The sequence below is a fragment of the Nycticebus coucang genome, chromosome 2, assembly GCF_027406575.1.
Source record: "Nycticebus coucang isolate mNycCou1 chromosome 2, mNycCou1.pri, whole genome shotgun sequence".
Lineage (NCBI taxonomy): Eukaryota > Metazoa > Chordata > Mammalia > Primates > Lorisidae > Nycticebus > Nycticebus coucang.
Genome location: NC_069781.1, coordinates 48,584,774 through 48,656,862, shown reverse-complemented (window position 1 = coordinate 48,656,862; position 72,089 = coordinate 48,584,774).

Below are 72,089 nucleotides of genomic sequence, written 5' to 3'. Positions count from 1 at the left end.
AGCTGTTAACCAGCACACTTAAAGCTTTGGAAGTTAAAAATTTCACTTCCCTTGGAATTATCCAGAACTTTCATCTGAGATTTAAATAAATATTTAATAATACCTATAATATCTAATAAGAAACTTAGCTTGGTCATATTAGAATATTTCATCAATTTATTAATTTCTCTTTGAAGTAGACAATACATGTAAACAGGTTTCCTTTAAAAACATTCCACATATACATCATGAAAGATTCTCATCAAAATCCCAGAAAAGCCTTGGAATTTGGGCATTATCTTTTTGATATAAAACATTTCCCTCAAGAGTAATATTAATTATAGATCTTAGTGAAAGTATGGAATTATAACCTAGCGAATCCTTGTGGTCAAATGATGAGTTGAGCTAAATGCTTACCTGAAATTTTAATGCCTTTATTGGCACACAATGACTTGCCTCAAATTTTGACTTGGCTCATTTGTATATGAGACTTCTTCACAACTTATAGAAGAAAAATATTTGTAATCTCAGATATAAAGAATAAGATGTAATGAAGATACTAGAAAAGTCAATCAGTCACAACACATACAGCTCACTTTAAGACACACATTCCAGCTCATTTCCACAAGTATCATACCAGCTGGCTATTGCAGAGGAAGCAGAGCTCTCTGCTCTGTAAATTACACAAACTAGATTTACTCTTACACATTTCCATCTGATTTCAAGTAATTTTCCTTCCATCGATTCACAATAATTCCCAAGTTTGTAGAAGAAAGGTAAACATCACTCCTTTAGATTTGTCATTTGTTTCAATCTCATTTTCAGTTGATTTTATTCTTAATAGACAGAAATCATATTTCTGAAATACTTAGAAACAGAGTTTACACGTAGTTACTAATTCAGCTATAAAGAACCTTTTTGAAAAGACAGCTGCTACTAAGCAACCCCTTTTCATTTAGTTCCAAGAGGTTGCCTTGTGTCTCACCATTTAGATGCCCATGAGATTTGGCCACTATGCCCAAACAAGCATTATTATTGTAAATTCCAGTGTAGGTCAGATGACTAAACCGCCCTGGGTGCAAATAGCATTATGATGATTTTATAAATAGAAGTGAATTACTATTATCCATGTTTTCAAAGAGACCTTTTGAAAAAATCCAAGTTTTCGATGACAGCTAAGTGACTACGCTTTTGAAATATTTACATATATTTTTAAAAGTCATTCTTTATGAAAATTAATCTGAATCTCTTACTGCCTCAAAAATACAAAGGAACCTCTCGAGATCAACCCTTAAGGACAGAAATCAGCCTATTATTTAGCCCATGTAGCCTTCATTTACTAATGTCCATCTTGCTTGATCTCTAGGGATAAAAACATTGCAATTTCTGTGTTCTGGAAGAGCGGTTCAGTTCATAAAATTGAGTAGTTTTACAATACACTTCTCCCATATTCCATGAAAATGAAAATCTCATTCAATCCTAACATTTTCCATTATGTGTCAGGCATTATAGTCTTGATTTTACAGATGAAGAAGTTGATGTTTTGAGAATTTAACATAATGTCTCATATCAAGGATTCTTCATAAATTGCCTTTTCTAATTTTCATAAGTATATCTATTATTCTCATGTACATTTAAATGTACATTTATAAACATATATACCTCTACTATACAGACTGTACCATGTGGTTTAAAGAAGAAAAGTAGGGGAGAAAAACTATGGATTGAAATAAATTTCTACTGTATCTGAGAACTGATTAAATATTTATGCCCAGATCAGTATGGTTAAACAACATAATAATTACATTAGCAGGAAGGCATAAGTTGTAGATCAACTGTAGTTGAACTGCTTTTAGGATTTGAAATTGATAGTAGTTTAAAAGTCAGTATGTATCACTTTATGGCAGGTATGCATTTTAGAACATTGTACAAAATGATATGAAGCTCTTAAACCCTAAGAAATGAATTTAAATCTCAAAATACTTCAGTAACTTCTCATAATACACTCATAATAGCAGTCCTTTTCAGTTTTAAAATACGGTGTGTCAATGCAAATTACATAGGGAAAGCATGCTCAGTGGCACATGATTTTGCTATTTACCATTCTATGTTCCAAAATACACTTCTTGATTTAAGATAGTTTAATCATCACTTTAAGTTTTCTTTAATTTTATTTTTCCAGCCACACTTAAATGGTAGTAAAACACATTATCTGAAGTATAAAAGTGATTGATCAAATTTTAGAACTTTAGGTCACATAAAGAACTAGAAGACAGTTGAATTTTCTCTTTTTTAAAAATATGTTTCTTTCTAAAATTCATTTACTGTCATGTTAATATTTTTGTCTAATGTCCCTACAAATGACATGATATTGAATTGATGTTTTGAAGGTACTTTTATTTCTTTTGTTTGATGCCCACGGGCTTCCTATAAACACTGCTGAGTCTAAATCTCATTGATTATCTTTGAAAATGTGATACCGTGGATTTGATGGCATCTTTTTATGTCCCCAGGATTACATGACAGAATCTAAAGAAAATATATTAAATAAATTACAAAACAATGTGGATTTTTTTGCTATAAATATGAAGAGCAGTAGTGACATTTGAGGCTGCATTAGAAAATATATTAAATAAATTACAAAACAATGTGCATTTTTTTGGTTTAAATATGAAGACCAGTAGTGACATTGAGGCTTCATTTTCATTTTCAAGATACCGCTGGAGAGTCAACAATGATTTAATCATAAATATAAATTCTAAAACTAGCCTCATACTTGGAATCTGCTAATAAGGTGAATTTTCCAGTTGGCCTTCCTTCTTTTTTATATTACTTTTTCTGTTTTTGAAAATTTCCCATGAGCTAGTCCATTAATGTAATCAAAATTTTATTACGTATAATAATCTCAGGAAGAACAATTATGGAAATGAAAATGAAAAGAAGTAGGAAAAATGCAGCTTTCTAGAGCGAAGCTGTGTAGAGAATAATTTGGGTGATCTCTTTAATGAATCAAAGTGTTTTTCCTCTTACTGAAAGCACTTTTTTTTTGGACTCCCATAAATGCTTTTAAGACTCTCTTTGGAAAACCCGTCATTTTCAAAGTACCCTTAAGAGCACATAATCCCTACATAATTTGAAAAAATTGCACTTTTCTGAAATAATGGCAATTTTCTAGATAACTAGTTTATACAATAAGGAAATGCCTCAGACTTGCTTTGAAAAGGGGAGTGCATTACAGATAGACACCTTTTGCCATACTTTGGATGGAGTGTATTACCTAAAAATATAGAAATACACAGATTAATGTGCATTAGATGGTAATTCATACTTTTTTTTCAGGGACAAATGTGTAGCTCAGAAAACATCTAAGCATTTATGGGAGGAAAGGGTAGTCTTATAAACCAATAGTACTTGAAGTCTTGTAAGAACAAAACACAGAGCTATTTGGAAATCATGTAGATACACTGGTATTTTTACAGGTTACTTTGTACTGCATATGTGGTAACCTAAAATAAAAGGAGAGAATGCAAGTTGAACTTGGCCTACCTTGAAAAATTATGCCTATCACATTTGAAATATGATCTTGAGGTTGTTCACGTGCTGCACAAAGTAGGGAAGGAAAGCAAACATGCAAGAGAGAAAAAGAGAAAGTACAAGTGAGAAAATGAATGAACACTTTTACATCCAAGATTATGATCTTCTTCCACCAAAGATAAAGTTTGTAATCTTTTCCACCCTTCCAAAAGTCAATATTCTGACCTCACACATATTGCTGTCGGATGGCCTGACTTAAATTGTTTGCAATTACTCATCATCAAGTCATGGCAAGTCTGAATGGCTTTCTTTCATCATCTTTATGACATGTAGTGTAAAAAACAAAACAAAACAGACTTTTATACAATAGCAATCTTACAAGGGTGTCAAATCTTTGCATTTGTTATTATCAACTTTTTAATTATAGAGGTAATTAACCATTTTTTAAACGAATTCCCTAGGAATCTGAAAGTCTCTTATAAGAGAATAGTCAAATAACCAGTCTTTTACAAAATGACCGTCAGTGGTGCTTGTCAAACTTTGAAAATATATTATCATCATTCATAGTTACACTCAGTTACATCTGATAAAAGAACTAAAGATAAACCTTTTTTACCTTGGATTAAAGGTACATTACAAAATACTTTAGAATGGGAAAAATATTCATTATACTTAAAAAAAAAAAGAAACAAACTTGAAATGTCATTACAATTATAGGATCTTCGTAAAAGAATAAGGTCCAGCCTTGTGTGTGAAAACTCAAGGAAGAAAATTCAGTTTTTAATTGAAGTTGATGAAATAATATATACTAAGTTCTCACAAGCATTCAAATGGAGACAATAAAGTCAGAATGACATAGTATTGTCTCCATACCAGGATAATTTTAAATTATAAGAATTTTCTATACATTGTAGCCATATATAGTATAGTCCAAAGAGATTTGTGTTGCATGGTAATCTACACAACACATATAAAAGAATCAAAAAACATTTCCTCTAGGTAAGTAACATTTTCATAAGATAACTGTCTCAAAAGTAAGTCTATCTTAGATGAATGAAATTTAGCTTTTCTAACGAAGGCATACTACTGGCCAATGAACACATGAAAAAACGGTCATCATCTCCAATTATCAGGGAAGTGAAAAATCAAAACTATATTGAAATATCACCTAACCCCACTGAGAGTGGCTCACATCATAAAGTCCCAGAGCAACGGATGCTGGCATTGTTGCCAATAGAAAGGAACTCTTACACATGTTGGTGAAACTAGAAATTAGTGCAACCTCTATGGCAAGTTGTGTAGAGATACCTCAAAGAACATAAAAAGTAGATCTACCATTTGATCCAGTAGTCCCACTGCTGAGTATATATCCAAAAGAAAAAAGATTATTTATAAAAAGTCCACCTGCACTTGAATGTTTGTAGCAGAATAATTCACAATTGTAAAGATGTGGAAACAACCTAAGTGGCCACCAATACATGACTGGATTAACTAAATGTGGTATATGCAAACTGTGAGTAATACTCATAAAAAATGGCACTCTAGTATCTTTTGTGACAACCTGGATGGAACTGGAAATGATTCTTGTAATGAAACATTATACAAATGGAGAAACAAACACATGTGCTGAATACCAAATTGGAACAAAGAGATCAAAACTTAAATGCACATATGTAAGTGTATCTCAATGAAAATCTAGCCTGGGAGTGAAGGGGGTAAAAGGGGATGGGCAGATTGACACCTATTGGGTATAGTGCACACTATTTGGGTGAAGGGCAAACTTACAAACTTTGGTTCAATTTGTCAAAAGACAAGTACATAACAAAACATATGTACCCCCTAATATTTTGAAATTAAAAAATCATATTTTTTAAAAGGTGAAATGTAATGTGATCACAATAATATGTTATATGTGTATATATAGCTAGAGCTGAAAGTGACAGAAAACATGAAGCATTGCTGGTTATACAACTATAATAAATTTTCAAACTATTCAAATTTCATGATGAATGAAACATGAAGACTCTTCTTCATTTCTTTTATTTTCACTTCAATAGATTGAGGAGGAGGTCTAAGTGTTGCTACAAGGAAGGATTAGGAAATGGTGAAGTCAAGGCTTTTAGTGTCTCCATCCCTAGAATAGTGTACATTGTACCAGATGAGTAATTTTTGTTCTCTCACTCATCTCCAACCCTCCCCTTTTCTTAGTTGCCAAAGTCTATTATATAACCTTATGATCATGTATACCCATTGTTTACCTCCTGCTTATAAGTGAGAATATGCAGTATTTTTCTCCCCTTCTTTTTTTTTTTTTTGAGACAGAGTCTCACTATATCACTCTTGGTAGAGTTTCATGGCATCATAGCTCACAGCAACCCCAAACACTTGCCTCAGCCTCCCAAGTAGCTGGGACTACAGACGCCCGTCACAACACCTGGCTATTTTTAGAGATAAATTCTTGCTCTGCCTCAGGCTGGTCTCAAATCTCTGAGCTCTAGCAATCTACCCACCTCGGCTTCCCAAGTGCTGGGATTACAGGCATGAGCCACCATGTCTGGCCTTTTTTCTCCCTTTTTTTTAGACAAAGTTTCTGGTCAGTTGCCCAGCAGGCATCCTCAAACTTTTTAAACAGGGGGCCAATTCACTGTCCCTCAAATCATTGGAGGGCTGGACTATAGTTTAGAAAGAAAAACTATGAAGAAATTCCTATGCACACTGCATATCTTATTTTGAAGCAAAAAAACAAAATGAGAACAAACACAATCACACTGCCTCCACCCGCGGAGTGGAGTGGAGTGAAGTGGCTTGAGCATATATCACTCAGCCTTGAACTCCTGCACTCAAGTGATCCTCCTGCCACAGCCTCCAGAGTAGCTGGGACTACAGGCACACACCAGCCAGGATGCTTTTTAAAATTTTTTGTAGAAATGGGGTCTCACTAGTTTGTCCAGGCTGATATGAAACTCCTGGCCTCAAGCAGTCCTCCCAACCTGGCCTCAAAAATGCTGAGATTAAAGGCATGAGTCAGCATGTCAGAGCTACCCTCATTTTCTTACAGATAACAACCGGACATTCTTTATTTTTATTTTTATTTTATTTTTCAACCAGTAGCAGCTTGTATTATTTTTTCTCAGTAGAGGCTAGAGATTAAGTACTTATTAAACCAGCATGCTAAATATAGTAAAGCATTTTCTCTTTGAATTCTGATTATTATTCTTTTTATTATTATTATTAAATCATAGCTGTGTACATTAATGCAATCATGGGGTACAATGTGCTGGTTTTATATACAATTTGAAATATTTTCATCAAACTGGTTAACATAGCCTTCATGGCATTTTCTTAGTTATTGTGTTAAGACATTTATATTCTACATTTAGTAAATTTACATGTACCCTTGTAAGATGCACCGTAGGTGTGGTCCCACCAATTACCCTCCCTCCTCCCATCATCCCCTCCCCTCCCTCTCCCCTTCTTATTGGGCTATAATTGGATACTTTTTCTTCCATTCTCGAGATACTTTGCTAAGAAGAATATGTTCCAGCTCCATCCATGTAAACATGAAAGAGGTAAAGTCTCTGTCTTTCTTTAAGGCTGCATAATATTCCATGGTGTACATATACCACAATTTATTAATCCAGTCATAGATCTGATTATTATTCTGATGTTTTGATATACTGGGCATAGTGAAAATATTTCTTGCATAAGAATTTTTTGACAATTAAGGTAAAAGTTTTATAAAGTCAAAATTTCTCAGCCAAGTAGCTTAGAGGAAAGTGCCATGCAGAGAGTGATGCAAATTTTCTGTTTCTTCACAAATCTTTACTGTTGGGTTTTGCTCTGATATTACTCAGATTATCATTTTTTGAATTCCAGATAAATCAGTTGACTTGCTTTGTATAAATAATAAATATCTTTAAACACCAATGTCACAAGCTTTAGAGATGTTGACATCTAATGATTATTTGTCAGAGATCTCTCATTGAGTACAATGGGAGGCAGTTACCACTGTTTAATATTTTTCCCATCAGTCTACTATTTGTGAGAGATCGTAGACTTAGCTTTATGTAAGTTAAAAATAGTTGGGTCAACATTACTGTATTATACTGTAGACTTCTTATACAGGAAGAAAGTCTGGATTAGATACATTATATAACTTACTTAGCTAATGTTTACTTAGCTCAAAAGAGGAAAAGCTAGATTTAAGCCATTTCTGTCAGACTCCTAAACTTTTGTTATTATCCCTAGGCTTAAACTATCTGAAGCCACAGGAAATTAAGTTAACAGAACATGGCAATTTAACAGCATAACTGGACCAACTTCTGTATTATGAGATCCCTGTCCAGTGTATCCTCATTTAGTAAACTCAGAAGCTGAATCAATTAAATTGAGTGTCAGCTACAGGATTTTTTAAAAATAGAATTTTATTATAGAACAATTATAAAAATATGGCAAATTATAAATATTTCATGAGGAGTTTCCTCCTATGTCAGACCCAGTTTCTCCATTGATTAACATCTGACGTTAGAATAGTGACTTGGCTTTACAATTAAGGAGGCCATATTGATTCATTATTACAAACTAAAGTGTACGAACTCCATATTTTCTTTTTTTTGTACTAAATGTGCTAATTCTGTGCCAGGATCCCATCTAGAATACCATACCTTTAATTGTCTTGTCCCCTTGGGATCCTCTTAGTTGTGACAGCTTTTCAGACTACCTAGGTTTGTGTTGACCTTGACAGTGTTTAGGAGTAGAACTCAGATATTCATAGAATTACTCTCAACTGTGTTCTTTTGGAGGTTATTCTGATAATTAGGCAGATTTGTATGTTTGAGGAAGGAGGTCCACAGAGGTCAACTTTCCACCATGTCATGAGGGTACACTTCAGCAACCTGACTTATCACGTGTTGATGTTAAACTTGGTAACATACCTGAGGTAGTATTTGTCAGCTTTCTCCACAGTAAAGTTACTTAGCCCTAGACCTAAGCTGTAAATGACTTGGAATTCTTCTGCTTGGAATATTTGTCCATTTACCTCACTTATTCATTTATTTAATCATTTATTTATATCATTTTAAATAAAAAGATATGAATTTTATATTTTGGATTGCAATTTAATACTACTTTATCTTTTGGTCAAATTTTTGTAGCTGGCTCCTGTATCCCGGTGAGGTACCTCTCTCATGGTGCATGTGCACGTGTGTTTTGTTTTGTTTTGTTTTTGAGCACATCCTTATTTTGTTGCATTATGAGATACTCTAGGCTTATCTTGTATATTTTTGTCTTTGTATTATAATTATCTGTTTGTCTAAGTATCCCTAATTCCTTTTATTGGAAAATGGTATTAGAAAGTAAAATATGTCTGCTAGGTGAACTCGTTCTGATGAGGTGTCCTGGTTTTGAAGCTGTCTCAAATAGCAGAGCACAGAAATATGTGTGTGGCTACTAATCTCTATATGGACACACATCTTGGAATATTTCCATACGTAGTCATTTTTATATATATTAAGCTAAACATGAGCTCATATTCATGTCTCTAACTATAAACTATTGCCATATGCATCATTTCAAGTTCTTCCTCTTATTTATCTGTACCTTCTCATTCCACAGTACAAGCCTTGTCCCCCATCGCCCACTTACTTAGCTGTTCTCTATCAGTATATACACAGAAGGCTATCAGAATCATCTACCCATACATCCCTGTGTGAAATAACTTTTATCAAAAAAGCCTAGTATTTTTGCAGTTTATTTGGTTTTTAGGTTTGCAACCAGAGAATTTTCAAACCGAAATCTTTTGTCCAGCATAAGTCAAAGGTTACAAATAGTAGTTCTGGATGAAGTCCTCAGATCAAAGGAGTCAGTTTTTGTTTTGTTACTTATGTTTATATTTTTCATACCAATTCATTTCTTTATGAAAAGTTTTCCTCCACCAATTAAACAATATCTTAATACATTTTGGCTTCTAATCCAGAGAAATAACCTACTGTGCTTCGGGTAAGTAACATAGTGTTTTTGATAAATACTTGAGTAAACTCTTCTCTAACTAGCCCTAATTAATTATGTCATTTTATATTGAGTACATATTCTAAAGAAGTCTAAATGATTTTATTTAACACTTTCGTCCCTTAGACTAGCAGAAATGTCCAATCTTTTGTCTTTTCTGTTGCACGTTGAAGGAATAAAAGTTGTCTTGGGCCATACATTAAATATAAAAACACTAACCAAGTTGATTAGTAAAAAAAAGTCAGTGCATACTATTCAGATCAGAAAAAAAGTCTTTACAAAATAAGAATGTGACCCACTTGCCTCAGACTGGACACCCTTGGAATAGAAAGCACACGAATATGTTGCTCACAGTATTAAAAGCAGTTTTCCTTAGATTGAGGCCACATCTCCTTTTCGAACACTGTTTCTTTTGTTCTTAATACAAAGGCTTATATTTAGTATTCTATAATTATTGGTGGGATGAATGAACAGATGAATTAAAACCTTCTCTGTGATACACAGAAGATGTTCCTTAGTTCTGCCAATTATATATTAACGTTGTGTATTTGCTACACAGTACTCATATACCTTAGTTCTCCTGAACTCCCAACTCCATCATTTACTAATTATCTGTTAAACATGTTGAAAGCTGTGTGATAACTACAGAATAAATACATGTGATTGGTTAGAGCAGGGGCTGGCAAACTGTGGTCCATAAACCCTACTGTCTATTTTTGTAAATAAATTTTTATTGTCTATATCTTTAATATTAATGTTGAGCATTTGTTACACAGGCCTTTCAGAAAAAAATGATGATCATTAAATAAGAAGAATAAAATATTTTTTAATAGCAATTTTTAGTAATCTCTGCATTTTTTACAATAGAAAATTTCCTAGAAGAAATATCATGGTATCATATACAAGTTGTTATAGAAAACATAAATTTAAAATTATGAGGCAAATTTTATAAAAAGCACTCTAGAATTTTTAAGTGTAACTGAGTTCAGTTGTCCACAGTAGATTCGCTTACAGTCTCAAGGGTGAAACGCATTTGCCCTTTAATGACATATTTAAATTTGGATACAACCAAAATTTTTTCAGAGCTAATATGACTGAATGCTATTTTTGATTGCTGGCAACAGAATTTTGGTATAAAAGTATGGTGAAATGATACTTATTTCCTTAAGTGGCTTATGATTTGACTCAAAATACCAAAAATCTACTTAAAAATATTTTGAGTAAAAGAAGCATCAGGGAAATGTCTGTATTGTTTACTAAGGTTAATAATCTCAAAATTGCAATACCCAGAAATTTAGAGTCACATCTGGTGGGAACAGAGCCTATAAACATCAAGTTCATGGTGTCATCTGCGCTATCATATCATATTATTTTTGCTTGATTCTATTTTTTTCCTGGATCAAACCAGGGGGAAGTACACATTCAATGATCAAATAAATTTTCTGAAATAAATCTATTAATATGCAGTTTTATCCACAATGAATCACAGATCATAACATTCCTAATGTTCAGTAAAACTGACAATTGATTCTTATTTTGTTCAGGCACAGTGACATTACACATTTTAACTACATTGGTTGTGAAAACATGTGTCTGCTTGAACATTATTTTTCTGGAATGTGAGGGTATTAAATATTGCCTCGCAGATGCTCACAAAATATGTACCCATTTTTGCCATATGGGAAAGACAAATGAAAGTCTTCAAGGATCAACAAGAGAGAAACAAACCACCCCATATGCAGATTAAATTAAGTGCCAACTTGGGATAATATCCTCTTTTGAAGTGTCAGAAATAATAACAGGGCTTTAAAAAGTGATCTATGAATACACTGTGGCAAGAACAACTGAAAACAGATCCTCTTATTTTGAAATAAATGGACAATCTATTTTGTGTTTTAAAAGAATATTAAGTCATGATGCAAGGGATACTATGGAGATTGCCTATGTCCCAGTTTTAAATGGAATGTAGCTATAAAAACCCAAGTTAATATGCCAGTATGTTATTTTTCAGTATAGCAAAGTATTAAATGCTGCAAAACCCATTAAATACCAAGTGTTCTGCAAATGTCTGTACAACGTATGATAATAGCTGATAGTGTGGTTAACATTATCGTATCCAATTGGAAATCAGTATCTCTGTTCTTCCTGTCTTCTAAGTCATGTTCTTTCCTTATGTTCCTTTCTTCAATAATTGGCATCAACAGGAACTGAGTTAAACCTCATGAGTCACTTATATTTTGTTTTCATTTTCACTGCCAACAAAAATCGGCCACTAAATTCTAAAATTGTACCCGATAACTATTTTTCTTGTCTTTCTCATCTTCACTCCAGCTGCTTTTGTTTAAGTCAATATTATCAACACAATTCATGTAGTTTACTTACCTTAACTACAAGTCCATGCATGACTTTTCCTCTTTCACTGGACCTCAGGTATATAGAAGTAAATTAATAATAATCCTCACAAGAATTTGTGGGGAGAGGTTATGTTCCTAAAATTGATTGCCTATGATGTATGAGAGTGTTAACATTTTGTAAAAAGAATTTACACATGTAAATGATTGCCATCTTCTGTGGCACATCTATACATAAACGTTCAATGATGAAAACCTATTTGCCCTTTAATCATGAATTTAAATTTTGGAAGCATCCAAAATTTTTTCAGAGCTAGTGTGATTGAAAATTGTCACAAAGCAATGACATTGAAAAGAAATGATCGCACTAATTTACATCCCTAACAGCAACATCTATGTGAGATACCTTTGATCTACATCTGCTGCAAAACTTGACAGTGTCAAAATTTTTAACTTTGCCAACTAAATGGGTTAAGTATTTTGACTTTATTTTATATCATGTCTACATTTCTTTTTTTTTTTTTTTTTTTTTTTTTTTTTACTGTTGGGGATTCATTGAGGGTGCCAGAAACCAGGTTACACTGATTGCCTTTGTTAGGTAAAGTCCCTCTTACAATTGTGTCTTGCCCCCCAAAGGTGTGGCACACACCAAGGCCCCACCCCCTCCCTCCTTCCCTCAGCATGTCTACATTTCTGTAATCACTATTGAGATATGTGTACAACATCCCCTGTTATTATCTCTAGCTTTGCCCCATATGCCCCAACCCCACCTTTGATGTCATTACAAAATGCAAACTTTATGCACACACACACATACACTCTCCCCCACACTTTTTTTCACTTAACATTGCTCTTACTGATTTTGGATCTTATCCTAAAGATTACTATTTCCTGGAATGCTTTTTCTCTCATTCCCTCTGTATCTGGTTTAATACATACATATTTACTTCCCCACAGTAAGAAGATATTTTCTATATCTTCATCATAGCACTAATCTATTGCATTTGTCAAATTGATATTTACCTGTTTGAATTCCCCATAAGGAACTTACGAAATAAGAGACCATTTATCTCACAGACTAGTGCATCTCTAATGCATAAAAAACACCGATACATTCATCCTCCCTTCATCCAGGTCCCTGGATTATTTATCTAATCCTTGCACAAATACTTTGCAGCTCTTGAATGGTTCAGATACCTCTCTAGAGTGAAGATTCAGATGTGATCAATACAGTGAGGGTCCCTGTCCCAAAGAATTTCTATACAGGTACAAAAACCACAAAATTGTATGGGCAAATACTAAAATAAATAAATAAATGATACAAATTAAAATTTCAAAGAGAGGTAGAAGTTATGAGGAAAATTTTAAAAGTATAAAAGTAATTAAAAAGATACTCTACTAGTATAGCTGAGCAATAGTTGCTAACGCTGCTCTGATGAGGGAACATTTGAGCTTAGATCTTAATGAGAAGAACTAGGGCTGATGCTTATTTTTTAAAATCAATTTCTTTATTGCCAGTTTTGATAGTGCTCCTGATGAAATTGCTGATGTCAGGCCTGGGGGGCTATGTCTGGATACCTAAAAATGCTATTGCATTATACAGTTTGCCACAGTGGCCCTAGATCCTTTACATAGGAGAGGAAAAGGCTCTCACTCTTCTCTGTCCCCCAGAATGTATGCCCTCAAACTCACCAAGGTTTTCACAAAACATCCTTCATGCTTCAGTTATTTTGTCTGTTCATTATCTCTTGAAGCCAATTTTCAAAACTCTAACAAAACAAAACAAAACCAGAAGAATCCTGTCTGTGTATTTCAGATTCTCTGTTTACACACCTGAGAAACCAACACCTATCATACCCTAAAAATTACCTGTGAAATAAAGCTCTGCCATAGTCCATAATGCAACCCTATTTTCAAATATGGTCACATTCTTATTTACTGAGAGTCAGGGCTTTGTATTAGTCAAGGTTCTCCAAAGAAAGAGAGCCAATAAGATATACAGAGATATGTAAGAAAAATATTATTATAGGAACTGGCCAGTCATATTATTTGTCAGGAGCCAAAAAGTCCCACAGTATGCCGTCTACCACCAGGAGAGCTAGTGGTGCAATTCAGTCCTAGGGTGGATGCTCAAGACCACAAGGACCACTGGTGTAAGTCCCAAAGCCTGAAGAAGGCCTGAGTACCAGGAATTCCCATGTTTGAAGGCAGGAGAAGATGGATGTCTCAGTGCAAGAAGAAAAATAACGAATGTGCCCTTCCTCTCTCTTTTTGCTCACCCACATTGGTGAGGGTGAATCTTATTACTCACTCTACAGATTCATATTCCAATTTTTTGGAAATATCCTTACAGACACAATAAGAAAAAATGTTTAACACATATCTGGGCAACCCTTAGTTTGGTCAAATTGACATGGGTAATTAACCCCTACAGATTTCAACATATATTTTTGGGGATCTCAATTCTGCATATAAGAAAGAATAACTGCATATTCAACCCAAAGCCTCCACCTTGATGATATGCATTGGAATCTTCCAGAGAGAAGAGTAACAATTCATAGTCCTGGCCACAACTTCCATTCCATTAATGAGGATTAACTGGCCTATAGAAACAACACTGGGTCTTTCAGAAACTTTTACAAACATTTTTAAAAGCGGGACTTTAAACACATATACTAATGATATGCTAATATTCTCCGTGTTGGTTCACGCTATTGATAACATAGTAGAACACCTTTTTGACACAGAACATTAGGGTAAAACAAAATACTGATTTTTAAGTTAATCAAGCTGTTTTAAGTATTGTTTATGTAAGATTAGTATGTGACAAAAGGAAATAGAAAATTGACTTCATCTGAAAATTAAGTATTTCATAATGGATTTTTAGGACTCCACCACATTTTTTTCACACACCCTTTTTTCCTGTTTTGTATTAATCTTTATTCTCTCTTTCCTTTATGCTTGCATTTCTTTTCCACTTCTTTGATACCATCATGAATTCTTTCACAACTACATTTCTGGGTTAATACATTCATACTGAGTACTAACTATACATTCGTTTTTGGGCTAAAAGCTGAAGATACAATGTCCTTTAAGAATCAATTCCATTTCAGAAGAAATTCTTATTTTGACAAGAGAGGAGAGAGTGCTGAAAAACAAACAAAACAAAAAAAAAAAAAAGAAAAGAAAAATGCCTACTGTGAATGTGAAAGGAAGTACTTTCAAATCTAATGTACATATGAATCAGCTTGGGATATTGTTAAAAATCTATTCTGAGTCAGTAAATTTGGGGAAGGAGCCTGTGATTCTTCATTTGTAACAAGCTCCCAGGTGATGCTTCTGGTTAGTGATTTACACTTTGTGTAGGAAGTTGATATGAAATAAAATGGAGATACATGCAAAATGCTAAGGGAACACAGCTGGGGACAAAATTATTACTTTCTCAGTTATAAGGTTTTAAGGCTTACCAGTTTATGGAAAATTATAAAGAAGACAGATCTGGGGCTTCAAATATCACTGAGTTAATTGCCCAAAAGGAAAAAGTATTCTTACTTAGCAGTGGCAATGGAATAAGTAGGGGTTCGGAAATGAAGAGTAATAACCAATAAGTGTGACTGGACCAGTGCTTTTTGAAATGCATTTTTTAAAAGAGCAGATTCTTGGATTACACCCCAGGCACATACTGATTTAGAATTTCTGGGACTGGGGTAGAGGAGCTACCTCTATCTCAACCCCTTCTTCTGTCTCTTTCCCCTCAAGTTTGATAGTCCTGGGCGCTAGAGTTTTGTAGACCTGTAGAAGGGAAGAAAATTGGCTTCTGAGGATATCCTTTGGACACAACTTCGGGTTCAGTGGTGAGAAGCCTTCTATGCCTTGTCCAGATATTTAGGTTTTATTTGTCAAAAGTGGTGTACAAACATTTTGTGATCGTTTGTTTCTATCAGAACAAAGAAAAATTGGACATACTTCATCTCAGTATCATTATTTATTTATAATATATGTAAATATAGCCATATTGTACACTATTATATCTTAAATCACATTAAAAGGAAAAAGCATAAAATAATATTTAAAAAATATTTTGTAGTGGCTTCATATCATTAGTTATTCCTTAGGACACAATATATAATTAAGATGAGGTTTGTTGTTAATCATAGTGAGTATCAATATTATAGTTATTTGAAATATACTTTTGATAATATTTATTTTGATCCTTATTTCCTAAGAAATATTATAGAAATGTTTCTCCTTTAAATAGAATTGATTGTCTCCACACTAAAGCTTCCATTATTGATAGTATCCAAAGTCTTCAGATTCTTGGCAGTTTTAATTTTTTAATTATTTTTATTAAGTAAAAGTTTGATGAGCTAAGCCTATAAAATGTCTACTTTACGTTCATGTAGCTGGATAGGCATAAATTGTGATATTTAACAATGTGCTCAAAGACGCAAAATTATATATGTGTTCCCCTGGAAAGCATCGCTACCACGGGGATCTATGTACGGGAGGAGAAGCCTGTATCAGCAATTCACATATTAATCAATACATGATTTTATTAATTAACACAATAATAGCATTAATAAACATTTATATATGTGCATAAAGCTAAGTAATACATAATATAATAGCTCTATTATAATTTTCCATGTTTCAACAGTCACTATAGATGACTTACTTTCCATTCACTGCCAAGTGTCCGACCACTTCTTTGGAAACTATGCCCTAGGCTCCAGAATTTTCAAAGAAACTTCAGAAAAATATAAATCACTTTGCCCTATCCAATACCTACCAGATAAGAATCTCTGAGCAAGCAAGGAGCCTTGGAATATATGTTTCTTCACTGCAACCAAGTTGCTTTGAAGTCACCCAAGCTTTACACATAACTATAGATGAAAGCCCCTTAGAAGTTTGTAAGTTAAGGTACAGAGGTAAAACCATCAAAATTGCCTAAACTCTAAAGGCAGTGTAAAATCTAGAATATTTTAGATTTTACAGTCCTGAAGATAGGCCAATAGGGAATGGTTATCAACTGCAAACTGATAAAGGCTCTGGGCATTAACTGATGAGTGGCCCAAAAGTGACTCGTTTTGGTATCTGATTCTAAATTATGCTGATATGTTGCTTAATTTCAAATATCTTGATTTTTTTGTTAATATTAGTATTATTTTCACCATAAATTGCCGAGGAGTTTAACATAAGGTAAGTGAAAGTTTCTAAGAGCTGCTTTTGAAACAACTGCCTTCTTTTCCTTTAATAACAGCTGAAATAAGAAAAGGACAAAGAGTAAAACTGAGTTTCTAGAGCCAATAGGACTCTGCCAAGAATCCCACTCACTTTTTATATTAGGGTAAGAAATATATATATACCACTGACTTACTCAGTGCAGCTATTTACAGTTGACATTGTCTGCCAGCTTTATGATAATTTTAATGAAATATTCTCCAGTCTCTCCAAATATAAAGGATGCTTAAAGTATAAGATAATGCTGAACAGTTGCAGGGTTATAATCAACAGGGGAGAAATGATGCAGTAATAAGCAAGCTGAATTGTTGTAATGCGACTGTTCTAACAGCCTTACTCACTCCTTTTTATGCTCTAGCTAAACTATCTTACATAGTACTGAATAAGTAATAATGGATCATATCCCAGCTGTAAGCAGTTTTGTGGTAAAATGTAAAATAGAGAGCAACCAGGGTTTTTCAATCTCAAATAACATTGTGTATGACAAGTGAAACTTTAGTAATTTGCAGTGAAGAATTTGATGCAAGAAACACAAAATTATAGCTATGTGGCTCAACTTTTTGCACATAATTGGATTTGTGTTTAAAACTTAAGTCTTGGGAATTTAAAAAATTAGGGAATTCATCCCAACTATCCTACTTAAATATTAGACAGTGTTTAACTTCCCCAAACCTTGGTTATTCCCATCTGTAAAACAGGGTCTTGAATGATGTTTTTCATGTAAATCACAGAGAACATAATGGTGAGTAAAATTTGGTTACAGCTTTCTCCTCATGCAGGCCCCTTTTCTACTTTCCATTTTCTCAGCTTTGAAAAGCTCTGGAGCTCAGATGCAGGGCTTTCTTTTCTTTCTATACAATCTCCCTGGAAAGCTTTTCTTGGCCTTGGTTTGAAAGACTGCAGATGGTTCCCAGGTTTGTATCTGCCACCCAAACCTTTCTCTTCCTTGAACTCTGCGTTGCTTATTGAACAATGGCAAAATCTGTACATGTCTCATGGACATCTCCAACCTCACTCAGTTTAAAACCAAGCTCTGATTTATTCACCTCCTCCCTAAACCATGAATCTGTTGCTGTGCCAGTTTACCCAACCTCAGCAAAGAAGATAAACCCTCTTCTCTTACAACTCACGTTCAGTTCATTAGCAAACCTTGTCATCTCAACTTTCAAAATGCACCTGAACCTCACAAATTTGCAACATCCTTACTGTTTTCATCATGGTCCAAACCATTGTTATCTTCCACTGGGATTATCTCAATAGCCTTCCCATTGGACATTTTTCTTTTATCCTTGTCCCTCTGCAATTTATTTTCTGGTTAGAGTCAGAGTAATTCTTTTAAAACATGTCACTTTCTTCCCCTTACTCCCTTCTCTTATCCTGCAAAGCATGATCCAAGTACCAGCGATATCATCCAGGCCACTGCTATCCCTCTGACCTCTTCCCTTCTACTTATCCTTTGCTTACTCAATTTTGTTCAAATATTTCACATTGAACAAACTACTACCTCAAGAATTTAAAAATTTCTTGGATTTCTAATGAATTTGGAATGTAAATTCTAAGGTTGGCATGGCTAGAATGTTTAAGACAGCAAGGTGCCTCTTATGTTTATTCTCTTATCCTCAAAAAGAGATTGGAATAGGATAGCAAATTTTTCCACCAGCAAGAGAGAGAAAGCCTCATTGACTCAAGTAATCTCATGCCCAAACCCAAGAACAATAATGTGAGGGAGACTACACAAGATAACGAATGGTGGAGATATAATTAATCAGTGGCATTACTGTAACTATTTTATTTATTTCCTATTGCTGTTGATTTACAAACTTAACAAAGATTTCTTTGATTTGGAATCATTTAGATTCAGATGTTTTTATGACAAATGTGAAATAAACTGGACTGATTCATGGGGTCAGGGAGACTTAGTGCCTCTATAAAAAAAATTATATTCTTTGCTATCTGTATCAACAAAAATGTTTCACTATAGGCAAAATTAGGCTAAGAAAGAACGTTGAGGACGTATCTGAGGAGAACTGAGGAGGTAAGACATCTGCAAAATTTGGCAAACAATGGGCTCAAGGAGTAGGGCGCCAGTCCCATATGCTGGAGATGGCGGGTTCAAACCCAGCCCCGGCCAAAAACCACAAAAAAAATAAATAAATAAAAAAAACAATGGGGAGACTAACTAGAAAAATAATCTGATTAAATTACCTTTTCAGCGTTTGAGTTGGTAATAGTATAGAGGATGGCCTGGAGTACTGGTAGTATGTAGTGGAGAAAAGGAAGCATTATGCCTGATTTCATATATATCACATTATATGAATTAATGGGAATAAGTGAAGAAAAAAATTGATGAAATAAAGTTGAAGAATTTAGATTCTGCATTAATTTCAGCTTCATGAAATTTGCAAATATGGTTAAGGGAAAGTTTTAAATGCTCATTTTTTAAAAAAGTTAACATCTTTTTAAAGTTGGATGAAGTTATTTTAAAATATTTTCACTCATTTAAAAATGTTTATCAAGCACCAACTGCATAACATACACAGTTCCTGTTATTGAAGTTTCGTCATGTAAAAAGACAAAGGCTCTGAAGTGAAATGAAAGTGAAAGTGGTGGCTCAGACTGTTATCCCAGCACTTGGAGAAGTCAAGGTGAGAGATTGCTTGAGATCAGAATTCAAGCCCAGCGTGAGCTAGAGTGAGATCCCTGGCTCTACAAAAAATAGAAAAGTTAGCTGAATTGGTGGCACATGCTTGTAGTCCCAGCTATCCTGGGGCTGAGGCAGGAGGATCACTGGAGCCCAGGAGTTTGAAGTTGCAGTGAACCTTGATGATGCCACTGGACTCCAGCCTAGGAAACAAAGCAAGACCCTGTCTCAAAAGATGATACATATGTAGTACAGTAGAACCTTTGTAAGTTGACCAACCAAGGAACTGTAACAAATTGGTCAACGTTCAGAAGAGGTCAACATAAAGAAATTCCACTGAATGCATATTGTGCCTCTCTGGTCTATGAAAATTAGGTCAAATTAAGGAGGTGGTCAGTGTAAGAATAAGAACATGGTCACCTATGGAGGTTCTAGTGTGTGTGTGTGTGTGTGTGTGTGTGTGTGTGTGTATAAAATCACGAGTTTGTCTTAAATAGAAATAAGGGAGTGAAGAAAAAGAGCTATTTTGTCATGAGAAAGAATGAGTTATTAGCTGAGCATTGTGGCGGGTGCCTATAGTCCCAGCTACTCAGGAGGCTGAGGCAAGAGAATCGCTTAAGCCCAGGAGTTGGAGGTTGCTGTGAGCTGTGTAAGGCCATGGCACTCTACCGAGGGCCAGAAAGTGAGACTCTGTCTCTACAAAAAAAAAAAAAAGAATGAGTTATTAAATGTACAGAATTACAAGACATGTTGATAATAAAAAGAAAACTAGAAGTATGGATCCATAAGGAAACATGACAGAGCTAAAATAAAAATTGGGATACTATACAGTCAGGATAGGTTAACTGCTAACAATAAACAGCCCTCAAATCTTATTGGTTTCAAATAATAATCATCTTATTTTTCATCGCTGAGTTCAGTGTTAAATATCAGGAGGATGGAAGGTAGCTAAGTTTGAGGTAGAATCTGTCCTGCACAATCTTTCAGGGATCTAAGCTGTTTTCATCTGGAAGTCTCCTTGTCTTCTAGGGCTATGAAATCCTCCACTGGATACATTGCATACATCCAGCAGCTGGGGAAAAAAGAGCTAGAGAAAGGTATATGCACTGAGTCTCTTGATGGGCAGGACTGGAAGTGGTGTTCATCACTTGCAACATAGTGCCATGAAATAGACTCAGCTTCCTTCAGGGGAAAATGCACTTGAGCTATGTGCCTCCAAGAATTTGCAATTGCTTGCTTCATGAAGCAATTTGATGAAGACATACTACGATGTCTTAGCCACAGGTTCCATTCACAGAGATTGAGACTTGAAGATAATAGAAAGGAGAACCACCACCATCATTAGACTGACTATACGGAGATACACCATGTTACATCCATGAAGAACCCCACAATTCAGAGGAATGTTTCAGAAAACAACAGTAAAGAAAACAAAAGAACCAAAGATATGGGAGATATGAATGCTATTTCTTACTTTTAAATCAAGGCAAAAAAGAATTTTAATACTAGACAAAAGCATAGTTAAAATGTTGAGTGGTATATAGAGAGAACTTAAATAGATGAAAAATGTACACATAAAAAAAAGAAAAATGTACACATAATAAATTTTTCAACAAGGAACATTTTAACAAATTCCCAAAGACATTTTGTAGTAGATTAACACATACAAAATAATTTTATTTTGTTTTGTTTCTGTCCTATTCGATTAATTCTTTTTTTTTTTTTTGACATAGGGTCTCATTTTGTTGCCAAAACATGAAATCAGTACTGTGATCATAGCTCACTGCAACTTCAAAATTATCGAAGTGATCCTCCTGCCTGAGCCTCCCAAGTAGCTAGGACTACAGGTGCACACCACCATGCCTGCATAACTCTTCTACTTTTTGTAGACAGTATCTTCCTATGTTGCTCAGGCTAGTCTTGAACTCTTGGCCTCAAGCAATCTTCCCTCCTCAGCTTTTTTATTTTTATTTTATATATTTTTTATTGTTAAATCATAGCTGTGTACATTAGTGCAATCACCTGTACCCATTCTAAGATGCACCATAGATGTGGCCCCACCCATTACCCTCCCTCCACCAAAACCTCCCCCCTCCCTTCCCCTTCCTTGGCCCTTTCCCCATAGTCTTGTGCTATAGTTGGGTTATAGTCTTCATGTGAAATCTATAATTTAGCTTCATAGTAGGGCTGAGGACATTGGATACTTTTTCTTCCATTCCTGACATACTTTGCTAAGAAGAATATGTTGCAGCTCCATCCATGTAAACATGAAAGAGGTAAAGTCTCCATCTTTTTTAAGGCTGCATAATATTCCATGGTATACATGTACCACAATTTGCTAGTCCATTCATGGGTCGATGGGCACTTGGGCTTCTTCCATGACTTAGTAATTATGAATTGGGCTGCAATAAACATTCTTGAACAGATGTCTTTGTTATATTGTGACTTTTGGTCTTCTGGGTATAAACCTAGTAAAGGAATTATAGGATCGAATGACAGGTCTATTTTTAGGTCTCTAAGTGTTCTCCAAACATCCTTCCAGAAGGAACGTATTAGTGGGCATTCCCACCAGCAGTGCAGAAGTGTGCCCTTTCCTCCACATCCATGCCAAAATTTCTGGTTTTGGGATTTTGTTATGTGGGCTACTCTTACTGGGGTTAGGTGATATCTCAGAGTAGTTTTGATTTGCATTTCTCTGATGATTAAGGATGATGAGCTTTTTTTCATGTGTTTGTAGATTTTGCGTTGGTCTTCTTTAGAGAAGTTTCTCTTTAAGTCCCTTGCCCACCCTGAAATGGGGTCACATGTTCTTTTCTTGCTAATAAATTTGAGTTCTCTGGGATTCCAGTTATTAGACCTTTATCGGAGGTATAACCTGAAAATATTTTCTCCCATTCTGAGGGCTGTCTGCTTGCTTTACTTACTATGTTCTTGGCTGTGCAGAAGCTTTTTAGTTTGATCAGGTCCCAGTAATGTATTTTTCATACTGCTTCAATTGCCTGGGGAGTCCTCCTCATAAAATATTCACCCAGGCCGATTCCTTCAAGAGTTTTCCCTGCACTTTCTTCAAGTATTTTTATAGTTTCATGTCTTAAGTTTAAATCTTTTATCCAGTGAGAGTCTATCTTAGTTAATGGTGAAAGGTGTGGGTCCATTTTCAGTCTTCTACAGGTTGCCAGCCAGTTCACCCAGCACCATTTGTTAAATAGGGAATCTTTTCCCCACTGAATGTTTTTAACTGGCTTGTCAAAGATCAAATAACGGTAAGTCGCTGGATCCATCTCTTGGTTCTCTATTCTGTTCCAGACATCTACTTCTGTGCTTTTGTGCCAGTACCATGCTGTTTTGATCACTATAGATTTATAGTACAGTCTCAGGTCTGGTAGCGTGATTCCTCCTGCTTTGTTTTTATTGCTCAGGAATGTTTTGGCTATTCGAGGTTTTTTCTGATTCCATATGAAACGAAGTATTATTTTTTCAAGATCTTTAAAGTATGACAATGGAGCTTTAATAGGAATTGCATTAAAATTATATATTGCTTTGGGCAGTATGGACATTTTACCAATGTTGATTCTTCCCAGCCATGAGCATGGTATGTTTTTCCATCTGTTAACATCTTCAGCTATTTCTTTTCTTAGAGTTTCATAATTCTCTTTGTAGAGATCTTTCACGTCCTTTGTTAGGTATACTCCCAAATATTTCATCTTCTTTGGCACTACTGTGAAAGGAATAGAGTCCTTGACTGTTTGTTTGGCTTGGTTATTGTTGGTATATATAAAGGCTACAGATTAATGGGTGTTGATTTTGTAGCCTGAGACATTGCTATATTCCTTGATCACTTCTGAACGTTTTGTAGTAGAATCCCTAGTGTTTTCCAGATATACGATCATATCATCTGTGAAGAGTGAAAGTTTGATATCTTTTGACCCTATGTGGATACCCTTGATCGCCTTTTGTTCCCTAATTGCAATGGCTAAAACTTCCATTACAATGTTAAAGAGCAATGGAGACAATGGGCAAACTTGCCTGGTTCCTGATCTAAGTGGAAATGATTTCAATTTAACTCCATTCAATATGATATTGGCTGTGGTTTGCTGTAAATGGCCTCTATTAGTTTAAGAAATGTCCCTTCTATACCAATTTTCTTAAGTGCTCTGATCATGAAGGGATGCTGGATATTATCAAGAGCTTTTTCTGCATCAATTGAGAGAATCATATGGTCTTTATTTTTAAATTTGTTTATGTGTTGAATTACATTTATAGATTTACGTATATTGAACCAGCCTTGAGACCCTGGGATAAATCCAACTTGGTCATGGTGTATAATTTTTTTGATGTGTTGCTGGATTCTGTTTGTTAGGATCTTATTGAATATTTTAGCATCTATATTCATTAGTGATATTGGTCTATAATTTTCTTTTCTTGTGGTTTGGGGATCAAGGTGAAGTTTGCTTCATAGAATGTGCTGAGTAATATTCCTTCTTTTTCTATATTTTGGAAGAGGTTTAGTATAGGTACTAGTTCTTCTTTAAATGTTTGGTAGAATTCTTACGTAAATCCATCTGGTCCTGGGCTTTTCTTTTTAGGGAGATTTTGTACAGTTGACGCTATTTCAAAACTTGATATAGGCTAAGTCTTGGTAGGTGGCATGCTTCCAGGTATTGGTCGATTTCTTTCAGATTTTCATATTTGTGAGAGTAGAGTTTCCTGTAGTATTCGTTAAGGATTTTTTGAATTTCTGAGGGGTCTGTTGTTATTTCATCATTACCATTTCTGATTGATGAAATTAGAGATTTTACTCTTTTTTTCCTGGTTAGGTTGGCCAAAGGTTTATCTATTTTATTGATCTTTTCAAAAAACCAGCTTTTGGATTTATTGATCTGTTGTATAATTCTTTTGTTTTCAATTTCATTTAATTCTGCTCTGATTTTGGTTATTTCTTTTCTTCTGCTGTGTTTGGGGTTGAAGTGTTCTTCTTTCTCCAGTTGCTTGAGATGTTACATTAAGTTATTGACTTCCTCTCTTTCCGTTTTCTTGAGGAAGGCTTGCAGTGCTATAAATTTCCCTCTTAGGACTGCCTTTGCAGTATCCCGGAGGTTCTGGTAATTCGTGTCTTGATTGTTGTTTTGTTCCGAAAATATGGTGATTTCCTTCTTAATCTCGTTTATAACCCATGTATCCTTCAGCATAAGGTTGTTTAGCTTCCATGTTTTTGTATGGGTATGCAGGTTCCTGTTGTTATTGAGTTCAACTTTGTTCCATGATGGTCTGAGAAGATGCAAGGAATAATTTCTATTTTTTTTAAATTTGCTGAGGTTAGATTTGTGGCCTAGGATGTGGTTGATTTTGGAGTATGTTCCGTGGGCTGATGAGAAGAATGTGTATTCAGTTTTTTGGGGATGAAATGTTCTGTAGATGTCTGTTAAGTCCAGATGTTGAAAGGTTGAGTTTAAATCTAAAATTTCTTTGCTTAGCTTCTTTTTGGAGGATTTATCCAGGACTGCTAAAGGGGTGTTAAAATCTCCAACTACTATGGAAGTGGAGGAAATCGAGTTGCTCATGTCTGTTAGAGTTTCTCTTATAAATTGAGGTTCGTTGTGATTGGGTGCATAAATATTAATAATTGAGATCTCATCATATTGAGTATTACCTTTAACAAATATGAAGTATCCATCCTTATCCTTAATTATTTTGGTTGGTTTAAAGCTTATTGCATCTGCAAATAGGATTGCAATGCCTGCTTTTTTCTGCTTTCCATTTGCCTGGAATATAGATGACCATCCCTTCACCTTGAGTCTATGTCTGTCTTTTAATGTAAGATGTGACTCTTGGATGCAGCAGATATCTGGCTTGAGTTTTTGTATCCAGTCCGCCAACCTATGCCTCTTTAGAAGACAATTTAAACCATTCACATTAATCGAGAGTATTGATAAGCCTTTCGAGAGACCGGTGGACATTTTTAATCCTTTTGCGACTGTGGAAGTTGGAATTTGATCAAAACTTTTTTGGGTGGGTTTACTTTTGTAGTGGAGAATTACGCTGGTCTTTATGGAGGATAGGTCTAAGAATGTCCTGGAGAGCTGGTTTAGTTGTGGCAAATTTCTTCAACATGTGAATGTCGTTGAAGTATTTAATTTCTCCGTCATAAATGAAGCTCAGTTTAGCTGGGTACAGGATCCTGGGTTGAAAGTTATTTTGTTTTAGGAGATTAAAAGTCAATGACCATCCTCTTCTAGCTTGAAAGGTTCCAGCAGAGAGATCTGCAGTTATTCTAATATTCTTCCCCTTGTAGGTAATGGTTTTCTTTTGTCTGGCAGCTTTCAGAATTTTCTCCTTCATATTAACTTTAGTGAAATTGATTATGATGTGTCTGGGGGATGTCTTATTTGGGTTGAGTCATGCTGGAGTTCTGAAACTGTCTGCTATCTGAATTTCAGAATCTCTTGGCATGTCTGGAAAGTTCTCCTTCATAATCTCATGGAGAAGAGACACTGTGCCTTGTGAAGCCACTTCGTCACTTTCGGAGATCCCTATAAGACGAATATTGGTTTTCTTCAAATTATCCAAGAGCTCTCTGAGAGAGTGGTCTGTTTTTGCTCTCCATTTCTCTTCTTCTTTGAGGGTTTGGGAGCATTTGAAAGCTTTATCTTCAATATCAGAAATCCTTTCTTTTGCTTGCTCCATTCTGTTACTGAGGGATTCTACTGTGTTTCTCCGATCTTTGAGGGATGCAACTTCTTTTCTCAATGTGTCGAAATCTTTGGTCATTTGGTCTTTGAATCCGTTGAATTCTTGAGATAACTTTTGGAATTCTAATTCAATCTTATTTGCTATCCAGATCCTGAATTCAATTTCTGACATCTCGGCTATTTGTTTGTGCATGGGGTCTTGTGCTCTTTCTGCCCCATTGATCCTTGGGGGAGTTGATCTACTCTGATTATTCATATTGCCAGAGTTTTTCTGTTGATTTCGCCTCATGATTGTTTTTCACCATTGCCTCTGCCTGTCCTCAGAGTTGGGGAGGTGTCTCTCCAAGATTAGACCCCAGCGGGATCACTCTATTGTTGCTGGATCTTTGTAGGGAGTGACCTTGTGTAGTTCCTCTGGGGCTGCTCTAGCTAGGGAGTTCTGGTTGTGGAAGCAGCTCTGGTTTGTGACAGACCCGGATCCAGCAACTAGCCTGGGGGTGCTGCACAAGGTTCTGGGAGTGTCAGGCACCCAGTGACTTTGGCACAGAGAGCCCAAGGCTCCAGCTGTCTCTGGCCAGAAGAGGAGCTCTGCACAGAGGCAGGGAGGGCTCCAAAGGGCACGCAGCTACCAGAGTCCCTGTCCAGATGAACGGGCTAGTGTGGAAGCTGGGAGGACACAGGAGGGAGGATGCAGGGTTGTGTGGCTCCCTCAGTTCCTGGTCAGGGAATGTGGAGGCCCGGTGGGTGCGGGTCACCGGTCGAGGGTCGTTGCACAGCTCTTATGGAGGTCTGGGTGTCACCATGCCCAGGAGTTTGAGGTTGCTATGAGCTGTGATGTCACGGCACTCTACCCAGGGCAACAGCCCAAGGCTCCAGTGTGCCAAAACCATCTCACTCTGCCCCTAAGGATTAAGGCTGTAAGGCAGCTCAGCCCCCACCTTTAGGCTGCTCAGTCAGTAGGTTACTTTGACCCACCCAGTCCTTGATCTGAGACCCTGAGAGCGGAGCTTGCCAGGGCAGTTCTTTTGCAATGGCTTCCTGTGCCCAGCTCAGTGGCTCAGTCTGGGGCCCCAGACAATGCCCAAAGTTCTCCACACTCCTGCTCAAGCTCTTCCCAAGGCAGTTCACCTGAGTGCCAAGTCCAAGAACACCAAAACAGTTCACAGGTAAGGCCTTTCCGGTTTGCAGTCTCACTGCTGCTTGTACTTATGGTTGCTGGCGTTATTAGGTCGATCGATCACACGCAACCACTTGCCAGTTTTCCACTGTTTTTGTCCTCCTCTTGGGGTCCAGAGCCCCTTGCTGGCTCCCTGTATCCTCAAAGGGATGATTATAGGCAGATCCCACCAGCCAGAGATGCCTGGAGCCTTGTCTCCCCAAACTCGCTGTTCCCAGTTGCAGGGAAGCTGTTACTCGGCCGCCATCTTTAATCCCTCTTCAGCTTTTCAAAGTGCTTGGATTACAGGTGTGAGCCACCATTCCTGACAGATTATTGATTCTTTATTTGGGTCCTACACATCTCTGTAGTTAGTAGAGATTTCTTAATCAAAGTAAGATAATTGTTGATATGATCATTTCTTTTGTACTTCAATCTGTTTATTGCTGTTTACATTTTCTGGAATTAGAATAAAATTATATTTTCTCCTTTAAAAAAAGTTTAATAATATTAACCAGGTTTTCCATATAGGAATCAGAAACAAAAGCTTTTACTTCATTTGTTGCAAAAATCTGTGATTATCATTTAAAATGTTTCTATTTCCTTTCCACCCTCATCTTTTTTCAGTATCAAACAACCAAAACAAGACAGAAAAAAATTATGGAGATGAACATGATGGTGCAAGTATCTAAGATGTAGGTATCCCTGAGCTCATCTACATTTATTATATTCTTCATTTTTGCTTGGTCTGTTTCAAGTTGGGTTCCTACCCCTTGAATTGAATGGTAACATAGTTCTTGATTTTTATAGCAGAAATTTGGAGAATAAGTTTTGTTCTATAAAATTTCTTTGAAGATAACAGATCAGAAAGAAGGAAAACCAGTAGATATTAAATGTAAAAGAAAACATAAACTTAACAGGAACATGTACACCTAAAGAGAAATTTACATATGTATGAAGGGTAAGACCTAGAAAAAGACATGAAGAAAAAGAACAAGTGTGAGGATTGCCGGTCTCTGATGGATGCTGTAGTCCTGTATATTTCAAATGAATTGTAGTTTTGTTGTATGGTATTGTATTTGGGTCTTTCCTTCCTTTTTCGCCGAAGTGGTTATTTTTTAAATAAGATTGTGGTAACTGCCATATATTACCTATGTCATTGCACATCACATATTTAAATATCTGCAAAAAAAAAAATAGTTTTGCACAAGCATTTCTCGTAATTCTTAGAATTCACTTGGTGATTTCCAAGTACCATCTTACATATAAATATGAGCAATAATTACTTTATATATTAATTTTGAAATTATAGCGTTTCACGATGGTGATACATTTTTTCATAAAAATAGTCAATTTCCAACACATTCTTCTTAACTGGCACTCTAAAACACAAAGATATATACAATAATTTGCTTTTCAAATTAACCAACTTTTGTTGGTTTAATGAAAATATCCTGTACATTTGAAGAAAGTTATGCATACTGGAAATGTAATCATTTATTTAGAAAATTGACTCAGATTTCTAGAAAGTAATTTGGCAATATTTCCTAGAAATCTGCAAATTCTTAAGGGCTTTTCACACAACAAGTTTTTTTTTTTTTTTTTTTCTGGAATCTGTATAAGAACATAACTCAAAATATTGGAGCCAGGCATAAAAAAGATTTATGCATAAAAATGTGAATTGCAAAATTGTCATGTTAAAACTTTGGAAGTAATAGAAAATGTGATTATTATCTTAAATATGTTATAGCTATAAAACAAATATCAAATACCTATCAAAATAATCTTTAAAAATTTTTATAGCATAAAAAAATGTATGTGCAAAACTGCAAGTTAAAAAAAAATCTTCAAAATGACACATAATAATATTATGTTAAAATATACATTAATGAGAGAATTGTAGAAAAAAGACCAAAATGTACTTTCTGGTTTTCCTTTTAAAAGATAAACAGTTCTAATGCATATTAGAGTCAACATATAATTTAAACACTGACCTTATACATGTTAGAATGTTGCAATGGTTCAGAGAGTAATATTGAATAAAACTGGAGAACCCTTTGGGAAACAACAAATGTGAGGCAAAAAAAATCTATTCATTAATAAGTTATTTCCCCAGTTGATAATACAAAAATACAGTGAACTTTCTAACTTCCTCATGGTTGAATAAATTGAACATCGTAGAACCTCAAGCCTGGAAAGGGCACTGAGAGGTCATCCATGTCATCTCCTGCTTCCTATTAATTGCCCCCAGAAAAATTAGAACGTATCCCACTTTTTTATTATAATTCCCTAAAGAAAAGTTCTATTACTTTTCACTTCTCTAATTTTCCAATTTAGTTAGAATTATTGTATTTCCTTCAACTTTTACCAACGTACGTTATTTTTCATTCCATTAAATGACCTCTGATCTCTCTGCTGAACAATCTTCCATTTCTCTTCATGCCCATTTATTTGTGCAGCAAGGAACTGGTCAGAGTCTTCTTTCCTTACTTCTCAAAATCTAATAATCCCATGAACTGTTTAAAGTACTGTTTACACTAAAATTTTAATTATAACCCCAGCCAATATTTTCTCATTTAAAACCTTATTGTTAGGGAGAAGAGTAATAGCATTCAATAAGGACTATGCTGTATCTGTCACCAAATTCTTCTTTATTCTTATATTTTGGAGGAAAGCATAATTTCATTTTTTAAAAAGATCAGAACTTTATCTTTTACTTAGATTGCTATAATAGCCTACCAACCTCCTAAAGAAACATCTACTTATATTGTATATTCCTTCAGTAATCAATTTTGCAAAGGCAAAGTTGTTTAAAAGGAAGGTGTAATGTTATCATGCCCACCTCAAAATTTTACAGTGATGACTGTAAAATTATTAGATTATTAGATTACTTAGATTAATTATGAGATTAATTTTTAACTTGTTTTGAACAGTAGACTTTCTTAAGCACACAAGATGCAAAGTCTTTGGTTTGACATAGCAAGTCTAATTTTTAGAACAAAAGCTTATAAAAAGTAAAAATACATTATTTTATGTTACTAGATGTTAGTATCAAATAAATTTTAAACAGCAGTGAATTTAGAGAGGAAGAATCAAATTTTAGTGTCAGCCTTGTAACAAGACGTAAGGTGAATATTTGAGAAAGTATTAGTAAGAGCAGTGTTGGACAAATGAAGAGAAATGACAGGTTTGGGTTACATATGGCAAATGCTACTTGGAGCATTTTAAACTATCCATTCTGTTTTTTTCTCAGCATTAGGAAGTCAAGGTGCAATACAACAAACTGTGTATATTTTAAGTGTACAATTAGATGGCATGTGACTACATCCATTACAACTTCAGTGCAATCAAGACAATTCCCACCCAAAGTTCCCTCACACTTCTTTGCAAGTTCTCACTTTTACCCTTTCCTATTGTCAGTCACCCAGGAAATAACTAAACTACTTACTGGTATTAGACATTAGGATACATTTTATGGAATTTAATAGAAATGGAATCATATACTATGTGCATTTTTTGTTTAGCTTCTTGCAGTTATCATTACTTTGAGATCTATTTACATTGTTAAATCTATCAGTAGTTTGATTCTTTTTATTGCCGAGGATTGTTGAGTTTTGTGTAGACACCTAACTTTGTTTTATCCATTTACTTGACAGTGGAAATTTGAATTCTTTTTAGCTTTTGGCCACTATTACCAAATAAGCTTCTATGTACATATATATAAAAATCTTTGTATGAACGTACTACTTTTTTTTTCTATTTCATCAATCTGTCCTATTTTGTGAATGTGTGTGAAGTCTGCAGTGATTATGATGTTACTTATTTGCTTAGCTTCAGCAGAATTTTCATTATATATCTGGGAGCCCCCATGTTAGGTGCAAGTGTATTTATGATCGTTATGCTTTTTGCCGAATTATCCTTTTTATCATCATACAATGGCTATCTTGTCCGTTTTTGACCATTGTTGATTGAAAGTCAATTTTATCTGATATAAAACAGGCTACATTAGCTTGCATTTGGTGTTCATCTGCGTGGGAATGCACAGGTGGGAATCTACTTGCAACTTTTGATCCTCTCATTGAGGGTAGCATGCATAGACTGCTGCTCATCAGCTATGGTCCCTCCCCCGAAGACCTAAACATTCATAAGGGACAATATTTTCATTGCTTTTCTGTTACCTTTCCACACCAAATTAACCTTAATGTTTACATTTTACAAAGCTGTTTAAATTATTCAGATTTATTTATTTATTCAGTTTGGTCACACAGTCACAGGCTTAGGTATCTGACTCCAGGTTATTTGTGTGTCTGTTCCATAAGAGAGTAACTGACTTGCTCTGGGCCACTCTAGTCAATTGAATTTGAATTTCCAATCTGCCTTTGTGCACATTTTAGTAGGGCCACGACTGCCCTTGTTCAAAGCAAATTAAATATTATCTTTTGAGAACAAAAGTGAATACACAAACATATTTATCATTCAAATGAGTCAGTCCATATTGAGTATGAGTATAAAATTATTTTTATCTTTTATTTGTCATGCATTTTTATTTATATAAACTGATTTTATCTTACCAAAATGTAATCATGCTTATAATATTATCATTTTATAAGAAATATGAGATATCACACTAACTGCTATCAGGAAGAAAGATTTCTTACATAGAAATTGTTGAGCTTTCTAACAGGAATATGATATCTAACTTGAAAATTTAGTTTGCCTTTAGAGGGCCATAAACTGTTCTTATTTTAGCTCAACTCAGTTAAAACTAATATTGCACGATCATTATGAATTACTGCCTCTGAGATGGAACTGATGACCAGGTGTCCATCCTCCCTTTCCATTTCCACTGCCACACTTTGTAAAGAATTTATTGCTTCATAGTATGTGACTAAATTTTTCTAAATGCCCTCCTGTCATTCCTTCAATCAGTTCTGAATGTTACTTCAAGATTAACATTTTGTAACAACTTTTTCATCATCACTTCCACATTCAAACTCTTTGCCCACTGAACAAAGGCTTTCATTGTTCTATTGTGTGGTATTGTTTGTTTTTTTGGGTTTTTTTGTTTGTTTGTTTGTTTGTTTTGAGACAGAGTCTCACTATGTTGCCCTGGGTAGGGTACCATGGCTTCACAGCTCACAGCAACCTCTAACTCTTGGGCTTAAGCAATTCTCTTGCCTCAGCCACTCTAGTAGCTGGGACTACAGGCTTGTCATAACACACGGCTATTTTTTTTATTGCAGTTGTCATTGTCGTTTAGCTGGTCCGGGCTAGGTTCGAGCCTGCCAGCCTCGGTGTATGTGGCCGGCGCCACAACTACTGTGCTATGGGCACCAAGCCTATGTTTTGTGATGTTTTTATGTGCTCTTTTTCCTCCTTTTGTAGGCCAATCTTTAGCAAAAACAATCACATTCTTGTGCTTTTGGCCTATACTCATTTGTACTTCAATACATTTGCCTTTGTCAATCCATTATTTTCCCTTTATGTCTCCTGAAGTTTGTGCATTTTTTGAACGATAGCTAACATCTATAGATGGGTGCACTCTTTATGAAATGTCTTATGATCATGTGACCATGCTAGGAGGAAAAGCCCTTTTTTATTTAAATTATTTAATCTCTGAACTCCTATAAACTTTCCACTATATCACAGATGTTGTGGGTTGTTCTTATAGTTACTTAGAGGTCCACTATTCTCCTTGTGCCATAAATTTCTTCACCATAGAGATTATATTTTAAATCGAGTAAGAAATTCTCATAATAGAAAACTATAAATAGGGATAGTGCATCTACAATGGTATTTTAAACAGAATAACGATGTAATTATTTATTCACTTAATATTTCTTTCTTTTTTTTTTTTTTTTTTTGCGGTTTTTGGCCAGGGCTGTGTTTGAACCCGCCACCTCCAGCATATGGGACCAGCGCCCTACTCCTTGAGCCACAGGTGCCGCCCATCAATTAATATTTCTAAAATCATGATAACTAAATACTGTTGCTTAATTAGAATTCAACTCACATTGTTGAAAGTTTATTTTGACCCAATTATGTAAAATATAGAAATATTTCAATAGGTTAAATACTCTTAAAGAGTTCAGTCTCATAGAGGAGTTTTAAGATTAAATTAACAATACCAAAAGAATAAGGTGCTGATTTGTATTGGAGAATTATGCATGAATAAAGGCAAGAGGAGTTCTTGACTAAGTCTCCAGATCATGGGTGGTAATGCTTGATTTAAGTCAAAAGTTGAAGATAATCAGGGAAATACAGTGTACAAGACATTACAAGAAGAAAGCAAACAAAGAAACATGAGATCATAAGATTATGGGCTTACAACTGAAGTGCAGAGTTCACGTGCAAAAAGTGTTGGAAATGAGACACACAGAAATTAATCAGTGGCCTCCAAATGAAAGAATTTACACTCGAATCCTTGGGGTTGAAAGGCAAAGGCTAACCAGCTCCCTCTTCAGAACCCTAGCTGCACATAGGCAGGATTTCAGGCAGACATTAGAGGTTATGTGTCTTTTTTTAACTCTTGCTCTTTGTCTTTTCTACTTATCCATCATATTTCTCATTGATCCAGAAAAATACTATCAAATTATGTTGTTAATATCAAAGCCTCAAATTGATAACTTTGTCAAGGAGTCAAGCCTAGACATAGCCTTAATGTATACATTTAACATTTATAGTTCAAAAATCAACTAGAAAAATGTAACAGTCTTAGAATGTGGTGATCTCCAGAAGAGTTAAGAATATTAATCACATAATAGAACATGGCATGACTAAGAACACAGCTCTTTAGAGTAAAGCAAGGGCGGTAGGTAAAGGATCATGTTTCACACAGTAGGCCTCTCCTCACTTTTATAATTTTATAAAGATTTCCATAAAAAATTCTATGTTTAAGAGACAAGTCAATAGAATAAGCATTAGATATTTCACAAAATCAACCATGGGAAGTGATATGGTGAGGACTGAAGTCACTACTCACTGGGATCAAGTAGACATAATTTTAAATTTCACTTCTGCTGCTTACCAATCGCAGAACCCAAGAAAATTACTTAATGTTTTTAAGCCTTATTTTCATCTTCTGAAGTCATAGAAAATAGTACCCCTTACGTGTTGGGTTGTTTGAAGACAAAATGAGATAGTGTAAAGGACAGAGAAAATTCCGGGACATATTAATTATTCAAGAAATGTTTATTATGATGATTACAGATATTATTGTTTAAAAGGATTCTTTATTTCTAAATATATGTTCTATGGATAATATTTGAGAATATAATTTTAAAATACTAATAAAAATATTATTTTCCCTTAAGGTTTTCTGAAATAGTCTCATTATTTTATATAATATCATGTATATTATTTTTATAATTTCTCTACTAGTTTTTCATTAATAAGACAATCAAATTTCTCATCAAGCTGACTTATTTTCAGAGCCATCATAAATATTTGCTTTTAAACTTATAACAAAAACTAAAGTCATGTATATAATGCATATGAGAAAAAAGAAAAGCTGTTAACTTTACATATTAAATTCACTTCTTTCGTTAATGGATTTGAAATGACAGTGTAATCTGTCAAATGCTTACTCTCCTTAAGACTTGAAAAAATATAATTTATAATTTATTAAATGTTTTTATTATATTTTAGTTTTTAAAAATACAAAGATTAATAAAAAATCCACAAAAAATTGTGTCTTTTTATTGTTGATGAGTAAAAAATCTACTTTTCCTTATAATCAATGAAATCACTTTCTTTTTATTTCATTACTGATTTCCAGTTTGTGAAATGCTAAGAAGAACAACAAAGAATAATTATCATGGTCATTTTATACAAGGGAATAAATAAATGTGAATGACTTTTATACCTCTTGGCGTATGGTCTCAAATCTCAAGCTATTATATTAAGTGTTTTCCATATTTCATATTTTTGACTGGTGAAATACTTGCTCATCCTTTTCATTTTGGACGTGTCAGTATTATAGTAATTGTATTTGTATATACCTTGCTGTTATTGGCTTTCTGGAGCATTGCATATAACAATGCTTTAACTGGAATTTGTTTTTTGTTTTGACAGAATTTTTTGTTTTTGTTTGTATCAGATGAGAAAATAAAGGGGCATTTGAAATAACTGGAGAATTAAGGGTGAATAGCATATTGAACTTGTGCAAATACATCACTTTTGATAAATAGGGGCTATCTGTCTATAGAACTGCAGGATTTCAGCATTGTTTAGTAAAAATCTTTGTTTCTCTGTAGCAGTGAATATTCATTCAGAAAATGAATGAATTCTCCTGCTGTGAAAAACACTGTTTTGTGGCCAATCAACCTATTACAGCAGAAACCCAGATGAAGAAAAACATTACAAAGCCAGTGGCACCAAAACTGATGAATAATAATGACAAATAAAAAAGCTATGAGAATTGAGTAGTGCACCCCCTCCAACCACAATGATCACATTCATTTTGTTAAGAAATTAACCAAATGCATTTGTTATTTTATAATACAAACTTGTACTTGGCTAATTGAAACTCTCACTGTATCTCTTTCCCATGGAGCCCAGGAAGTAAATGACAATAGAATGATGGATAATAAATATAATAACATCATGAAAAAAGAAGGAAATGGTGATTGAGTGTCTGTTGAAGATTCTGAAATCTAAGTAAGTTTATTTGAAATTATAATATACTACAGTATTTAGAATAAAGATGAAAGAAAGGAAAAGAAAAAATGTGAAAAACCTTAATAGTCAAATAAAATAAATATACATGTAATATTAAATTTTAAATATCAATAAAAACTCATAATAAATATTATCTCAGTATCTCACTAAAATGTCCCAGTAAATAGTGTTACCTATTACTACAGTCTTTTATTCATCTGCTATGCCCTGATGCTAACCTTATTTGACATTGAGAGAGGATAGGGTTACAAGAGCTGCCTGCATCTCGAAGCAGTGTAACTAGAGACAGAACAAGAAAAATGAGTTTTTCCTAGACAGTAAGAATACTTTTAGGAACGCAAAGGAGGCAACTAAAGGAGCTTCCTTGAACAAGGTGTAATTATCTCAGGATTCAATAAGATCAAAAAATTCTTTAAAAAGCTATGAGTTCATAATGTAATTCAAAAACATATTACAGAATGGTTATATACAAATTAATTTCAGGTGTTAACACAAATTTTTGAATATGGGTATATCCAAACTTTATGTTTATGTCATTTTTACCAGTATTTGAATCTTATCATATTTCTTTAGCAGTAAAGTGTGTCTAGCTGGAAAAACAAAAATTTAAACAGGTAAATTCAGGTAACAAAAATGTTGATGAGTTGATGATAAAGATTTATAATGACTGCTTTAAACCCACGAAAATATGTTTCTTTCTTTTTTTTTTATTAAATCATAGCTGTGTAAATTAATGCAGTCATGGGGTACAATGTGCTGGTTTTATATGAAATTTGAAATATTTTCTCAAATTGGTTAACATAGCCTTCATAGCATTTTTTTAGTTATTGTTAAGACATTTATATTCTACATTTACTAAGTTTCACATGTACCCTTGTAAGATGCACCACAGGTATAATCCCACCAATGCCCCTCCCTCTCCCTCTCCCCTCTCCCTCCCCTCCCTTTCCCCCTTCCCTCTATTCTTAGGTTGTAACTGGATTATAGCTTTCATGTGAAAGCCATAAATTAGATTCATAGTAGGGCTGAGTACACTGGACACTTTTTCTTCCATTCTTGAGATACTTTACTTAGAAGAATATGTTCCAGCTCCATCCACGTAAACATGAAAGAAGTAAAGTCTCCATCTTTCTTTAAGGCTGCATAATATTCCATGGTGTACATACACCACAATTTATTGATCCATTCGTGGGACAATGGGCACTTGGGTTTCTTCCATGACTTAGCAATTATGAATTGGAGTGCAATAAACATTCCGATACAAATATCTTTGTTAAAGTGTGATTTTTGGTCTTCTGGATATATACCTAGTAAAGGAATTGTAGGATTGAATGGCAGGTCTATTTTTAGTTCTCTATGTGTTCTCCAAACATCTTTCCAAAAGGAACGTATTAGTTTGCATTCAGTGTAGAAGTGTTCCCTTTTCTCCACATCCACGTCAACATCTCTGGTCTTGGGATTTTGTGATATGAGCTAATCTTACTGGAGTTAGATGATATCTCAAAGTAGTTTTGATTTGCATTTCTCTGTTGATTAAGGATGCTGAGCATTTTTTCATATGTCTGTAGCTCATGTGCCTGTCTTCTTCAGGGAAGTTTCTCTTCAAGTCCCTTGCCCAGCCTGAGATGGGATCACTTGTTCTTTTCTTGCTAATATGTTTGAGTTCTCCGTGGATTCTGGGTATTAAATCTTTGTCAGAGACATAACTTACAAATATCTTCTCCCATTCTGAGGGCTGTCTGCTTGCTTTACTTACTGTGTTCTTGGCTGTGCAGAAGCTTTTTTGTTTGATCAGGTCCCAGTAGTGTATTTTGGATGCTGCTTCAATTGCTGGGGGTTGTGGGGGTCCTCCTCATAAAATATTCACCCAGGCTGAGTTCTTCAAGAGTTTTCCATGAACTTTCTTCTAGTATTTTTATAGTTTCATGTCTTAAGTCTTTAATCCAGTGAGAGTCTATCTTAGTTAATGGTGAAAGGTGTGGGTTGAATTTCAGTCTTCTACAGGTCGCCCGCCAGTTCACCCAGCACCATTTGTTAAATAGGGAATCTTTTCCCCACTGAATGTTTTTAATTGGCTTGTCAAAGATCAAATAACTGTAAGTAGCTGGGTTCATCTCTTGGTTCTCTATTCTGTTCCATACATCTACCTCTCTGTTTTTGTGCCAGTACCACGCTGTGATTTATAGTGTAGTCTGAGGTCTGGCAGCATGATTCCTCCTGCTTTGTTTTTATTTCTGAGTAATGTCTTAGCTATTTGAGGTTTTTTCTGATTCCCTATAAAATGAAGTATTATTTTTTTCAAGATCTTTAAAGTACGACAGTGGAGCTTTAATAGGGATTGCATTAATATATTGCTTTGTGTAGTATGGACATTTTAACAATGTTGATTCTTCCCATCCATGAGCATGGTATGTTTTTCCATTTGTTAACATCTACAGCTATTTCTTTTCTTAGAGTTTTATAGTTCTCTTTATAGAGATCTTTCACATCCTTTGTTAGGTAAACTCCCAAATATGTTTCTTAAACTGTTGGTTCCATGTTTGAAAAATGGCATCTTCAAGTTCAAAATTTTACCTGACTGAATTCTAATGTTACTATTATTTTACTTGTGTAATTCAGAAATTGACTGTAAAAAATTGAGTAAATGGACTTTGTTCAGCACACTTTGTTTTTAAAACACACACAGTCTCTGCCACTGTCTTTCTTTTTCTCTCTCTCATGTACCTAAGCACCCTCACACAATTAAACAAAAAATTATAAAGCCAAAATGTATTCTATGTGCAAGGGATGTGGAATTACTTAGGCTGAAAGAAAGGATCACTGGAAAGTTCCTTTCTCTGACAACTCCAAGTCTGGGTAGACTATTTCTGGATGCTGTACTTGGATCCAAGAGAAAAATCCTGAGCCGTGAATTCTATTACAGAATCAAAGCTGCATGTCAAGCAAGAGACTGTCATTATGTTTCACTTGTTAAGAGAATGAATTTGTAACCCGTGGATGAAAAAAAAAAAAAAAAAGGAATATATTATTGAAAGTTTTGTGTAGCTTATGTTAGTAATAAAGTTATGCAATTGAAGTCATTGCATTATACATTCACATACAATTGCACTTTGTTTAAAGTTGATTTAAATTGTTGAATTAACCTAAATTATTTTTTATAAATATGGTTTACTAGACCAGCAAGCATTTTCAAAGGATGCAGGAATATTTTGCTCATAAAACTATGTATTTGTCCTGTTAAATCTATAGAGAGATGAGTATAATCATATAAATTAAATTTTTGATTGTAGATTGACATCTAAATGAACTTGTTTAATTAAACATGCAAGTACAGGTATATGTTGAAACAGATTTTAATATTTCAAATATATACCTTATTGAACATAAATTGAAATAATCTTATTTTATAGTTATTAGATTAAAATAAGTTTAAGATCTCAAGAAAAAATAAATTTTAAAATTATTAAGTATAAAATTAAAATATAATTTTAAAAAGCACCCGAACATATTTTAATGTGTAAAAATTATCCCCACGGATGTTAAGAAAAAGACCAATAAGCCTATATTAAATATGTTATCACATGCTATAATATATATTCTTGCACTACAATCATATAAATTTCACTTACTTGGTTTTAATATGAGTAGAAACAATGATGTTTAACGATTTTTTAAAACCATCAAAATTTTAATTGTAAATTTTTCTTAACCAGTATCCTTACGTTTATATTCTATGACTGACCAGATACTCACTAAATAAAGAATATAAACCTGCCTTTGAAACAAGCAAAGTGGGAAATTACCCCAGGAAAGAAAAAAAATGTTAAAAAATACAAAACTATAAATTATTTTAGGATCTGTTGTTCAACAAGTTGAAGTAAAACAAAACATTCCATAGCTATTTCAGAAAGGAAAAAAAAAATCAATTGCAAAGCATATTATTTCATTTTTATATACTTTGGCCATCTTATACATTATGACTGATATGTCCAGTGGTTTCAAAATTTAACATAAACATTACTACATTATTACAAGAGAAGTATAGAAAACTTTTGGAAAACAAAATAAAATAATGAATATTATTTTATACACTATTAAACCCATTTTAAGTGAAGAAACATAAAATAAAAATTGTTGAGATTGCTAAAGAGATAAATGTGAACCATATGGAATATTAATTCTTTAAAGAGATTGAAAAACGGGCAAGCAGATTGCTTGAAAACTTTTGCTGTGCTGACCTTTTTTATATGTATAGTGTTATAAGTTTGAAAAAATGCCTTTTTATAATAAGCACATGGACTCTAGTCACTCATAGTTCCACCTAGTCCCCATTGCCTTAAATACATTTCATTTGTTTTATTACATGCCTTGCATCTAGTAGCCCTTGAGTGTATGGCGTCTGCTTAAAGATCTCTATAAATTTAATGAAAATGGTTCTGGGACACTTGAAATAAGTGAGCCTTTATCATTTGATAGATATTTCAGAAACAGAATAGTAAGTGTATAGTCTTTTAAAAATTAAAACTATAAAATCTGTGTTTATAATATTACCAATATAACAAAATACAACCGGTTTCCTACATCAGCCAGTACGATGATTCACTTTCTCAAGTTTTCTTAGAAGAGATGCACCTTTTCTCTGGGTCACAATATAAAATTAAAATTTGTTTACAAAAACTTTACTTCAATTGCTTCTGATGATCTCAATATGCCTAGTACAATTTAGTTTTGTCCAATGGCTATTGAGGGGGTCTTAACTGTATGTTAGTCTCTTTACTAGAAATAGGCAATACAAAGTAGTATATATAAATATGGTTTGGTTTTCAAGGAACTTGCTGAAATTTATGTTTAGAGCCCTTCTGTGTTTACAAGTAATCTAAGAAAACTGCCCAAAAATAGATATATAGAATTTGACTCTTCCTTGACAAGGTCTATTATAAATCTCCTCTTTAATAAACAGTAGATAGAATGAACTGGGTAACCTCTTTTTTCCAGCAAACAAACAGCAAAGTCTGTTTGACAAGTATGCTTGATTACATTCTCTCTTTCTCTCTCTACCAATCTATCAATCATTTATATGTCTACCTGTTGAGAGATAGTGAGAGACAGACATACAGAGGTTTGAGGTTGTAATATTCAGACCACCTCACTAGGAATAACCTTATTTTTTAAGTCACTAAATATATCAAAATATGTTCAAATTGCACATCAGAATAAATCTTTGATTTATCAACAAAGAAAAAGTAAAATGAAAAAGAGTAAGAGAGCTTAGACATGCCCTCTCCCTGTCACTACTATTTCCTTTGAGAGGGTTGTTGGTGTTAGGTTATGGCAGCCTCCTTTTTGGTTCTCCATGGTCAAATAATTCTTCACTACCCCAGCTCAGAGATTTTAAAGGGGGGCACAAGATAGTGCCAGTGATACCTACCACTGTAATACAGATAAGACATAAGGGAAAATGCAATCTGATTTGAACGGGGTTTCTTGGTTTCTATTAGTTTCTAAATATAAAGATAATTTTTAATCCAGGTATAATAACCCTATGATTATTATATGTTAATTTAAAGAGCCTCAGATATAAAAATGTTTTTTTTTTATTTAAAAGCAGCTTGAAAATTTTAGATCAAGGATAAGAAATCACTTAACTACTAACCATCTGATAATATTCAGGACAGAAAAAAGATTAATATTTATCGACTATCTATGCAATGTTGAGTGCAGAGATAGGGTTCTTTGCATACATTTTTGTACACTTACCTATCACAGTGACTCATGTTGTTCTTATTTCAAATTTGCATTAAAAAAGTAAAGTTTGACTATTTTAACTAATTTTATAGTTATATAAAATTATATATATAATATATAACTAAGTTATAAAATATATAACTAAAGTATATATTTTGTGATAGAGTTGGAACTAAACCAAGCTCAGACTAGAAGCCCAGTTCATGATTTCTCCATTCCTCATTGCCCTGCAGTAAAGTTAGGAAAATATATCTCTTAGATTTCTTCCAGCTCTGAAAAGCTGATTCCTACTTAAATAATATCTCACATAGGTATTAGTAAAATTCCTTATATCTTCCCATTCTTATCAAGTTGATTTATTCATATTTTTAAGTATAGACCTAGTAGAGTAGATCTTAAATTGGGCCAGTCAAAGATAGATATTTCTTATATGTTCTTCCTAAATCCTCTCAACAACATTTCTCATGCAGTGATGAAAAATCTGAACATTAGATATATCTTTAACATAGACTGGCTCTATAATCTCCTATAACTAAATGACCTGGTGGTACTGTCTATGTAAACACCTGTTATTGCTTTGAGGGCCAGTCAACAAAGGAATTTTTCCACAGCTAGAGACATGAATCAACCATTTTTCTTCATCTACCTATTCTGTGTTTTGATTCACACATATATGTATCTTATTTCTCCACCATCATAAAAGTAAGAGGACTCTTGGGCGGCGCCTGTGGCTCAGTGAGTAGGGCGCCGGCCCCATATACTGAGGGTGGTGGGTTCTAAACCCAGCCCCGGCCAAACTGCAACAAAAAAATAGCCGGGCGTTGTGGCAGGCGCCTGTAGTCCCAGCTGCCTGGGAGGCTGAGGCAAGAGAATTGCGTAAGCCCAAGAGTTAGAGGTTGCTGTGAGCCGTGTGAGGCCACGGCACTCTACCGAGGACGGTACAGTGAGACTCTGTCTCTACAAAAAAAAAAAAAAAAAAAAGTAAGAGGACTCTTACATTTCTTACCTTACTACACTTCTCTTTTTCTCATTTCCTCTTAACACACAGAAATTTGTGGTATCAGACAGACCATGGGCAGAGTTTGTATCAGGATATAATTACCTTTTTTAATATTTGATATTTGTTTTCAAAGCTGATGGCATCAGAAAACTCAAGAGAAAACATACGCACACACATACTAGACTAGCCCAAGGAGATTTTTGTTTATTAGGTTCCTGCTGTGCAATTAAAATGAAAATAACATGTTAAAACAAGTGCAAGTTGTTGGTTTCAACAGCAACCATCTGTTAAGGTAAAATTCACACTGACTTTCCCAGCAGCGCAGGTTTTTACCTAATACTTGAGACAACAGAAGGGAACTCTAAATTCAGAAGGTTAGGAATATTGGATGGGAAATAATGAGTGTCCTTTGAATAGGTCTATGGCCTCCTGATCTAGGACTAGACCTGCATGTAATGTGTTATGATACTATTTAAAACGTGTCATTAGAAAATTTCATTACTTATTTATAAATCCAATGATGATTTCCTTAGAAGACTAAGGAAAAAAAAAAAAAACTCAAGGGATTTGTGTGTTCTACATATGGTTCCTAACATGTCTGCCTTCTTTGGGTTGTTCTGTAAGGACGTGTTAGATGAAAAAGGGTTTACAATATCCTTTAAAAGTCTATCACTCTTTTGAATATTTTATTCATTAATATTTTTCTTGACTTACAGCAGTCCCATACCCCTGTCAATGCTTTCCTTCCTTGTTTTGGTAACACTGGAAAGTTCTAGGTCTCCTCTGACTTTTGTAAATTTCCTTTTATGAGAATACCTTCTCTCTTACTGAGAGAAATAATAGTAATAATAAAGATAGGCATTGCCTAATAAATGTAAGCATTGCTATTTTTGTTTGTTTGTTTTTGTTTTTGGCTGGGGCTGGGTTTGAACCCACCACCTGTGGTATATGGGGCCAGTGACCTATTCCTTTGAGCAACAGGCGCCACCCGGCATTGCTAATTTTTTGTATGGCCTTATTCTCTTTAAATACTTCATTGGAAATATTTGGGTCCTTATACTTACCCTTAAGAATACAGATAAAATTTTGTGGTAGTATCCCAACTTATTTTCTGAGTTGCAGCACTGCTGAGTAACAGAGGGATAAGAACTTATATTTCACTGATCTCTGAATTAAATGACTCATCTCAGATATGCAATTACCTGTAACAAGTGAGGTTTTTTTTTTTTTTCCATAAAGTTCCTTACACAATAATTTCAGAGGTAGTTGACCTACAGAATTGGTTGTATTATCTACACGATGATCTCTACAACTTCACTATATTCCTTGATTTTAGTGTTGCCTACAGGCTGGGGGGAAGATAGCTTCAGTAGTTCTAGGCATCACACCTAGATGTGGAGGTTTTGAAAGTAAAAATGATGAACCTGCTCTTCATAGGATTTCTTCTTAGGAACAAGTACTTACCCTAAATCAGCTCCAAACCCACCCTACCTGGAGATTTCTCTTCATTTGTCTCTAGAATAGTGAGGCCAATTCTCCTTTCTATGCCAATTATTGCAAACCTTGAGAATCCTGATTGGCGAAAACTATTGACCTAAGATTGAATAAATTTTGAAGAGGCAATAACAATGTCCACCATTATATTACCTCCTTCTGATTCCCAACTGCCAAAATTCCATTAATTCTTCAAAGCACACGTTTTCTAAACTTTTTATGCCTACCACACATGAAACCTTCTATCTTATTTTGCCTAAACTCTTTATACTGATCCTGTATGAACTGATTTGTGGATTGACATTTATGCATGTCTTAGCTAAGGCAAATACTTTGCTTTATTAATTTGTAGAGAGAGTTCACGTTGAAAGAGAGTTAGAAAGTCCATGGCCCCATAAGCCCCACAAGCCTTCATGTCAAGCCGAGGTATACTATAGACTATAATATTTCTGTGTAAATTCAAACACAGGCTTCCATAAATAAAGTTTGGCCTGTCACTACTCAAAACTTCTATACTACTGTTGTTATCAGCATCAGAGTGACTCCTCACCACAGCCAGTGGGTTATTTTGCCCAATTGACAGCCTAGCTAAAAGGGAAAATCCTATAAGATAATAAATGAATAATTTGAAATATAAACTTAAGTTGATGGCACACACATTGGTACACTGTTTGAAAATATATGAGGAAAATACAAATGCAGAGTAAATACTTGAAGATAAAGATTATAAAATATTCTAAAAGCACAAAACCTCAACAGTTCTATAGTTATTTCATGGACTAAGAATAGTCCACATGGCAAAGATGTAAAATAAGTATATATTATCTTGCATTAATTTTCTTTCCAGAGATATTTCCAGCCTCTATGTAACTCACATCTTTATAATGAATGTGCTTTATGAAATTTTCTTTTTCACATTTTCCTAAAAAAATCTAGATCATATCATTTATATTTAAAATCACTATTTATTTAATATATGAACAAGACTTTCGGAAACAAAGATTTGTAAACCTATATGATTGTACGTACAAAGATACCTGCTTTTATGATAAAATAGAAAGTAGTATTTTTACAAGGCAATTGCATGAGGTTCACATCATAATTTCCTACTGAAAATCTCTAAGAACAATCATTTGCCATATGCAGATGAAAATTAAATATCTGTCAAAATGTCAACTATATAGACATATAAGCTAAGAGCTAAAATTCTGTATTTCAATCAAAAATGTATTCTTTTCTTAGTAATGCCAATTTCTCTGGGAAGATTTATCTCATCAGAATTAGGGATATCTTTTTAATTCTGAACCTTTAATGAAAAACTGAGAAGACAAAGAACCTTCAATCCACCCAGGTTTCTTGTTTCACTAATATCAATGAAAAGGTATAAATATAAGTGATTCTCTGACTACTTACAGCTTTCCTTGACATGAAATATGCCACTTCACAGATACAAGAAAAATAAACTAGATTTAACCCTTGGAAGTCGTAATTTTAGTGTTTAGGTTTCATTACCTTCATTACTTTAGTTGTGGGACAACTGAATTTTCCCTGGCAATTGGGAAGGTCAACTCCACAAAAGAAGAAGATCTATGGAACTGAACAATGGGACACTGAGAAGAATCCATAGTTAAAAATCATGTGTTTCTCTTTAAAAAAAACAAAAACAAAAACAGGAAATAAGAAGGTATTTGGGAAAAATATGAAGGCTTTGTACATTAAGACACAGACAAAATTAAAAGTAGATGATTTCAGAACCTTGATGAACTAACTTGATTATAAGTTTTTCTTTTTTGGGTGTTGTCAGAAGTAAGTAGGGGAAAGGAGCCAAGATGGCTAACTAGAAGCAGCTTGCACATGTTGCTCTTAAGAAGAGGATTGAAAGTTGTAAGTAGTAACGTACAGATGGACAGAGAGTATTATAAATCATCAAAAAAGCTATGAGAGACACTAGGAGATTTGGTGATTGATTTGGCAAGATCCATAGACACCTGGGGAGGCATCCACACCTGGGAAGGATAGGAAGAGAGAACCCTGGGAATCCACACTCTACCTGTGGACACTGTGACTCAATCTATAATGTGGCCCCCACCGCCACTGCACACCTCCAGACTGAGTAGGGGGAGCTACCTAGAGACATATTGGACATATGACTGCACCAGACAGTAAGCACAGGAAGGACCCACTGACTTCTGCTTCTGGGTCACTGCAACTGATACATTCCAGGAGTCCTCAAACTGTGGCCTGTGGCCCACATGAGGTGGTGTGATTGTATTTATTCCCATTTTGGTTTTTTTACTTCAAAATAAGATATGTGCAGTGTGCATAGGAATTTGTTCATAGTTTTGGTTTTTTTTTTTAAACTATAGTCCGGCCCTTCAACGGTCTGAGGGACCATGAACTGGCCCCTTGTTTAAAAAGTTTGAGGACACCTGAAGAGTCTAGACAGAGCTCAGATTTGCTGCAACCACCTCCATATCACCCTTGCTGGGACAGAGAAGACAGGGAGAGAAACTGATCTTGCATGTCCCAGGCATGGGAACCAATCGCCTTGCCCCTCCATTGGGGATTCAAGCACCACAGAAACTCTATGTCAGTTGCCCTTATAGAATTTGTTCAGGGAGAGAGCTCAGCTGTTTAGGATCAAGTCTCCATAATCCCACTCTTACAGCTCCTATGAACCTCCTGGACCTGTCTCTGCAGTCCAATGCTGTGCCACAGACTCACAAGCTGCATGCTGCCATTGCACCCTAACCCAGTGAATACTTATATCCCTCACATTTGTGGTCACTACTTAGATAGCTTTACCCAGCTGCCACTGCCATGACCGTGGAGAGGCACAGGCAGAGCAATTTGTCACAACATCTGCCTTCATGGACAAGGACTCACCCAGTCCCCTGTCTGAGCTCCCAGCAGCATCCAGGATAACAACTCAACACTTCACATAAAGAGTCTCCACCACTGGCTTGGACTGTGACATGCAGGAGAACAGGACAGTGAAGAAAGGTTGCAATGCAGGTTCTCAGTGCATCTGCCCATCTCCCACCAGATCAGTCTTCCAGAGTAGGACACATAAAAGCCTTCTAGGGAGCTCTCCTCCTTCCCAGTAAGCAGGAGAGTTCCAAACAAAGGAGCACAGGCATGCTACAAACCTATCTACTCTGAGCTGGGTAAAAATATTTAAATGAAAAGAAATAAGCAAAAGAAATATGGCAACATGAAAAAACAACCTAGTTTGATACCCACAAAGGTTCATACTAAACCAAAAGGAAATTGTCAAAATGTAGTAATGGAATTCAAAACATAAAAGGCAAACAAATTAATGAGATTTATGAGAAAGTTAAAAATCAACACAAAGAAACAAACAAAAAAAATTCAGGATATGAATAAAAACATAAAAAGTCACTAAAGATATAGAAAGCATACAAAAAGATAAACAGAACTTTAAAATTAAAGATTTATTTAGAAAATTCGAAATTCAGCAGAAAGCTTCAAAAACAGGCTAGATCAAACAGAAGAAAAAAATTTCAAAACTTGAAAACAAGACTTTCAAACTCAGTTATTTGAAGATGCAGAAAGAAAGAATGAAGAAGGAAACACCACTCAGAGATCTATGGGACTATGTACAGTGAGCTCCTAAATGAATTGTGGGTATTTCTAAGGGAAGAAGAAGAAAAATCAAAAAAGCATAGAAAACTGATTTGAAGGAATTATTAAGGACAACTTTCCTGGTATCATTGGAGAGTCAGATACCCAGATATAAGATGGTCATCAAGCTCTGTGATGATTCATAAAAAATACGACATCTCCAAGACACATAATCTTCAACATAGCCAAAGTGAAACTGAGGGAGAAAATTCTACAAGAAGATGAAATCAACAACTAAGCACACAGGAAATCCATCAAGCTAACAACAGACTTCTCAGTGCAGACCTTACATCAAAGGGGAGTGGGACTACATAATTAATCTTCTTAAACAGAACAACTCCCCTGCCCCAATAATTTTATATTCTGCAAAACTAAATGAAATAAAAAATGAAGACATGAAGATATTCCCAGACTAGTAAACACTAATGGAGTTTGTTACTACTATAGATGCCCTACAGAAAATGAAACAAAAGTTGAAAGCTCTTACCCTGAGAACTGAAATAAGACGAGTGTGCCCACTGTCACCACTTCTATTCAACATAGGACTGGAAGTCCTAGCCAGAGCAAGCAGGCAAGAGAAATAAAGGAAGGATATCCAAATTGGGAAAGAGGAGATCAAGCTGGCCTTGTTTTCTCATGATATGGTCTTGTACCTAGAAAATTCTAAGGACTCCAATAAAAGACTCCTGGAACTGATAAATTAATTCAGAAAAGTCTCAGGATGCAAAGTCAGTGTACACACATCAGTAACATTTCTATCTACAAATATCAATGAAGCTGAAAGTCAAATCAAACAGCCAATACCATTTGCCATAGGTACAAAGAAAATAAAATATCTAGAAATATACTTAAATAAGAAGGTGAAAGATTTCTGTAAGGAGAACTGCAAAACATTTTCTATGACTTCTTTCTACAAATAGAAAAGTAGCTCATGGATTTGTAGAATTGACATTGCTAAAAGTGATCTGCACAGTTAATGCATTGTCTATCAAAATACTAACATATTTCACATATCTAAATTTGATTACTCTAAGCTTTATTTGGAAACAAGAAACAGCCCAAAGAGCCAAAGAATTCTTAAGCAAAAAACAAATCTGGAAATGTTGCGTTACCTGAGTTCACATTAAACCACAAATCTATAGTAACCAAAACAGCCTAACAATGGTATGAAAGTAAAGGCATAGACCAATGGAACAGAATAGAGAACCCAGAAATAAAACAACACAGGTGTGACTAATTGATCTTCAACACAGCAGACAGAAACATGCATTTGTGTAAGGACATCTAATTCAGTAAATGGTGCTAGGCAAAGCGGATAACCAGATGCAGAAGAATGAAAGAGAACTTCTATCTCTCACCATACACAAAAATTAATTCAAGATGGATAAAATACTTAAATGTAAGGCATAAAACCATAAAAATTTTAGAAAACGTAGGAAAAACTCTTCTAGACATCTGCCTTGCCAAACAATTTATGACCAAGACTCAAAGGCAAATACAGCAACAAAATATATAAATAAAGGTTTACATAAATAAATACATAAACAAACAAATCAATTGGATATAATTTAATTTAAGAGCTTCTGTGCAATAAACGAAATAATCAGCAAACAGAGAAATGAAATGAAAGAATGAAAGAAAATATTTACAAATCACACCTCAAACACAGGGCTAATATCCAGAGTCTACAGTGATCTCAAACAAATAGGCAAGGAAGAAAACAACCACCCTATCAAGAAATGAACAAAAAACAAGAACAGACGTTTGTCAAAAGAAGATTGAAAAATGGCCAGCAAATATGTGGGAAAAAGTGCTTAACATCACTAATCACAAGGAAATGCAAATTAAAGCCTCAATCAGATACTACCTTACCCCTCAGAATAGCCATTTCTAAAAAGTGAAAACAAAACAAAAACAAAAGCATTTTTCTGTTGGTATAGATAAAAAAAGGTAAAGGTATAGGAAAAAAGAGAACACTTACACACTGTTGGTGGGACTGCAAACTAGTACAGTCTCTGTGGAAAACAGTACGGAGACCCCCCTCAAAGAATCATTTGATTCTGCATTGTTACTACTCCTATGGGTATCTAGCCAAAGGAGAAGCCATTTTAACAAAAAGTCACCTGAACTCGAGTGTTTATTGCAACCTAATTCACAATCAACGTATCCATGGAACAACATTTGCACTCCCTGTGGGATAAATTCCCACATGTGTGCCAATGAAGCAGGAAAAGACAGGTTGACATGATTTCTGCTAACACAGGGAGCTGAAGGCCTAGCTGCCTTGGTCAACAACTATAGGGCCTGTGAAGTAGTAGATAAAATTCCATTCGCAGTGACTCTAATGTAGGCATTAAGCCCAGCAAGGTCACAGGTTAAGAGCCTGCCTGCTGGAGATACGGCTCAGAGGTTGGCTATGTGGGAACACATTGTCTTAACAGCTGTGTTGGCTTCAAGCACTGGGGATAAGCAGAGTCATAAAGTTTGTCTCTTAGATCTCAATGGGCACATGGAAATCTGAGGTGTAATCTCCCTCCAAAATTACTGACTGATAGCTTTGTGTCAATGATAGCTGAAGCATGTCCAGGGATAAAATATAATGGAATGTTTATTGTTGATGTATAGAATAGACATCGTTGATTTTTAAATTTGATATCCCCAAGTAGAGTTAAAATTAGTTAAGAATTGTTTAGAAGGAAAATTCTTAGATTATAGATTAATAGTGTGTATGTGACTGCTTGACTTTATAAGGTGGTCGAGAATAAAGCTCATTGCTACATGCCAATCTGAGCTGTAGCCTGCTTCTTGTTTTCATACTATTACAGGAGCAAGCTTGCATTCACGGCAAGGCTGCTGTTGCCCCGCATCGTCCCTCACCGCAACGCTCCTTAACAATTTGAGACAAAACAATATTTTTGGTTAGGAAAATAAAAGAGTAAAGCCTGAAAAGACACAATGAGCAAGGGGTATTTGGCTAAACATTTAATTGGGGGCAGACTGTATAATCAATGATCTTAGGAAGTCATCAAACCAATGCAACCAAACTGAATGAAATAAGAAAAAGAAACAACAGCAATAACATTTAACAAAGGCTCTGAGAAATTCCTTAGAAGTTTGAATGCTGTACGGACCTGTTACATGGGGGGAGGGAGGATTCGTAGCCTTAGCCTGGGGGATATGGTGGCCAAAGGGCAGAAGGGAGAACTGAAAGAAAGCTTTAGATTTTGCTCTTGCTTTTCTTCTACTTAGTGCCCTGGGATAATCAGCGGCTCCCTTCATGGCAGGGGAGAATAGGGAAGAAGAGGAATAACCAAAAGCCATGTATGCTATGATAACCAAAAGCCATGTGTTGACAGAAAAGGCCTGAAAATTCAGTCACTTGGGACGGTCAATTCCTCACTTTCTCCCTCAGAACTGCGAGATAATAATCTAGAATGATGATGTCATTTCTGCTATGACATACTCATTGGGCATTGAACATATATGTATGTGTATTTGTGTGTAGCATGTATGTATATGATATGTATATGTAATATATGTAGACAAAGCCCTGTGTGCTCTGTGTGTGTGTGTGTGTGTTTAGGGAGAGAGATGTAGAAATATACCTATAGTTGAACCTTAAACACTACAGGGGTTAAAAACGCTGAACCCCTGCACAGTTGAAAACCTATGTATAACTTTTGATTAACCCAAAACTTAGCTACTTAGCCTACTATTGAGTGAAGCCTTATTGATAACATAAACAGTTGATTAACACATTTTATATGTTATATGCATTATATACTGCAGTTTTAAAATCTACAGAAAACTGTTACTAGAAAAATTGTAAGGAAGAGAAAATGTATTTACTATTCATTAAGTGGAAGTGGATTGTTAGAAAGGTCTTCATCCTTGTCATCCTCACGTTGAATAGGCTGAAGAGAAGAAGATCAAGGAAGGCTTAGTCTTACTGTTTTAGGCATAATAAAGGCAGAAGAAAATCTGCATACGAGTTGACCTGTGCAGGTCATATCGTCATTGTTCAGGGGTCACTGTATATATATTCATTTATTATACAGAAAATATGTAAAGCTGGGCATGGTGGCTCATACCTGCAATTCTAGCACTCTGGGAGGCCGAGGCAAGTGGATTGTTTGAGTTTGCAAGTTCCAGACCATCCTGAGCAAAAGTGAGACCCCCCCCCATCTACTAAAAATAGAAAAACTAAGGCAAGAAGATCAGTTGAGCACAATAGTTGGAGGTTGCTGTGAGCTAGGATGTCAAGGCACTCTATCCAGGGCAACAGCTTTAGACTCTGTCTCTAAATAAATAAATAAGTAAATAAAAATATACAAAACTGGATCCCATATGCAAACATGAACTATATAACATAAATTTCATGTGAAAAATGAAATTAAAAGATTTACAGAAAACAACATAGAAATTTATATCAATGAGGAATGTTGCGTGAATGGCAGTTCAGATTATCTTGCTAAATCACATCCTGCTGGTTTCAAAGACTTACTGATGACATGCCTTGCATGCATTAGCCTATTGCCATATCACTGAGGCTGGACTTTTACCTCCAAAAGCCTTCAGGCTTAACAGCTGCAATGTCACTGGAGCTGGACTTTTACCTCCAAAGCATCCAGGCTTAACGACTTATTGTTTGAGTGCAGCCTAGACCCCAGAGTTATTGTGTAAAGCAAGAAACTGTCACTGTTCTCTCTCAGGCAGGTGGGCACAGAGACATATAGGCTTTTTGCCTATATAGGAATAACTTTGTTCATGTTTTCTATAATGAAGGACACATATCTGTCTGCTAGTGAAAAGAAGGAAGTATTCAGCTATGAAATTCAGCATCCATATAATAAAAATAAAAGCAATTACTAAGAGATGAGTAATCTAATTTGAAAATGAGAAATGATGTAATGATGAGTTTCAAAGTATTGTACTTCATAAGAAATTTATGTCTGAGTCAGTGAGCTAATATTGAAGAGCAATCAAAAGTACAGCTATTCAAACCTGTTCAGTCATGACCCAAGACAAGCATTGCTACAGATTTATATCAGCTTTGCTTTTAGCATTCATTAGAACAATGAAGAGAACACATAATATTAGAAAACCTCTACAAACATATGTTTTCTCTCTCTCCCAGATATTTAATAGTATTGAATAGTGAGTTCAAAAATTAAAAATGAGTTAAAAGTAGTCATCATGTTTTAATATCATCCAACCCAAAGGGAGGCTCGACATTTTCTTTTGAATTTTGAAAGCTTAGAAAGGTTATATCCCCAATGGAACATATTATTGATGACTATTGACAGACACTTCAAAATACCATCAGAAGAGAAGGCTAAAAATCAGTAGAACTATTTGTCCTATCAAGATCAAAAATTAACATCTTGAAAGAGTAGACATATTATCTAAGAAGAGAAAAGTCAAAGGAACTAAATCAGTTATTGGGAAGAATTTATGCTATAATAGTGGGAATAAGGTAACAATCTAGTAGTGAGCCTTAATAACTAATGAGTAATAGGCAATATCATTTTCGAAAGAAAGCAATATCAATTTCATCATGGTCTAAATTTTGAAAGTATATAACTTCTGGAGAAAATAGTTAATAGCTTCTTAGTTTTGAGCATAGAATCAGAAAAGTATGCCAAGTCCTGATAGCATCTCAACTAAGATAAAGAATCATCATGGTTTTAGTTTTTACCACTTTGCTCCAAAATTCACCAATGGAGTAAACATGGAGAAACACCATAATCACTTCAAGAATTTAATTTGTTTTATATCTTAATGCATGAAAAAATGATGAAACAAATTTAAAAAGTGAGATACCATCATACACTCATTAAAATTTCTAAACTCCCCAAAATTGACATAGCAATCCTTGGCCAGGATATGGAATGACAAGAACTCTCATTTATTGCTTCTGGGATTGCAAATTCTTTAGTACTCTGGAAGACAGTTTGTCATTTTCTTACAAAGCTAAACAGAATCTTACCAGGCAATCTAGCAATCATCCTCCTAGGTTTTTATGTAACTTAATTGAAAATGCATGTACATGCAAAAATCTACATGTAGTTAATTTATAGAAGCTTTATTCATAATCACTAAAAACTAGAAACTTTATGTCTGTGGTCTTCCTTCCAAAAGACATACCTTTTGGCTAATCATCATACAAGCATTAAATATATCCCAATTGAGGGACACTCCACAAAGTATCTCACTGATACTCCTCCAAATTCTCAAGGTCAACCGAAATAATGTAATTTTGAGAAAATGTCACAGCCAAGAGGAGAGCAAAGAGATAAGATTACTTGAATGTGATTTTCTTATTCTTTCATACAACTACAGACTAAATCTACATTATAGTTAGAGCTTCCAAAAACTCCTCTTTGCTTTATGGTAAAATGATTTGAAATTGCGTCACCAGGACATCTTTATCTGCTGAGATAGCCCAAATTAAACATCTCCACACACATGATACTATTTTAACTCACACCCTTAAAAGGTCATTCGTTATTCTTGAAGTCACTTTAGATACTGCATAGATGCTAAAGCAAAGAGGCCAATCAGAAAAAAAGAAAATCATGTAGTGTATGGTTAATAAGCATGCTTGCAGTGTTATAAAGACAATTCATCACAGTAATTATTTAACATTCATTATCTCCTAGAGCAGTGTTTTTCAACCTTTTTTATCCCACAGCACACTTGAACTTTAAACTTTCGTGGCACACTTAAATTATGTTGATTAAAAAAAAAGAATAAAAAAGAGAAAATACTTATTGTGCTTTAAACTTTTTTTTAAATAATTTAAATAAATTATCTTTAAAATTTTTCACGGCACACCTAAGATCATCTTACAGCAGATCAGTGCCATAGCACACAGGTTGAAAAATCACTGTCCTAGAAGGTATGTGCCAGGACAGTTAGGTGGAGTGTCTTCAAAATCCATTTTAAATTATCTGTAGATGCTTTGCTGACCCGTTTAAAACTCCTCTGTGTTTTGTTGTGATAAAGTTAATAGCTGAACTATTTTCACATGTGTATTGTAATGCAGGCTAACTGATGGTCTGACTAGCATTTGTTCATATCACTGGCTGCTTACAGTTGCTGGGTAATCTTAAGTATAAAAAATGGCACATTTAAACAGAAAATACAAAATATTATGTGCATATTTTTATAGTTTTGACTTTTTTCCACAGGTAGGAAAATATATGCATTTTTAAAAATATATGCACTTATAGGCGAAAAGCCTATATGCCTGTGTGCCCACCATTCTGAGAGTGAGCAGAGACAAATTCTTACTTTGCACAGTCAGGCCGAATCCGGGGCCAAACCCTAACTAGGCCGTTAAGCCTGAGTGCTTTGGAGGTGAAAGTCCAATGCTCAGAAGCTGGCCGAGGGGGCTGGGGTGTGCAGGCACATCATCAGTATGTCTGAGGAATCTCTGGGCTGTGGTTTTGTAAGATAAGGTCCCGGCCTCCAGTTGGTTTGGGCCTCCAGAGAGCTGGATAACAACCTTCCCTAGCAGCAGTCATGTGACTTAGCGGCTTACGGGAAAAATGGCTAAAGGCATGTTTTTCCGGGACTACTAATTGTAAATATAATAGAAAGAATGAGTATCAATTGATTAATAGATTAGCAGATTCCAGGAAAGGGTTAATTTGTCCTTACAATATACCTATGAAGTGATTGTGTGATTATTGATTAACAGTGTGTATGTGCAAAACTGGCAATTTAAGCTGATCAGAAATAAAGAAGTTTGCTACATGCCACCAGAGCCTGTGGTCATCTTTGCCTCATACTATTTCAATAAGCAGGTCTAACCTCCGAGTCATCGACCACCTGAACGGCCTTCACACAACATGCACTGTTCACATACACAGCAAATAACAGTTGAATAGAACGAAAAGCTTCACATGTAACTATTAGTTCCAGCTAACTGCTAAGACATTCACAAGAACAAAAGCACTCATCTACTATTAAGCATCAGTGTTCAATTAAAAGTATAGTCTTCTCCTAGGTTACTAATATGTGTCAGAGATTCTATTCTAATTTCTGGGGCTGAAGTAAATTTATGTATTTAGGTTTGTTAGTGTGTGTTAAAAAATGCTTATATTTCATGAATTATGAAAAAGATGGTAATGTCAGTTTCTCCTCTCTATTAATTATTTAGGGAAAGTTTCAAATGAATGTCAGAATATTAACATTAACTGAAGGTTTAAAAACACACCATGTCATCTGTATAGCATGTTATATGGTTGAAAAAAATTATGAATGAAAGTTTATCAAAATAATTTCATAGCTGAGCATTGTGGCAGGCACCTGTAGTCCCAGCTACTCAGGAGACTGAGGCAAGAGAATCGCCTAAGCCCAAGAGCTGGAAGTTGTGGTGAGCTGTGAAGCCACAGCACTCTACGGAGGGTGACAAAATGAGACTCTGTCTCTAAAAAAAAAATAAATAAATAAAAATAAAAATAATTCTGGATTGCTAATTTGTTATTTATTCATAAACACGTTTTTTTCCTTAAAGGAGTTTTTGTTTAAATAGAAGTATAATATTCATTAGTAGGGAACAACCTGTCAAATAAAATCTATCAATTAGTGCATCCTCTTAGTAGAAAATAAGTATTTCTTCATGAAAGTTAGATAACTAAATGCACATTGTAATGAGACATCTTTACTAGTATAATTGTTCAGTTGTGTTATTACCAAAACTGTTAATGCTCAAATCTTTGAACTATAAATTTACTTCTCTTATTTATTTCAAGTGAATGTACACAGGTTTTCTTTTCTTCATTGCTCCATTTTTTCTATGTATATGTATATCAAAATCATTCTGTCTTATCTCAAATATTTTTTGATCGTATTATTGCTTTAATTCTATAATCAAAGATTTTCTTTCCTTTTTTTTTTTTTTTTGAGACACAGTCTCACTGTATTGCCCTGGGTAGAGTGCTATCGCATCACAGCTCACAGCAACCTCAAACTCTTGGACTTAAGCAATTCTCTTGCCTCAGCCTCCCAAGCAGCTGGGACTACAAGCGCCTGCCACAACGCCTGGCTATTTTTTTGTTGCAGTTGTCATTGTTGTTTTTTAGCAGGCCTGGGCCAGTTTCGAACCCACCAGCCCTGGTGTATGTGGCCGGCACCCTAACCACTGACCTACAGATGCTGAGCCAGCTTTTTGGTTTTAAATTTTGGAATATTGCTTTATAAATTTTTAAACAAACTGAAAGAATTCTGTTTATAGCAGCCCAATTTACAATCATCAAAATGTGGAAACAACCTAAATGTCCTTCAGCCCAGGAATGGATCGGCAAGCTGTGGTATATGTATACGATGGAATATTATTCAGCCATAAAAAATGGAGATTTTTTTCAGCATTTGTACTAACCTGGATGGAGGTGAAACACATTATTCTTAGGGAAGCATCACAGGAGTGGAGAAGTATGAATCCTATGTACTCAATTTTGATTTGAAGACAATTAATGACAATTAATGACATGGTGGGCATGGGGGAAGGGGAGAGCAGACAGAGAAAGGAGGGAAGGGCTGAGGGAGAGGGGAAAAAAGAGGAAAAAAAAGAACAAGAAGAGAGAATAAAATAGTGACTAGTTTTCACATAAATTGGTTTTAATTTTGACCAAAGTATATTACTTAAACATTAATTTTTAGCTCAACATGTTAATAAGTTGTTTAGGATATTGTATCCTCATTTATAAGTGACATATGTTTGTAATTTCTTCTTTATAATAATATATTTTCTCCAACTTTAATATCAGGTGTACCTATATCAAGTAGAATGATTTTGATGTATTTCTTCTTTTTCTTCTGTCTATAATATTTAGCATGATCTTTTTTTTGAAATTATCTTTTATTTATAAATATTAGTTTTCTATTTTTTGATACTTAAAAAAAAAAGAAGAAGTTAACTGATGACTCCATACTGAATCTCAGAGTCAAAGCTTTCTATAATAGACATAATCTTATTTGACAATGTGAATGTTACTTTCTTTGCATCATTATTATTATTATTTCTCAATATTTCAATGAAGCAATTGTCTGATTCCTTTTCTGAATGTATTTATGTTCCTTCATTCTTTACAAGGTTTTTGTTTCTAATCCTTATCTTAAACATTGTTATTGTTATTAAATTTTAAGTCTTTTTAATTTTTTGAAGGCAAAAAAAAATGGAAACCTAATTAACACATGTATATGTAAAAATAAAAATAAAAAAATAAAGAAAAATAAACATGTTATTTAGAAAGGCTTACCCAACTAAGCTATATTTGGGGAATGTTTAGCAAGTAAACTTTTTGTCGATAGATGTCTTTGTACATGTGTCAGGACAGGACAGTTTGGTGTGGAGAGGAAATTTTAATATTTTCTAGCTGTAGCATTTCAAATAACTGAATTCTGTAAAATTTAAAGATTGTAGCTCTCTAATTTATTGAATTTATTTCTGTATCACCATAACATGTTCTTTTTTTCTCCTAACATTGCATCTGTACTGTTGATACACATTCTATTTTAGCCAATATGTAAGATAGTATAATTTTTAAATGGCCTATCCACACATTTTTTTATATCCCTATTATTTATGTATCAAGTATTTTACACATAAAAATATTGTATGTTCTATATTTAAACACATCATAAAAAATAAGTAGAGAGAACTTGAAATTCAATGTTCTTGAATAGAAAATATTGCATATAATCTTGATCTTTGAACTCATGTGATGTTCAAAGGGTGAATACTACTAGTTAGCTCCCAGAACTGTTGGTTCACCTATGCACTAATTGTGGGAACCTCCCTAAATATGGCTGTTGTCAGTTCAGCTGACATAACAAAATACCATAGACTGGATGGTTTAAACAACAGAAATTTATATTTTCACAGTTTTTAAGGGTATAAGTCAGAGATCAAAGGGCCAGAGGGATCAGTGAGGGCTATCCTACTAGCTAGTGGGTGGTCCTTTTTTCCTTATGTTCTCACATACTGGGAAGGGGAGGTGGCGAGGGCACCAGTTCTATAGTCTTTCTTCCTCTGAGGATATTAATCTCATCATGAGGGTCCTTCCCTGATGACTTCATCTAAAACTAATTATCTCCAAATACCATCCTATTGGGAATTAGAGCTTCAACCTTTGAATTCAGAGTAACACAATTCAATCCATGGCAAAATTATTACAGAATTGTGACACATGGCTGTGCCTCCTTTTCCTTTATGCCTCATGTAGTCACTTATGTAAATAGTGCTTTAGGTGTTTTTTCATTATCGGGTTTCAATTTTATTTGCTATCTGTTGAAAACTCCTAAGGGTTCTACAGAAAATAATTGAAACTTACCATGTAAACTATCAAGAACTTTTAGTGCATTTTTTTTTTTTTTTATTGTTTGGGATTCATTGTGTGTTCAAAGAATTAGGTTACACTGATTGCATTTGTTAGGTAAAGTCCCTCTTATAATGTGTCCCACTCCCAAGAGGTGTGCCATACATCATGACCCCCCATTCCCTCTCCTCTCTCCTCTCCCTCATTCCCCTAACCCCCGTCTTGTATTAGATCATCTACTGCCTTCACATTAGATATGATTGCACCAGAGTGGACAAGTACTGATAAATGGCAGTGAGTTTATTAATACAGCAATGATCTATGAATACCAAAATAGTTCCATTGTGAATATATTTTTGTCCAGGGAGCTGAGTAGTATTTATATTTATATTCATTCTTAATTTTAAACTGAGTTGCAGTCTTCATTATTATAAATGCTAGGATTTTCTGAAAATATTCTAACACATTTCTAAATGTACATTTAACATACATTAACATAGAATGCAAAAAAGAAAAGGAAATTTCTTAAAATACTTCCATTTTAACTTATTTAGCTGCAATTCAGTTTTTATTAATAATTAGATGTTAATCACATAACATTAAAATGTTCTTAATAAATTAAACATAAGAAGTTTCTTTTTCTTTTATCCAAAGCTAGCACAATTGCCTACACACATATTTATGACGAGGAGTTTTAGGAAAACTCTATTGACAACTGAAACCATTAATGAGATCATCAGAAGTTAAAATATAGTTCAGGAATTGTTACATGGTAAGGTTTGTAAGGTTCATTTGCTTTCTATAATAATCAGCAAGAAAATAGAAAATATATTCTTGAGATATTAAAATCCAAAGCAAAGAAGTAAAAAATGGCAAAATAAGAACATTTTATATGTCAGACTGGCCTTTAACTAACCTTTATATATCTATATTTTAAGATATATTTATTCTGCTCCTTTCTGGTTAAGCATTATCCCTTAAATATTGCAGAATATGCAAAAATATACGCTTTTTATTCCTGAGATTTCTATAGCTTCTTCAAAATAAGATTATAAAAATAAATAATTGCAAAGTGAAAATTTTACTATAAAATCCTATATGTTTTCTTTACATTTAAATAATATTTAAGTATGTATTATAACAATTCTTAATGCAATTTAAAGCAAAGATTTATACAATAAGAGCTATGAATTGTGTGTAATATTGGTTCATAACATCTGTGAGGAAATTTCTATAGTTTACCAAATTCACTTAGGGACATGTTCTTCTTTACCTTTTTGCACATGTTGTTACGTCAGTCTGGAACATTCTTACAGTCTTGTCTTCCCAATAAGGATTTTTATTTTATGTATCTTGTTAGTCAATCTGCTTTTTACTTACAAAACTGTCAATTGTCTATTGTCAATTTTCTCATTTTCAATGTCTTTGTAGGGTAATGTCTTCAAACATACCTCCCTGTTTAAATATGAGAGTTTCAGAAGGGTATAAATAAATGAAATGTGTTCAGTTTGACATTTTTAACACAGTTACTGCTTTTTAAGCATAAACATATTGTATTTAATTTTGCTATGTACTTCTGGTTTTATGATATAAATTAGAGGTTAAATATGAAAGAGAAAGTTTCCACATGAAATTCACAGTTACGTCTGAGTTGTTTATTAATTGTTAATAAGGAATGAAATATCTATATTAGCCTTGGAATATGAATAATTTTTAAAATGGCTATACAGCTTGGGTTGATAATTTTTACTTCCTCACAATCATACATCTCTGGCATTTATAGACGCTAATGTGAAGTATTCTGGCAGTATTATTATCAATGTTTATAGGCTGTATGTGTGTGTAAGTATCATTTAAGATTTTAATTTTTTGTCTAATTGTGGTAGGTAGAATATTCTCATAGTTTCTGGCACCACTTCTGCCAGTTATTTATTCAATCAAACAAAAATGGAGGTGATGATGTGAAAGTATTTTGCAAATATATTTAATAATAAAGGTAACAAAGCAGTTGACCTTAAAATAGGGAAAGTATCTGGGGGTGCCTGACATAATCATACAAGTCTAGAAGTCGGTGACAGAGAAATCAGAGAAATCTAGAAAACCCAGGAAGGATTTGCTGCACCATCATTTGATTGCAGATTGAAGGGAAGATATGGGAGGAATGTGCGGAAGCCTTTGGTAGCTGCGTGCAGCCCCTGCTGACAATCAGCAGGAAACAGCATATCAGTTCTGCAGACCCAAGGAACTTAATCCTGCTCATAACAAAAAGGAATTTGAAGCAGAATTTTCCTCAGAGCCTCAACATAAGAAGGCCATCTGAACAACACCTTGATTTCACCTTCATTGTCATGTCCTGAGTAGAGAACTCAACCATATTGTGATGGAGATGACGTGTGAGCAAATAAATGGTCACTGATTTAAGCAGCTAAATTTATGGTAATTTGTTACAAAGCAATAGAAAACTAACAACCTGCAGTTTTTTTTCTCTATTCCAATTGTGATTTCATTTGTGTCTATCCTTCTCCTTACTCTTTATGGACTTTCTTTTTTTTTTTTTATTTTTTTTTTTTTATTAAATCATAACTGTATACATTGATTTATGGACTTTCAATAGGAAGACCATCGGTTTCATTAGTTAAAGAAATTTACTCTCTAACATCTTCTAAGTATGAGTTCTCTATTTTTGTTCCTCTATATTCTAATCTTGGAACTTCTATGGAATATAAATTTATTTTAAATTCTCCTTCATCTATCCATCTCTTTATATTCTTTCCCTGATATTTAGATCAATTTTACAGTAGTCTCTTTCCATTTGAGTTTATTGTAGGCATTTCTTTTTTTATTTATTTATTTATTTATTTATTTTTATTGTTGGGGATTCATTGAGGGTACAATAAGCCAGTTACACTGATTGCAATTGTTAGGTAAAGTCCCTCTTGCAATCATGTCTTGCCCCCATTGTAGGCATTTCTATTTATTATTTTTTCCCTTCGCTTGTTCTGTTTTCACATCTAACAACTAAGTCTATAAATCATATTTTGTTTTGTTCATGTCATTGACTTCTTCAACACTGAGAATTTAAAAAAATATTATCTTAAATCCCACTTCAAAATTATCTATTTCCATATTCTTAGGAGTGAATTATTCTATTGGTTGAATTAATTTTATATCTGATATGATGTTATGTTTTCATGTTTATTTGGAAATTTTACTATGTAGAATCAGTTCATCATGATTGGCCTTTTAGAGTTGTTGTAATTATTTTATTTAATCTTCTGTAGTTCACCTGGCATTTCATTCCAGAACAAAGAACAAAGACATACAGTACACGTCTGACACTCTGATCCTAAGGAAAGAAGATACCTCTGTTTCCTAAGACTCTGTGCGTCTCAGTCCTAGTCTTGGTAGCTAGTAACTATAGACTGCTGCCTTAGACATGGGCACAGCAGTTTTATAGTTTTCATTCACAAGGGTTCCATGATCTAAAAATGACGCAAGCACTTCATCAAGAGAAGTAGTGTTTTTCCTCTACCGTGAAGGATCTTAATTCTTTACTACCTCTGCTTATTTCTATTCCTACGCTCAAAGAACTGAGGCATTGTCTTCCTTACTTCCTAATGATGATTTGTCCTATTTCTAGTCAAAATAGATATTTTTCCCTTTTTGCTGAGAAAAATTACCTATTTTGTATGTTTTAAAATCACCTTTTATTTTTTTTTATGTTTGAAATGGGCTTAATACAAGCATATACCACAATATTTATTTTTTAACTTTTTATTTTTAAGACCGATTCTTTTTTTTTTTTTTTTTTTGTAGAGACAGAGTCTCACTGTACCGCCCTCAGGTAGAGTGCCGTGGCGTCACACGGCTCACAGCAACCTCTAACTCTTGGGCTTACACGATTCTCTTGCCTCAGCCTCCCGAGCAGCTGGGACTACAGGCGCCTGCCACAACGCCCGGCTATTTAAGACCGATTCTTATTCTGTAATCCTTAGTAGAATGCCCGTGGTGTCATACCTCACAGCAACCTCAAACTCTTGGGCTTGAGCAATCCTTTTACCTCAGGCTCCCAAATAGCTGGGACTATAGATAGGCGCCACTACACCTAGCTATTTTCAGAGACAGGGTCTTGCTCTTGTTCAGGCTGGTCTCCAGCTCCTGAGTTCAAGCAATCCACTTGCCTTGGCCTCCTGGAGTGCGAGGATGACAGGCATGAGTCATAGTGCCTGGCCAGCACAATCTTTTTAACTAAGAGTTCCTAATACTACATCTTTGGAACTCACAGAATATTTGTCATCATAGAAGAATTGGATAAAAGAAAGTCTCATCATTACCCAACCAAGTAATAGTAATTCTATTCTAATTATGATGAGTTGAGCCCGTCCAGTGTGTTATAGATTTTCTACTCCTTTGCCTTCTATAGCCATGTATGTAAAGAGAAATGACTGTAATGCCAGTAACTGGGTGGGGGGGGGGATATTCTGATAGAATCATAGTTTCTTCAGGAATAATTGAATGCTTTTGCAATAGAAGGATTAGTATAATAACTATAGTAATGGATTTTGATTACAACTATAACATTACTTCTTTTGCACGTTTATCAGACACTGAGCAGCATTTCATCCTCACAACGCTCCTGTAGAATAGATGCTATTCTGCTCACCTCATGCATGAGAAATTGAGAAAAATTCGAGCACCTTGAAAAAGGTCACAAAACAAGAATTTCAATCATGTCTGTTCAACTAAAAAGCAATGTTGTGCTACACCTATGTGAGGCATTTCACAGTCCACCTGCCAGAACAAATGTAAATGTCTTTTCCCGTTTTTTGCAGAATCAACTCAACTTCATCTTGAATATGGAAAGTATGAACTGCCTTGATCTGATGTTGGAGGTTCCAGGAGCTGTTTGTTTTATTTTTCTTAAATAACACTCAGATAATACTTTAGTATATGCAACTCAAATAATTATGTTTTTCCTTGAATCAAGAGACAATACTTCATAGAGCATTAGAAAACCCTAAACAACTAATTTTATCTAGGTCCTTTGCTAAACACTTAGAACTAGTATGTCATGTACTCCTCAGTAACATCTTGATCTATAAAGACTGTTATGTTTACCCCTAAAGAAGCAGAGGTTTGCTTATGTGTAAAGCAACCAGACCAGAAGATTACCTGTGGTTTGATTATGCAATTATAAGAGGCATAATTAATAAGTTGTTCTTAACTCCTAAGCCCATGCTTTCACCACTAATGCATAATACCTCTAAGCAAATCTAAGCTACAAACATTACGTATTTAAAGTATTTGACATGAATAATGGTATTTTGGACATTTGTCCTAGCATCATAATTTCTGAATACATTTTGAAAAATAAAAATTTTGACTTTTTATTTCTCTTTCCCCAGAAGGAAAAGGCCTTGAGTATATATATAATCCATTTATCACTTTCTGGTGAATTATATAGGTTGAGTGTTCGGACCATGACTGATATACAGACAACTTGTTTACATATAAATATTAACACAATTACTAACACCTAGTTAGTAAATAGAACTAAAAAAAAGTGTTTTCTTTGATGATCAAGATTCTCAAAGGCCTAGGACATTTTTGTCCTTGAGCTTGGAAGATTTCATATCAATAGCATTTTGAGTTATCTAATATTATGAGCTATCTAAAACTACTTTTTAGAACATATGTTAAATATATTTATGAAAATGTTCCTTAAATTATAGAATTTTGCAAAATTAGATTCCACCCTCTTCTGAAGTTTATTGATATTAGATAACCGTAATACTTCCTTCTAACCCTAGAAAACAATGCCGCAACATGCCTCTTCTCTTACACTGCTTTTCAACAAGTCTTCTCATCTTACTGCAAGAACTATTGTGAGAATTTCAATGGTCTTCTGTCAGAGATCATTCACTTTTCCTTTCTTTTTTTTTTTTTTTTTTTTTTTTACACATAATCTCATTTTATCACCCTCGGTAGAGTGCCTTGGCATCACAACTCACAGCAACCTCCAACTCCTGGGTTTAGGTGATTCTCTTGCCTCAGCCTCCTGAGTAGCTGGGACTACAGGCACCTGCCACAGCGCCCAGCTATTTTTTTGGTGCAGTTTGGCTGGGGCCAGTTTGAACCCACCACCCTCGGTATATGGGGCCGGTGCTGCCATCACTTTTTCTTTCTCTGAGTACATGGAGCTTTAAAAGATTGTACTTAAATATAACACATTTCATTATTTCATTATTGTTTCATTCACAGGTGATTAATGGCTTCTAAACCAGAAGATCTATCATTTCATCAAATATTCTATTGAAATAATTGATTATTATTACACAGTTCAACAGCCTTCTTTTCAAAAATCTCTGCCCTTAATCGATACACAATGGCCTGTGTGTTATATAATGAGAGTTGAAATAGATGTATTTAGATGTTTTGGCTCACTATGGTTGCCAGAACAAAGTAACAGAGATTGGATTGCTTAAATAATGAAAATTTATTTCTCATAATTGCAGAAGTCCAAAATCAAGGTTTAGGAGGATTATCGTCTTCAGAGGGCTCCCTCCTTAGCTTGTAGATGGACAAGCTTATGTCTCCACATGATCTTCTGTATGTGTCTTTGTCATAATACACAAAGGTAAACAAATCACCATGAATCTGTGCTACACTCTGCCTGCTAACACATTCTCTTTTTTTTATACTTTGTACTGTGTCTTCTATAATCCCAAATCTGTTGCCTATGAACTTCTCTACCTTCTTTGACCGTCTGTATAATGTTTTATGCTCCATTATGCTCTAACAAAATCAGGCTTTCTTATGGAGCTATTGTTTCCTTATGGTCTCTATGATCAGCAATACTTTATCTCTAATTTCACATATTAGAATTCGGATTTTGCACTTGGTATATTTCTACACTTCCAGTGCCAGATCTTTAAATCTGGAAGACAGTTATCTGTATTTTCTTGTTCTTATATTGGTCTCAGAGGCCCTCACTGATGCTCACTATGTGACTCATCTTTCTCTCTCTCTTTTTTTCTTTTTATGGAGACAGTCTCACTTTATCACCTAGAGTGCTGTAGTGCCATAGCTCACAGAAACCTCAAACTCTTGGGCTCAAGCGATTCTCTTGAATCAGTGTGGGATAAATTCCCACCTGTGTGCCATTGAGGCAGGGAAAGGTGAGTTGAAATGATTTTGCTACCCCAGAAGCTCAAAGCCAGCTGCCTTGGTCAGCATATAGGGCCTGTGAAATAGGAAAATAAAATTCCATTCGCATTGGCTTTATGATGCAGTTGTTAAGCCCAGATAAGGTCACAGGTTGAGAGCCTGCCTGCTGGAGCTACAGCCCAGAGGTTGACATTGTCTTAACAGCTGTATAGCTTCAAGCTCTGTGGGTAAACAGAATCATAAAGCTTGTCTGTTAAATTTCAATGGGCACATGGAAATCCTGAGTATTAACCCCCCAAGTTTCTGATTTTTACATATAGTTGAAGCATGTCCGTAAATAACGTCAGAAGGGATGTTTTGAATAGATATTGTTGATTTTTAGAATTGATGTACTCAAGCAAAGTTAAAGTTAGCTAAAAATTGTTTAGAAGGAAAATTCTTTGATTATAGATTAATGGAGTGTACATGACTGCTTGACTATATGAGGTGGTCCCAAATAAAGCTCATTTGTTACATGCCAATCAGAGATGTAGCCTGTTTCTTGTTTTCCAAAACATTACGAGAGCAAGCTTGCATTCGCAGCAAAGCTGCTGTTCCCTCGCGTCGTCCTTCACTGCAACAAATCAACCTTTCAAGTAGTTGGGACTACAGGCGTCCGCCACAATGCCTGACTATTTTTAGACATGAGGTCTCTCTCTGGCTCAGGCTGATCTCAAACCTTTGAGCTCAGGCAATCCACCCACCTGGGCCTCCCAGAGTGCTAGGATTACAAGTGTGAACCACCACACCTGCCCTCACTTTTATCTTTGTGTTCTTTTATCTTGAACAACTTAATAGTTCACATGGATGATGTTTTCACCTTCATGTACAAACATGCTATTGTCTGTTGCTCATTAAAATAATAGCAATGATAATCATACATAATTGAATTTATAACTACATTTAACTTTACCCATTACCATTTTCCTATCAATATCCTTATTGGTCTTCTTCTTGTTCCAGACTAATTCGGAGGCCACTTCTTTGCTGGTCTACAATCTAGGACAAATTTCAATTGTGTGTTATCTGAACTTCAGTTATGCATTTATATGTAGTGTGTTTGTAACACTCTCCACCAATAGGAACATCCATAATTCCCCCATACCGCTGATCCTTTTTGGCAAGTGTTATCTACTTTCTGTTTCAAATATCATTCCATGGAACCTGAAATTTTTATTTCCCTAACATGTTTTTGTGCAGACTTGATGGCTAGCACTTTCCTTGGACCATTTTAAATGTCGATTTTCATTCAGTCAATACATACTGTTGGAACTTTTTACTGAGAATTCTATATATAATCCAATCCCACAATGATCAATGACAAAAAGAAAAATCTTCTGTTGAGACAGATTTTAGAATTTCACAATATGATAATAGCCTAAATATGTGTGTATTTCTTATAAATCACCATTCTTTTGACATATGGCATGATATTTTGTCCCATCAACAGACTTGTGAGGGAAGTATGTTAAGTGTTATTTCCAACATCCTAATAAGAATATTAAGCCCCAGAAAAGTTTCAATATAAATATTGGAGTACAGGTTCTAGAATACATTCTCCTAAGCCTTAGTGATTTCATTGAATATAATGATATATAATATAATTACTAACAAAATATACAATTAACAGTTTCACATATTCATAAATACCACGTGGAATATGAGAGGATGGAACACACTTGGACCTGAAGCTGTCAGCAGTTCACATTTCAATGCATGCAATAATCTGTGTATTACTAATCAATATACTATACATATAATTAGACTCAATGTATAATAAAACATTCATAGCATATAGATGTCATAAAGAAGACTAATATCAAATAGTAATACATGTTCATAAAAATCCATCAAAAGTTTATCATTGTTTTAAAAATAAGATTCCATGAGTACATAATAACTACTTCCCAAAGAAAAATTTACTCATATATTTAGCATCACATTCAATCCCTAAGCCAGATCTACATGACAGCTGTTGCTATCTCAATTTTACAGATGAAGAACCTAAACCTTGAGAAAGAAGGTAACTGATATATCATCTATATTCCAAATATGAACACAAATATACAAGTTCTAATTATTCTCTTATAATCCAGATAATTTTAAATAAGTCCATGCTAATTCCTAGGTTGAGGCCTAAAAAAGTATCCAATGTACTCAATACTACTGTGAAACCAATTTATAATAACTCACACTTGCATATGAAAAATGAAACACAACTTTAGCCTAAGATGAAGGAGGGAAGGGGAGGAAGAGGGATAGTCAGGGGGTGGGAGGGATAGTAGGGGACAGTAGGGGGACCACAACTATGGAGCACATTGCAAGTACAAGTTGGATCTATCATGTGTAGAACACAAATGTCCTAATGTTATAATTGGGTAAATGAGGTGAAAGCTATATTGATTAGTATGATGTAAGCACTCCAATTTGTACAAATAATCAACACACTGAAATTGACATAAATGTATCTATGATCTATGTACAAAAGACTTAATTAAAAAAAAGAAATACTTGTTAATCTAAAAAGTGGTTCCTTCTGTATTTTTCTTTATGACAAACCTGTTGAATCTGGTGCTCAACTCTGCTAAATTAAAACCATCTGCACTCTTCTATGATACAGTTAAAGAATACCTAATGCATTTTGGAGATAGTTTAGATTTTCTTTTCTACTAGGTTAAAACTAGTAGAACTGAAACTTCCTAAATCATAAATGTGCATTATGTTGGATTTTAGATAGCACAGACTCTTTTTTCTTTAATAAGAAAATCAATCTTAGTTTTCTCCTTTTAAAGAGCTGCCTGTGATAGTGTTTGGCCAGTGCTAGACAGAAGAAGTTCAGTTTTTCTTACTAGATTCTTTCAAATCAGTGTCTTAAACTGCTGAGAAGCAATTTTGGTAAACATGGCATTGTAATGCTGTATTCCTTGTTGGCTCAATACAGGAAAGATTCACAGATTGAAAACAATCAATAGAAACCAGCAGTCTCCCCAGCAGCTAATGCTCACCCTTCTTATAAGTCCCAGGAAAAGCTTGTATCAGTGAAGAAAGTCATGCAACTGCAAAATCAAAACTAGAATGGCAATCTTCTGCTCTTAGAGTATCTGAAGCCACTTAATGGTCTGGTTAAATCTCTCTAGACTCCACATAATTCTGGATTATTGCTCTCAAGTTTGGGGGACTATTTTCCATTTAACCCAGTGACTTGACATTAACTTACACTGAGAGTTTCTTCTAAACTTGATTCCATTTCATATTATCTTCTACCACTTTTCTGGAGAGTCTGAAAATTTTCTAATATAAATTACTCAGGTAAAACATGGCAGAGTTTATGTTTTGGAACAAGACCCAGCTTATTTTCTGAAGAAAAACAGCTACCTTTACTCCTGCTACTAACAAAGGGTTTTGCAGTGAATATTTGCTGATGCTATACAACTGTGGTGTTAAGTTTGCAAAGCTATTGCAATGATAATGAAATATCAGATTTTTTGTTATTCTCATTTTGTAAATTTTCATTTCCTATTTGTTGGTTGTAATCTGTCCATGAAGACTTATTATATTTGGGCAATTAAGAAGGCATTATTTTCCTGTCTAGCCTGCCACATTGAGAACCACGAGACTCGGGAAAATGAAAAGGCAATAAAAATTGATTATCCAACATTAACTTGGACCAGATTCTAGTCTAGATTCTTTAATAATGCCATCCATTTTGGTAATATCAGGTGTATCCAGATGAAGTAGAATGATTTTGAAGTGTTTCTTCTTTTTCTATTGTCTATAAGATTTGGCATGATCTTTTTTTTTTGAAATTATCTTTTATTTTTATTTATAAATATTAGTTGTCTATTTTTTTCGAGTTGGAAAACAAAATAATAAGAAGAAGTTAACTGATGACTCCATACTGAACCTCAAAGTAAAAGCATTCTATAATAGACATACTATTATTTGACGATGTGAATGTTACTTTTTGCATTATTATTGTTATTATTCCAAATATTTCATTGCAGCAATTATCTGATTTCTTTTCTGAATGTATTTATCTTCGTTCATTCTTTATAAGGTTTTTGTTTCTAGTCCTTATCTTAAACATCGTTATTGTTATTAAATTTTAAGCCTTCTTAATTTTATGAAGGGAAAAAGTGGAAACCAAATAAACGCATGTATATGTAAAATATATATATACATATGCAATAAATTTTGAGGTGATAGATATTCCCTTTACCCATATTTGTTCATTACACATTGCATGCTTGTATCAAAATACTACATGGACTCATCATATGTATGACTACTCTGTATCCATAAATATTGAAAATAAAAGTATTGTTAACTGTAATAAAGAATAATAGATTTAAAAAATGCCATCTCATGTAATTTTCACAACTTTCTTAAGTGCTATGCATCAATATTATCACCAATTTACAGATGAAGAAAGAGTCTTAAGATCTAACCACACAGTTAATTTAGTCAACAGAAAGAAGAAAAACCTTGTAACTCCTCTGTATTTTTGTTTGCTCATTAGAATAAGTTCATTAAATTGCTGCTAACAATTTCTTTACTTTAAATCACTCTTCTGGGGGAGGGGAGTGATGGGGGAGAATTTCATTGCTGTATGTATGAATCTAAAGAAACCATTAAATATATCAACTTAGTAATTTGTGTCTTCAGTTACATGGGTATAATATTAATTTTAGCTTCCTGAAGGTTTGTTTGACTTGTGATTTTCTTGGCTAGAGTAAAACTTGTAGAAAATATGAAGTTATCTCTTGTAAGTTTAAAGCTGTAAGTATTTTTTAATATTTAAGATTAAATTTTAACATAAAGCACCCAAGATTTTTTTTAAAATTTTTTCTTTATTTAAGTAGATTTAAGGGGTAAGTGAGTTCACTTACACGTATATATTGCCTAAACAGTGAAGTCTAGGCTTTTAGTGTACCCATCCCTGAATAATGTATGTTGTACCCCACCCCTGCCTCCTTTTGAGTCAATAATATCCATTATACCACTCCGTGTGACCATTCATCATCATAAATGAGCTCCCATGTAAAATGGAGAATATGTGGTATTTGCTGTTTGATTCCTGAAGCTAGTAGAACTGAAGGATAATGGCCTCCAGGTCCATCATGGTTCCTGCACAAAAGTCATTTTTCATTATTTTTTAAGGCTGAGTAGTATTCCATGGTGTGTATATGAATGTGTGTGTGTGTGTGGGGGGGGTGTATATATACTATATATATATGTATATATGCAGAGTATGTATGTGTGTGTGTATATATATACATACATATATATATATATAATGCAACAATACACAAAGAGAGAGAGAGAAGGAGAGAGAGGGAGAGACATATGATAATTAAGTTTGTAAATTTGTATTAGAAACAATGCTACATACTCAT